The sequence below is a fragment of the Ipomoea nil genome, unplaced genomic scaffold (assembly GCF_001879475.1).
Source record: "Ipomoea nil cultivar Tokyo-kokei standard unplaced genomic scaffold, Asagao_1.1 scaffold2926, whole genome shotgun sequence".
Lineage (NCBI taxonomy): Eukaryota > Viridiplantae > Streptophyta > Magnoliopsida > Solanales > Convolvulaceae > Ipomoea > Ipomoea nil.
This window is the reverse complement of record NW_017619354.1, coordinates 1,998,894-2,066,385: the sequence shown is the minus strand read 5'-3', so window position 1 is coordinate 2,066,385 and position 67,492 is coordinate 1,998,894. Positions and strand designations below refer to the sequence as shown.

Sequence of the window (67,492 nt, the reverse complement as noted above, 5' to 3'; positions counted from 1 at the left end):
CCATGTTGCAAATCATTAAATGAGGTTCTTCTCTTACAGTTAGGATCATAACATTTTGCCCTGTTTGTTTTACCATGTTCAAATGACACAATATGGACTATTGCTATTTTGATGCAGCTCCAGAAGAAGAATGGAATAGGCTGTTGTTAGATGGAATGACTGTGGGCAAAGGTGAAATCTCACCAGAGGAATTGTATGCAGTTGTTAATAAGCGAATCGAGCGGACATTAATCCGGACGGTAGGCATATATATACTCTTTCGAAATCTTTGTTTTCCAGTATTTCATAAGTCAGTTCCCCAATGATTTACCTCTCCCCCATTCTCTCTCAGCAAGGTGGTTCTTACGAGCAACGGGTACTTGTCGAGTATTTGAAAGGCATTCAGTCCAGAGCTGAGGAGATTGTGCAGGTACTCCAGGGCCAGGGGTAAGGAGCAGTACTCTATTTGTTCACAAATTGGGATGTCTTGGGCTCAAAAACTTCAATCATATTCCATTTTGGAGATGAAGGGCATATGGTTTCTTCACTGCACAGTAAAGCTACATAAAGCAATCCGAGTCCTACAATATTCATATCATGTCTTGCCTTTACTCAAAGTGCCCTTTTTTCTTTTAATATATTCTTTCCTGCTCTCACCTTCCTCCCTGGCTTGTTTACTTAATCATAAGGTATCATTGTGCACATGTCTTGTATAAGGAATTCTCTCAAACTGCTGGATTTCACGTCTGTTACTTTTTGAGTTCATAATGTTCACTGGAAAAATTCCAACCAAACCCTTCTTTAAACTACATTACCTCTCGACTAAGGCAAACCTCATTGGTTCATTTATTAAAAAGGAAAGGAAAATAGTCGAATAGTTCACTGAAAAAAGAGAACAAAGTCCAATTGAGTTATTGGACCAAAAAAGATTTCAACAATCAATAAAATAAAGAAAGTATTTTGATATCATATGTCAATTCTTATCTCAAATGGTTTAATTGAACTCTTTTTTAATTCAGTGACTCAATTAATTTTTGGTCTCTAATTCAATACTCTATTTGGCCTTTTCTCTAAATAAATAAATAAATCTGTCAAACTACAATGACGTGAATTTTGCAATCGTTATATCGTGCATTAAGATTTAAGACGGCGCATAATGTATTGTGCGTCTTGGCCTAAAACGATGACGTTTTTATAAGTTGGCGGTGCATAATGTATTGTGCATATTGGCCCAAAACGACGACGTTTTTATAAATTGGTGGGGAGTTAACACGATGGACACTGTTCCGTCCGTCCAATCTAGTTACAATTTTTTTTAATTTTTTTAACACTTATATTTATGTGTATTATGTTAAGAGTTTGTGTATTATGGTAAGAATTTATGTGTATTATGGTAAGAGTTTATGTGTATTAAGGTAAGAGTTTATGTGTATTATGTTAAGAGTTTATGTGTATTATGTATTATGTTAAATTATGTGTATTATGTTAAGAGTTTATGTGTATTCTACTATACAATTCTGTACATACGAAACAAGATTTTTTTTTTTAGAAGTTAACAACAGAAATAGGAAACAGAATTTCCAAAAAAATTAAAAAAAAAAAAAAAAGAATTGTTCAAAGCACACAATGCATTATGCACATTTTTTTTAGAAATTAACGACAAAAATAAGAAACAGAATTTTCAAAAAAAAGAACTATTTAAAACACACAATGCATTATGCACCCTGATACTCGATATAATTTGCCACAATTTTGACCCCAAGTCATTGTATTCAATAACAATTCTAAACTTCACAAAAATCAGTCATTGTATTCTACAGTATAACAACTCTATTTTTTTTTTCCAAATATTTTTGTAGTTTCCATCCATATAACAGCAGAATTCTTATCGAGTATACGGATGGTGGGCTCCACGGCATTAAAAAAAGGCTTTTTTATACCCGCATTTCTCAATACTGAACCACCACAGCCTTTCAGAACTCTAACCATAGCCGAACAATCCATGAAAGTAAAGAAAATGTTGATGAGAATCTTTCGAGATTCGAGGAAGGTGGCCGGATCTCAGCCGGGGATCGACGAGTACGACTTCGTCGAGGACTTGTCTTCCTGGGAGTTCGTGATCCCTTCCGACGACGACGATGATCACGAAGCCTACTACTCCCCGAACGATAAAGACCTCGAAGTCTTCGTTGACGGCGACGACGTTGAAATTGGCATCGAACCAGAGGCTGTCGTTGGTGAAACTGTGCTGAAACAAGACTATTTCTGTCTGCATGGATCTCCGTATCCGGATGTCTCCACGGGATCTCCCTCGCCCGCCCAAATCGCCGTCGCACTTGATGTTGCGCCCGTTGGACTCAATGACTACAAAAATGATCACGGCTATGTCCCTGATTATGATATTAACCAAGAAGAGGAAGACTATGACGAGGACGATTTTGATTTGGATGAGGAGTCCTTTCCTTATTGTGTAAGGAACAAGGTTGCGAAGGAGAGGATGAAGGAACTGAGTAAAATGACATGTCAAAGGATGAGCAAGCCGAAAAGCTCGCCCTATTACTGCAACAGGCCAGGTAATAGCTCGTTCTATTACTACAAGAACAAGCCAAGCCCAGGCACTACCGTGAAAATAATAAGGTCTCGTTAGATTAAATTCCGGGTGAAGATAATAAGGTTTAGATTAAATTCGGGTTACAGGTTAGGGTTATAGACTTATTCGAAAATTCGGGTTACAGGTTAGGGTTATAGACTTAGCTAGGTATATTGATTGTGGACATACTTCTTTGTGTATTATGGCACAATGTGTTTATAAAGATGCAATGTGTTTATTGTGCACACTTATATAGTAAGTGTATTATAGAGAATCAACGATCAACTTCTCCTCTTCTCCTAATGATAAAATTTGCAAAGGAAAAACGCTTTGATAAGTCAACTTTTCCTATGATAAAATTTGCACTATGATAAAATTTGCAAAAGGAAAAACGCTTTGATCTCTTATCAGAAAAATTCTCTTATACTTATCAGAAACTCTCATAAAGTTCTTGCTTGTCTTATCACAGAAACTCTCATACAGTTCTTGCTTTGATAGTAGAGGTTTTTTTAGCAATGAATCGGTATTCAAAATCACCATTCACCATCATTGCAACTCTGATCTCTTATCAGAAAAATTCTTCCCTTTAGTTCAGAAAAATTCCTCCCTTTAGTTCTTGCTTTGATAATTCAAAAAAAAAAATTCCTCCCTTTAGTTCTTGCTTTGATAATTCAAAAATAGAAAAGATTTTTTTAAATTCCTCCCTTTAGTTCTTGCTTTGATAATTCAAAAATAGGAAAGATTTTTTTAGCAATGAATCGGTATTCAAAATCATTCCATCATTGCAACTTCAGTATTCAAAATTCCAAATTCCATCATTGCAACTTCAGTATTCAAAATCATTCCATCATTGCAACTTCAATGCTATTTGATCATTCCATAGCAATGAATCTCATTTGAAGTATTACTGCTAAAGAAGAGATTGGTGGGTGCTTGCAAGCGATACTTTGATCATTGATCATTCCATAGGAGAGGTTTTTTTTAGCAATGAATCTCATTTGAAGTATTGCTGCTAAAAAAGAGATTAGTGGGTGCTTGCAAGCGATTAAGACTCGTGAGAATTTGATAGTAATACCAATAATGATCATATTAAAGATGTTCATATTACAGACAAATTATTCTTATAGACTTGGGAGATGTTTGCTGATTATATTAAAGATGTTAATATTATGGCTGGATGGAAAATGTTATGTTTCCATTTGAGGATGATAGAAAATGTTTTCCTAATTTGAGGAAAACTAGATTTTCTTTTTGTTTGGTTGATGTTTTCCTCAAGAATGAGAAAAATATTTTCTTCTCATTCTTTACAATTACAAATCCAACCAAAATACCAACAATTACAAATCCAACCAAAATACCAAATAATAGAATTTGTATTCCCAATAATTTCTTGAAATATTTTCTATAAAATTTCAATTCCAATCCCCTTCAAATCTTTTACAGAACCAAAACGGGCTCGGGCTGTTATAGTTTCCATTATCATTCTAATTTTTGTGTGTTTTACAAGGAAGATGGGTACAAGTTCACTTTCACTTTGCTTAACAAGGAAAAGAATCAACAGTGGTGCAATCATTACCTACTACATGAAGGTAATTCTATTGACCTTGACCTTGGTAGTATGAGATATAAGCTATCCATATATGTAAGCTTCTCAGCTCAGTGGATCAATCAAAAAACAGAACAATTGCATGAACTGTATTTCAGAGTTGACGAAATTGAGAAATAGATTGATGAAATCTAATAATGAATACACTTGCATAGTATGTTGTTTTGTGTGGCTCTCTGTGAGACGCTTGCAAACAAACAATATCTTACAGAACTACTTTACAGAACGTGTCCTGTCCTGCTAGTCTGAAGTGGGGGTGTTAACAGCTGCAACAGTAGAAACCATGGAGTCCACTCCACAGATATTGCGACCCCGGCAGATCTTGTAGTATCCCTTCTCTCCCCAGCTCTCGCCCCACGAGTTCTTGATGATCCAATATGGTTTTTCTTTCAACCGGATGGGAGCGTAGCCTGCTGAACCATAACCCACCAACAGGACACCATGGTCCAGCCTCTTGGAGCATATGTATGGGCACGAAACTCCCCCGATGTAAGTCTGCATGAACACTGCATTGATAGCCACTGCATCCAAATACTCGCAAGTATCAGCAACCAATGAATTCATGAGAAAAAAAATAAATCACATAACTATGGGTCTATGACTAACCTGCAAGAGGACCATTTTTGACAAGATTTGCAGCAATTTGATCTTCGTCGAGGGATACAACGCTAAAGTTAGCAACCTTAGCAGCAATCTTGGTCTTGTCAAATTGGCAGACTTGAAGATCATTGCCCGTGTAAGGATAGTCTTCTTCTCTCATAAGTCCACCAGCTTTGAGTGTGTATTCAAAGGCACTATTCATCAGCCCGCCATTGCACCCAGAATCACAAGAACTAGCTTCTTCAGGATCACACTAAACATAATTCCAGCTTATATTAGTGCCAAAAAAAAACATATGCGATTGTTAAGTGAAAAGGGTATAGTATCAGACCTCATGATCACAATCCACAAGCTGTTGCTCGCTAAGGCTCACGAGCTTCCCTGTGGCCAGAAAATTGGCACCCTCCAGTGCTCCAGTGGTACTGAACGACCAGCACGACCCGCAGGTGCCCTAATTTTCAATTACCAGTTAAATAATTTTTCGGAATTCATATACCAACAGGAAAAAGCAGATTACCAAACATTCTACGTGCTATAGAAGCTCAAAATTGGGGGTAAAAAAGAAGGAAAATTGTTATATACACGCATGAATTGTTTGTTATATACACGCATGAATGCTAACCTGATTCTTAACAGGCGTAACGGCACCATGGTCTCTCCAATCGAAATCAGACGGAAGATCATCCGTGGGAAGGATCGGAGCTGTTTCCGCATCAGCCGGAAACTTAAGCCTGCGATTCAAACCGAGGAACTTGCGTCGGAATTCGGTGGGAGTCAAATCGGAGAACTCAGTGACACCGTGGACGGCGGAAGGGTCAAGCTGCTGGTGTCGCTGTGCACGGCGCATGTTAGCCTTGAACACCGAGAGCCTGTAATCGTGCTCCTCATCGGAGGAGTACGCTTTGCCGAATTTCCTCTTGAAAATGGTGAATTGGTGGTCGGCACTCAACAGGTCGCCGTCCCCAACTACTTGACGGATGAAAATGTCATCGCCGTCGTCTTCGGCAAACACCAAAGACGTCGTCGCCAGGAGGGTGCATAAGAACAGGAGAGAGAAACGGGAAGCCATTGTTGATTGTTGTTTGGGGCATACAAAAGGGCGTGTATATATATATATATATATACATAGAAGGCGATGTATGTATCTCTGTATCTGCCATGCTTCCACTGGGACTCTGGGAGGGAGTTCGCTTCGAATAGGAGGCAACCTCTAGCCAATAGAGAACGGACAAGTGCCGATGTCTGATTGGATTATGGTGCGGCAGTTCCTTCGCGTGTTTGGTTAGGCCTCTTTTCATAATTGGGCTAGAAAAAGGCCTATTTCTCGGAGTTCCGTTTTGACGGTTCCGTAAATCTCTTTATTTTAACCCCATTCGATCACTATTTATATTTGCCTGATAAAAGGTAAATTATATCGTAAATCAAGGATGTAAATTCTTATTTAAATTATATATGTACAATTTAAGAAATTATGTATATTCAATTATAATTAAATATACATTTAAATTATATATGTACAATTTAAAAAATTATGTATATTCAATTATAATTAAATATACAAAATTTGTTAACTGAAAATACATCATATGTTAGTTGTATATCATGATACTCGTGATTAATCAATGGTATAACGATGGCCTGATCCCCTACTTAATTTAGGCTTTGTCAAACAGAGCTTATTTAGGAGCTTATAGCTTATTCTAAGCTATTAATAAGCTATAAGCTTGGTAATGTTTTCAAAATAAGCTCCAAACTTAAAATAAGAGCTTAGTTTGGAACACTAGTTCAAAATAAGCCCCTAGCTTCCTAACTTTTTTCCATTTTTATCCTTATTATTTTAAAGAAATGACATAATTTACCATTCCCAATTAAAATCTTTTTCTCTTCTCCTTTATCTGCAAATATTATTATTATTATTATTATTATTATTATTATTATCATTATGAGATTTATAACAATATTGTTACTTCATTATGAAATGCTAAATCATGATTATGCTAATAGTTTTATTACAAAATGTTAATTGTTTTTTTAAAGACAAAATGTTAAATTTTGATATGTAACAAACTAATTTAAATTTTATGAAAATGTCTTTTTTAGTCTTTTTACATTTATCAGCTTATCAAAAAATTAATTTTACCAAACACTATTAATTATAACAGCTAGCTTAACAGCTCTTCAGTTTTCAGCTCCGAACTTATAACTTTTCAGCTTTCAGCTCTTTTTCAGCTTTCAGCTTCTAACTTATAGCTTTTCAACTAGGTTTGTCAAACAGAGTCTTAGTATATCATTCTTCTAGGATATCATCACTCCTAATATTTGATAATTATATTAAATTTGACATTTTATTTTATAAAATATATTTCATTAAAATATTTTAAACTTAAGAGTTTATATAAAGATAATCAATCACGTTCAATAGGGGAAGATACTATATAAAGCAGATGTTTTATGTTTTTCATTGATTAATTTATGTTGTTAAGGTAAAGTAATTAATAACACGTATGTATTAATGTATATGAAATCTTTTAGGTGAAACTAGATCATGGATGCGGGCTTATTTTAATGAACGTACAGAATGAAACATACATTAATATTTAATTTGTCCGGTTTGAGTTGCTCAAATTATGAACGTAGTTGGCTTTGGCTTAAACGCTATGTTCACTTATGTCATACCATATTAGGTTATTATTGATTGATTGGACTTGACATAAGACAAAAACCTTTAAGCAAACGTATGCATTAATTAATAATTCGATGTTAACACTTAACATAATGGCAATGTGTATCCAACCAATAAACTAAGGTTGTGTTTGGTTCGCACATTAAAATTAAAATCGAAATAAGAATCAAATACTTAGTAATGATATGAATTTTGATAAAAGTATTTTGCATGTTTGGTAGTATGGTGGAATTGGAATGATTATTAATATTGATGTTTGGTTATATAGCCATGAGAATAAATGTTTTAAAAATAGAAAAGCAACAAATCAAGGAATCAATCCTAATATAATGACATTCACAGCATTAATATGAATAAAAATCTAAAAGCACTAAACCAAACTTTTTTTTTTAAACCGAAAGGATATATTAGATTAAATAGAGTCTAGCTCGAGAGCATGAACAATGGAAAAGAGAGATACCGAGAAACAGTGCATACAGTCAGACTTAGACCAGGCCTTCCGGGCTAACAAATGAGTGACCCTGTTCGCGGACCGTTTAACAAACAAAAAGCAAAAATTTGAAAAAGTTCTAGCTATTTCTCTAACATCATGAATAATAAGGTCAAACGAAGAATGCATAAACTGGTTCTTGATGCCATTGACAACATTGATACAGTCAATCTCCACTACGTAATCCAGATTAAGCACCTTAAGCCATGTCCCTGATTATGATATTGACAACGAAGAGGAAGACTATGACGAGGACGATGGCTATGATTATGATTTGGATGAGAAGTTGTTTCCTTATTGTGCAAGGAACAAGGTTGCGAAGGAGAGGATGAAGAAACTGAGTAAAATGACATATCCAATGATGAGCAAGCCGAAAAGCTCGCCCTATTACTGCAACAGGCCAGGCGCTACCGTGAAGATAATAAAGTCTCGTTCTGACTAGAAGATAGGTATAACTGGTAGATTGGATTCTGGTTACAGGTTAGGGTTATAGACTTATTCAAATTTGATTTCTCTAGTTAGGGTTACATATGATATACAATTCAAGACAATTTATATGATACAATGCATTATATTGATTGTGCACATACTTCTTTGTGTATTATGGTGCAATGTGTTTATTGTGCACACTTTCTTTGATATGATATAGATCCAAAAAAAAAAAAAAGTGCATTATAGAGAAGTCCTCAATCCATACTCTCATAACAAACAGGAATTATTAGTTTGAGTTTAATTTGTTTGTTTTTAAATTTGTTGTGCATGTCGAAAACTTGCCCAAACTCGGTGTTATGGCAATACTGTTTAGTTTCAAACATCCAAAATGTGGTGCAGGGATATGGATCTCATTACAGCTACTCTGCCTTTCTTTGAAAGAAAGCTTATTAGCTACAAAATGTACGAATTTACAAATTGATCAAAGAATTTACAAATTGATCAGACCCGGTGGACGAATTTTTCAATCTCCAAGGAAAACAAACACGCTCTGATCTCCTATCAGAAAAAGAAAAATTCACAATTCTCCAAAGTTCTTGCTTCGATAATTCCAATTTCATTCTTTTAACCACCTGAGGAAGAATTTACAAATTTATCAAACCCGGTACAAATTGATCAAAACCCGGTGGACGAATGCTCTGATCTCCTTTCAAGAAAAATTTCAAAACGCTCTAATCTCCTTTCAAAAAAAAAAGAAAAATTCACAATTCTCCAAAGTTCTTGCTTCGATAATTCTAATTTCATTCTTTTAACCACCTGAGGAAGAATTTACAAATTGATCAAACCCGGTACAAATTGATCAAAACCCGGTGGACGAATACTCTGATCTTCTATCAGAAAATTTTCAAAACGCTCTGATCTCGCTCTGATCTCCTATTAGAAAAATTCTAAAATCAAAAAAATTTCAAAACGCTCTGATCTCGCTCTGATCTCCTATTAGAAAAATTCCAAAACGCTCTGATCTCCTATCAGAAAAATTATAATTCTCCCTTTGGAGCTTCTGACTCGCTATCTCCTATCAGAACAATTATCAATTATCATGTGTCAATTATATTTAAATATATTTATAAGTTGATTTGTCTCTCCCATATCTATCATTCTCTTCCGATTATCTCTTGGTCGTCTTCGTCTCCCAAATCTGTGTTCCTAGAGTAGTACTAGGCTTTTAGCATGTATTTTCGGTGAAGACGGCTAGAAGGAGAAGATTGTATGAATGAAATTCAATTCTCTAAATTTTTATGTTTATTGAATGCGAAATTTAATGTTTATTGAATGCAAAATTTGATTTGATGTTGATTGAATGCGAGCTCGAGCCTTCTATAGGTGTTTTTAACCAAATTCTTAAACGAAATCTAGTTCTTTAAAAATAATTATTTGTCTTTTTTTTATATATATAAATAGTTTTCCCCACATTGTCAAACTTTTAATTTCAGTTCGATCTGCAATGTTTTTAAAAAAAAAAAATTATTTGATGGATATATTGAGAAAAGGACCAGAGAAATTCGACCTAGTGGAGCGGAGCAAGACGGGTTCGGTTGGACCCGGGGCCCAGGGTCGAGTCCCGTGTTGACCTCGCCCGGGGGCTTGGCTTTGCCTTAGGGCAAGGCCTCGGTCGATCACCCGAGCGTCCGTTCGCGAGACCGAACGTGGTCAAGGGCGATTGTAACCCTCCCCTCCTCTTGGGGAGGGGGAGTTACGAGTTTCTTTTGGATATAAGAGTATTGGTTTTGTCACTTTAGATGTCTTGATCTTCTATTGTAATAGCATTACACCCGTTGTAATCAACTTACCATTTTGCTATTAATACGACATTGTCTCCGTGACACACATTTGTCTCGTTACTATTTCCCTTATCTATTGGGTTTAATAATTCGGACCCTCCGGATTAATTAAATTCATCATTATTCTTAATTTCTTATTTGCATTTGAAAAGTGATAGTACATGAGAGAGCTTTGGTAAATTTCAATATTAATTCTACACTGCGCTATTCGTTGTTATGCAGATGACCAGAAGAAGAAATCTTCGTCTTCTTCCAGATATGGTTGGGAAGAAAATAATTCAGATGACGAAGATGACAAGACGATTCAGACGGGTACAAATTCAACATATACATTAATATATACATATATACTGGACAAAGGCAAAAAAGACGCCATGACCACCATCTTTGTCAGAACAATGATGTCGTGGCCAAGCGCCATGGTCAGTGTCTTCTTCAGCTGTGCATTTTGTTTTTTTTTTTAAATAAAAATAAAAAGTCACATCAACCTTAGAGCATCCACACTAGTGAATTTTTGTTGATTTTTTGTGGAGCCCATGGTGAGGTGTATCCGAAAGAAGAAGGAGGGAGAAGCAAATTATAACTCTGGCAAGATATGATTTCTTTGTGGGCCCCAAGGAGAGAAATGAATGAGAGTAATAGCTGGTTTCGTGCGCGTCTTGGGCCTAAAGGGCGCATAAATTTGTACTCCTCCGTCTGACAATTGTTGTTTTCCTTTTTTTTTTTTGTCCCCATTTTCCTTCCATTTCTCTTTCCCTCATCTCTTTCCTATTTAGCTTCTAAAAAATTGTGCAAAATTCCAAATTGATGAGAGCATCCACACTAGTAGATTTTTTTTTATTTTTTATTTTGTATTGACATGGAGGTGAGAGATGATGATTTGGAGGAGAGATGAGAGATAAGAAATTTAATTTGCACGATGAATTGTTTTTTTGTGGGACCGGGAGGAGAGAGAAATTGTTTTAATCGTTACAGCCCTGCGCGTAGCGCATACTATGCGCCCAGAGGGCGCGTGACTCGCCCCTGGGCGTGTAAATCTCTATTTTCACTTTTTTTTTTTTCTACCTGACATTGTTGTTTTCCATTTTTTTTTTCTTCTCTCTCATTCTCTCTTTCCCTTCTCTCTCTCCTATTTGGCTTCTAAAAAGTTGTGTAAAAACTAAATTTATGTATGATGCCACATCAGTTGTTTCTATCTTAGTACTCTGAAAATGGACAACTCTCGCAAGAGAACGAGACTACTGCATTGACACAACGTCTAACAAAAACAAAATAATGCTCTCAAACTCACTTTGATAAGTCTTATCATTATATTCCCATAATCCCATGCATCCACAGCCACAGGTTCATTTTAGATCTATAGTTTTGTAGAAGCTAGAGTACTACACCAAGAAGCCTCTTGTAGTAATAAGCCATACATAAAAATATAATGTGTTTCATTAATACCTGGACCCCTTTACATAGGGAAGATAATTAGCTCTTTATCATACAGCCCTAGCAAAGAAAAAAAGCAAGCCAACAAAGAGAGAAATCTACATTAAATAATTACAGACAACCAAACACTTCCTCGACCTATATCTAAAGGAAACAAGGCCATTTGTCTCTCAAACCACGTAGACAATACAACTAATAAAAACCAGTTTCCTTTTTACATCAGCTTACATGATTGTTGCTTCTGATGCAGTCCTAACTGCCTCGGTGTTTGCTTGCACCCTTCAGGAAACTAAAGCGATATTATATCTCCTCTCACATGAAAAGGCGTGGGTTACCTCCTACGCCGTTTTGTTGCTACCTGAAATGTCAATAGTTTCAGATACCTTCAAGTTTCATCAATTTCTTATTTTGCTCTCTGATAATTGCAGCAAATATTGAGTGCCCTCCTTATTTGAATTTTAAGAATTGACTTACCTTTGTATCTGAATGTCTGGAAGTAGCATGAGAGCTTTGTAACTTCGGATCTTCAGAAGAACAATTTTGACAAAAGAAATTTTCAAGTTGTTTGGCTTCCTCGGCTGCCATGTCTATACATGTAGGATGAAACCTGAACGAAAATTATACAACCATTTAAAGATGGAGGCATGCATTGTAGCATATAAGAGTATGTTTTTGCAATAAAATCCCAAAATTTAATGCTAAAACCAAACAATGGAGCCCACACCCTGAAAGATATCCTCACCACCAAAAGTCCATCCTAAAAGGATGGAAAGCACGTTGATCACCAGCCTATCCAAGATGGTTAGCAAATAACTGCCTTCTTAACATACACGAGCACAAGTTAGAGGGAAATAATAGATACAGAATAGAGGTGGATACCTACGGGGCTGTTTGGTGACTATGTTTTTAGAGAGCTTTTAGTTGTGTGACCAAGACAAAAAGCTAATTTGAGTGTTTAGTAAATAACATTCTGAATTAGCTATTTTACCCCAAAAAGCTAATTAAATGAGCTTTTTTGACAACCCTACCCTTTATTATTGTTATTGCATAATATAACATATCTGTATTTTATATATAATAATCTAATATTAAATATATATTAGATATACTCTACATTTATACTCCGTTATATAAATATGCGTGTGTGTGTCGGTTTACATATTCAACCCACTAATGGCTAATAAGTAATAACTAACAGATAATTCTACCAAAATATATTTAAACAAATATAATCAGCAGCTACCAGCTAACACTATGGGCTAGTCCGCAAACAATCCCTATCTATAACCAAAAGCTTCTGTTCCCAATTAAGAATGACCTATGTGGCTCCTACATTACTACTTGCAAGTTGCAAGGATGTTGGCCTAAGGTCATTTTGATGCACTTCCGTACCTTAAGTAGGCATCTCAAAAAGGTAATCGATTGAATAACTTGGTACTGAAGGCAACAGAACAAAATTAATAAAGCCAATTCACATATATCCTACTTCTAAAATATTCTTAGGCTCCATGGGACTTGACATATTCTGTATACAACCTGCCAAATAGATATAGTAGATCTCAGTATAACTTGAACTTAATTAATCTGCAATTCGAAGACAGATGAACTAAAAGGGTGGGGAGTTTATAGCACAAAAGTTGATAAAAATGAGTGCATGACATAGCTATCTCGCGCCAAACAATCTCTCACCAAGAAAGAAGTAGATGCAAAAATTTGCAATATTACGCAGTTAAATGATTGACAAAAGACATTTCGGATTTCCATAATTTTCCTGACTACATCAAAGTTGTATAAATGCAAAGGCATTTATGTGCAAGTGATTTATAGTAGAGATTGATGTATAAGGCAACCCCTGTATGTCTACAAGGAATCAGGGCCAGTATTGTTAAATTTCTTAACTTTTAAGCACAATCAAACTTTAATTGAAGAGGGGGGTAACAGACATTGCTAAGTTCATAGAGTTTGAGCTTCGTAAATTATTTATCCTTTATGTGTCTTGTTTTATCACATTCCTAGACACGGTAGAGCTCTACTTTATAAGTCCCAATAACAAACACAATAAACATTCACATGTAAAGGAACCAGACAAAACTCATCAACCGTTTACTCTTCAATCCAATTGAGTAATCCTATGAAGTTTAGGGCAAAAACCAATGACAAAGAAAAATATTCAAAAGCATCAAACTCACCAATCACTGCAGCCATCACACTGAACCATGAGGTCATCTGGATTATAAGGCATCTCACATTTACAGTACCTGCCATTTCAAGATGAAAATGGACATCAAGCAATCAGGAGTTACAAAGTTAACAAGAACAGAAGTTCACATTTTCATAGAATTTCCAACTCAAACAAATTTCAGAAAACTAGAAAGCTCAAAGAACTGCACAAAACACATGCAGCTGCAAAGTTGAAAGTTCACACTGCTGCAACATATGTACGTATGAACTTCCCAGGGTAAATTGAAAGGTTTATTATAGGTCGCTACTCCGTAAAATGTTAACATATCAAAAATATTAAGCAGAAATAACACAAATAACATTACTTGCGGAAGATATTGAGCTCAACTGTTAGCATTTAATCAGAAAGCTAAGACTTCGGAAAAAAAAAAATTAACATACACGGCAACTCTATCGGGATTGAAGGCTCCGGTAGAGGAATTGTACTCGAATCGGCAAAAGAAGTCTTCATTACCAACAGCGTCGAGCTTGGTGTAGCTCTTGAAGCTGTGGACCGTACACTTAGCTTCTATGGTGTCGGCGCTCTGTATATCATAGTGGTCGGAGAGGAAGACCTCCTTGGAGCCATGGAACTGCCGCCGGCCACCGATCGACTCTTCCGGACGGTAGTACCAGCGGACGTGAACTTTCACGTTGGCCCCCCTGCTATCAGACTCGATCTTCTCAACTCGGGCGACGTAAGAGGGCTTCGAAGATTCCGATGGCCGCATCAGCACGCAGTCACCGGCTGAAAACGACGGCACGAAGTTAGATTTTCCGGTGGAGATTGAAAGTCCACCAAACGGTTCACCGCTCTGGAAATTTCCAGTAAAACATCCTGAAAATCAACTCACCTTTGATAGTTTTGCTGATGGACTTGACGGTGTAGGAATCTAGGGTTCTACGAGTGGCCCGTGTTTTAGCCATGAAGCGCCGGAGCAGAATGTCATCCGCCGGAGACGCGAAGAGAGGGAGAGAGAGCGCGTGAGTTTTGTGTGTGGGGAAGACCTCTATAGTCTATAGTCTATACTCTATAGAGAGAAAATAACCGAGCGTGTGTAAAGATTTTTTTTTTTTTTTACAGTGCACCGTGTTACCAGGGGGGATTCCGTTGGCTAAGATTAATAATGTGGAATAAACAAAGCCTTTCATTAATTGCAGACTTAAAAGAAAGGTTTTAGGATTTGACAATATATTTTGAGTTAATTTCAGCCATGGTTCTCCGACTATATTGATTTTCTAAAATTAGTCTTCGATTTTTAATTTGAACACGATACATTTTTTGACTTTCAATTTCTTTCCAATTGAGGTTCTTTCGTCAGATTACGATAAATTGAACTTTAAATGAAAAGGTAAAGTAGTCATTTCAGCTGCCTAATGTATAATTCTTCATATTTCTCTCTTGTATGCGCGACTTCGGACATTAGATTCACTTAATAGCATAATCCAATCCACTCAAAGAACAAAATTTCAATAGGGATTATATATTTTTAGGGTTCAAAGTACCTATGAGGTCCCCATACTATAGTGTTTTGTTCAATTTCATCCTTCTACCTTAATTTTGTTCAATTTAACCTCTGTACTTTTAAAAATGAAACAATTAAGGACAATAGCTTATATTTATGTATTTATTTTGGACATATTTTTAATTTAATATATTGGTGGTAAAAATAATTAATTTAAATATTTATAAAGTAATATATAAATTGGCATGTAAGTATGATGACCTGACCGATATAATGTCAGCGCCACATCAGCTTGTCCTTAATTGTTTCACTTTTAAAAGTATATGGACTAAATTGAACAAAATTAAGGTAGAAGGACTAAATTGAACAAAACATTATAGTACAAGGACCTCATAGATACTTTGACCATTTTTAGGAGTTCATTAGCTCCAAAAATTGTTGAAACTCTACACACAAGATTGAAAGATGTTAGCTAGTCAACCAATCTTAATTAAGGAAAATCTATATTTTTGTGACTATTGTCAACTCTATTATTGTAGTATCTGTTTAATATACTTTCTTTATCGATTGTAACTTAAAGAGTCAATACCCAAGTTAAAGAGTTGTTAATTGAGCACAAGATGATTAGAAAGAAAAATTTATATCAAGTTGAAAGATTTGAAAAAAAAAAAAAAAAAAAAAAAAAAAGTAATTTTTATAACCTTCTTACTTTGTGTTTTCATTCATTCAATTTTAATTTCTAACGTCACTTGTTTTATGTTTTGATTTGCAGAGTGACCACGGGAGGTGGGAGTGGTGGACCTAGTTATTCCTCACAAATTGTTCTGTGAACACAGATCCATCTTGCAAGGTGGACATAAGTGAAACGATCTCATACAAGTGTGCACCATAGGTTATATACATTAGTTATAATTAAATCTACATAATAATTGAACGTACATAATCTGTTAATTGGAAGTACCTAATATGTTTAATATACATAATTTGGACCATGGGTATAAAATATTTATGGTAGATCCTAGTTCACGATATAACGATTGTTAGATAGGTGAGTATAAAATGTTTATGGTTTAGTTCCGATTATAGAAAATGACGAATGGAACCCGAACCTTCTAGGACGGTTTCAGTTTCGGTTTGAACCACCAATTTAAACTTCTTCTTTTTTTTTTTTTGTAAATTATGTTTTCTATTTTAAAATAATTCAAATTCAAAACTTTTTGGGACTATTTATTGTACCTATCCTACACTACATATATGTCATATTCGTTTTCATTTGTATTCTCATGCAATAGGGTAAAGAGAGATAAGTCAAAACAAATAAAACAATAATAAAGATAGAGTTAATACCCAAAATCGTCCTCGACTATAGTGGTTTTTCTCAATTTCGTCCTAAACGACTTTGGTGACTTAATATCGTTCCAGATTTTTGTTTTTCGCTCAATTTAGTCCCAGATTTTTGTGTTTTTGCTCAATTTAGTCCCTCATTTGTTATTCTGTCCATTTGGTGTTAAATAAATAGACAATTCAGTAATTTTAATATTGGCATCTCTTTACTCAGACATGTGAACTGCGAAATTATTTTTTTTTTTTTACGAATTACTCCAGAATTACTCCTAAAACTACGAATATAAAATTTGATTTGCAGATCCGGGAGTAAATCTGGGTGTAATTCGTACAAGAAAGAGGAATTTCGCACTTCACAAGTTGAAAGTAAAGAGAGATCAATATTAACATTACTGAATTGTCCCTTAATTTAACACCAATTTGACGGAATAACAAATGGATGACTAAATTGAGCGAAACACAAAAGTCTGGGACGATATTAGGTCACCAAAGTCGTTTAGGACGAAATTGAGAAAAACCACTATAGTCGATGACGATTTTGAGTATTAACTCAATAAAGATAGTACTATATTAAAGTTACTTTAATTTAGTTAAATTATTTGGTCAAGTTAAGCTTTTGAAAATATTATCTTCCCATCCCATGTCGTAAACAATTTAGTATATTCGCCCATGGATTAAATATACCAAGTTGTCATTCTTAATAAGAATGAAAAAAAAAAAAATTTATTCATTAATGAATGAAATTGATGGAAAATTTGCAAAATGTTAAATTATTTTTTTCCCCGGTTTGAAACCGGAACCAGAATCAATGAAATTGATGTCAAATTAGATGGTTCTGGTTCGCTTTCTGCGGTAGACGGTTCGATTCAAACCGAGCTATAGTCATTCTTATTAAACGTAGAGGTGAGATATATAAGCTAAAGTTTGTAAGTAATGATAATGATGTTTATAAATGAGGTTATTGTTGAGTTTGTCTCATATATGGATTAGGAGTGAAACAGGTAGACCTATTGTATAGGGATTGGATACCTATAAATATATTGGTTGTATCCCTAAAGGGTTGTGTCACCACCATCACTATCACTATGAATATAAGAATAGTTTCACTCCCGTGGATGTAGGCATATTACCGAACCACATAAATCTTGTCTTCCTTACCTTTCTTTCATTATTATTGTTTCTTGTTCTTGTTAATCTCAACAGTTATGTATATTTTTGTATTTAAAAAAAATAAGAAAAAAATGTTTTCCGTTAGAAAGAAAAAAAAATTCCCTATTCTGTTTCCATCTAGTCTATCAAGAACGACAAGAAGTTTTACCTCCTTTATATTCAGAAGCCTACTGTACTGGCTAGTAGCTAGCCAGCTTTTTAAGGATGTTTTGTCCTGTTGTATGTACTCGGGGAGTTAGCAATTGTGCCAAACTTATCTTCACGGCCAATTCCATTCTGGGAATTTTTAAATAAAATGAACATACCTAAAGAGCATCCATAATGGAACACCGAAATACATATACAATAATCAATAATTTATGCTTAAAATTATACATATACAATAATCAATAATTTATGCATAAAATTAGACCAAGACACTCACATAATTAAAGCTCCACACTAGAATATAATTAACCCTTTAACACGAGTTACATCGTACCAACATTCGAGTTGACATTTGAATCTTGTCGAAGTCGGCGTTTCCGGTTCGAATCCCACCTCGTACCTAGTATGACTGTAAGTGGTGTTTCTGGGCAATGTATCCTGTCTATACAGATATGCCACCTTATCATAATCTTCTTCCAATTTAAATAGACTGGAATAGTAGTCTTCAACTACATCTTTCCTGTATGTACTATGACTAAAACTTTCATAATCCAAGATCTAAAGAAAGGGGAGTAAAAACAGTGAATTTTGGCTCTTAGAGATAAATAAAACTAAACTAACAGTAATATCTTAATATGATTTCTTTCTATACGTAAGTGAGTGTTCTTTTAACGACAGAGATTCTCGATGCATCTCCGCCTATCTCCTCAAAGACTACCAGCAGGTTTCCTGTTGGTTTCAGCCAGGATCGAGGAACGTGGTACCTAAAAGAAATGGACCGATTAGAAGACATGAAGAGACTTATGTTGATTGTGTTTCGTTTTATTAGTGAAGTCCAAGATTGGTGTATTCCGATATTTTTACCATCGTTGAGTAGGTTGTCCGCAACCAGATTGGCACTTTGGCGATCTGTATGTCCCTTCATATGTACAAGTGTTGCAATCTCCGGTTGCATGGATTGTCCAATATCTACCAATGCTTTGCCCGTTGATCCACGCTTGGCCTTTTCCCATACTACCCATGTCCAATGCCAAGGGCTCGTTTCCACTTGGCTCATTGAAATAAGCCTGCAAGATCGATTTAGTGCTTAGTGGCTTCAAATTTCATATCTACAAACACCGACGATAAGTGTGTTTTCGAATCATCTAGCTTTTCATTACCGACTTTTCCAATGGATCAAATGTCAATGCGACAAATATAAGTCGATGCTAAATTGCATACCTTGTACCATGTCAGAGGTTGTTGTCGTGCGACCAAGGACCCTTCAATCCAGTCAACTGATGAAATGCCAGTTGGGGAAACCAAGTTCATGGCCTCACCTCTCAGTCCTACCTGTATATACAGAGCGGTGTAGTTAAGGAGCTAGAACACATGAATGCATTTTATAAGACTCATAAAGCAAAAAGCCTATATTCTTTGTTGAGGATATAATATATAAACATAAATGTGTAATCCAACTATCAGTTTAGCCTTTTAGTTGAGACGAAACACATGCTTCAATTTGGTATCAGAGCTAACCCTATGCCAAAGGTCATGGGTTCTATAAATGCGTAATCCAGCTATCAGTTTAGATTTTTAATTGAGATGGAGCACATGCTTCAATTTTCGTTACCTCATACGACCATTTCTGCCAAGTTAAGTCCCTAGGTCCCTTGTCTAGTCCATGCAGTATGACTGGTCCAAGGACCCCCGTGCTCCTTGTCTCATAACGTGCACCATCATTCTTCAAACACAATTTAGACAGAACAATTAATCAATCATTTCTAACCAGTTTTTGCACTCTTAAAATTCTCGTTAACTATTAGGCATGTCAAACATAGAATCATATGAATCAGGCCTTGTAGCTAAATCTTTGCATTTCACGACTGAGATATAGCTGATAAGGATTGTGGGCAAGGAACGAACCGGCAATCCAATAGCTACACTGAGCAAAGAAATCTTGTTCACTCCAGCATGCAGACTGAGACTTCTCGTACACGTAAACTGTGTGTGTTCTTTAGTCCCATAAGCCGACCCTGCAATTCAGGACCACGAACTCGTAAAATTTCAATGTGTTATAAGTTGGTATTTCACGACAAAAGAATGCAACGGAACCTGAAAATTGCCCATTAATAAACACGTGCAATGCATGACCCGCAGACTGCACGGTGAGAATTGGATGTCGTCCTCCGTGTAGGAAAGATTCAGATGGACTTATCTCAACACTGGAAAGTGGAAACTTCATTATGTTAGCGCGATTCATAAAGAGACACGCGAAATGTAATAGGAATGCTCTAATTAACGGGCGTTCTTAATTACCTGGTGCTGTACCAAAGGTAATCGCTGGTGTCCCTGGTAACATTTAATTGCTCCAATAGACCAATAACAGTTAGCTTCGAGTCAGTATCGATACTGGATGTATCTTCGGTGAACGTTCCCCAGGAGTGTGTTGGCACATTCGCGGGCAACATGTGCACCTGGGATGTCTTGGATCCCACCTAGGTTGGGGCAAAAAGCATTTTATCGCTAGCTAAAAGTACAATCCAAACTATAGCTTGTGGCATTTAAGGATTACGGAAATTAATGATGTTGCTTCACAAACCTTGGCAGTGTTAAAGACAGCAGTTTTGCAATCTGGAAGAATACTAATTGACCAAGGTGGCAGTTCATAGTGCCTCTGATTGAATGTGACTGTGGCAGGCGAATTGAAATGGAAATTTGCCAGAAACGCCGCACAGCCACCAGACTTGGAAGAAAATACATGTGCCTGGAAACAAATACATGTTAACTATATATACAGTGTTGCAAAAATCGCGCCTAGGCGCTAGCCAGTCGGCCTCCTAGGCGCCCTAAGCGCCCGCCAGGCGCCCGCCTAGGCGCTCTAGGCACCCGCCTAGGCGTTCTAGGCGCCCTAGGCGGTCCCAGGCGCCCGCCTAAGCGCCCTAGGCGGTCCCAGGTGCCTAGAGGGTGCCTAGCGATTTTTTCAACATTGCTATACATCAGCAGAAACTTTCTTTTTTTAAGTAACGAGGGAAACACGCAGCCACTACCCGAGGGATAGAAATTACCTGTTCATAGTTTCCCAACGGTGTAACAGTCGGATCTGCATTAACTAAAGCTCTCTCACTTAACTTAATCGCCTTATGAAGTTCCATCAAATGGTCATACTTTGGCTGCCTAAGCAAACCTATTTACCAAGGACGAAAAACTGATTAGTTAAAATGGAAAATCGGAAGCGACAAATAGAAACAAGCATTCAAAGAAATAAGCTTAGAGGAATCATCTCAGTACTCTTACCATATTCATCAATAGGAGCATCATAATCATAGCTCGTAGTCAGGAAAGGGCCTCCCGCCGTTCTTCCAAAATTGGTTCCTCCATGATACTATCGAGAGAAAGGAAAACAGAACATGTTAACACTCGTAGAACTCGTGATTTTTTGCTAATCACTGAATTAAAGAAATCAGGATTAATACACGATTTTCTCGAGCACAGTGCCTAACATCTTTAGGGAGCTAATTCTATATGGACAAACTTTGATAAATGCCACTGACCATGTAATAATTCACAAAGGAGCCTCCTTTTTGGATGAATCGGGCAACTGCAAAGGCCAAATCTTCAACTGGCCGATGGTGAATCGGGCCTCCAAACTCCTCAAACCTTATGAATTACGATATTAAGGAAAGTGACTTCATACTAAAGATACCAGAAATGTGAAACTTTTGTACTCAACGGTAGATAGAGGAATTACCAGCCACTCCATGCCTCGGTCCACATTGTGGGTTTGTTAGGTTTGTTTGGGGTGAAATAATCGCAATAAAATCCGTTGCAAGTATTTATCTGTTCTCGAAAGTCAAAACAAAGAATAGCCTTTTGTCAGAAAATTGCAAAAACCATTTCTGGAAAAGCCATCAGTTATAGGCTAAAGAAGAACGAAACGAGAACCGTTTGTTGCAATACAAAGAGTATAACGTAACACCGCTTACCACTGGATCCGGTGCATCATCTTCCTTGCACATAACCCACGGGACCCCGGTGCCCAGATCAACAGCCATTTTTGCAGCCCAAGTCATGTATTCATGACCACCGGAGCCATAATCCTTGCTTACTAACCCATACTCATTCTCAATCTGCATAAATTTTTCTAACATGAAAATCTAAACAAGCAGACACCACAAAAAACAATACCCTACTATTTAACCACCGGGATTTCTTAAAAGAATTCTCGACATTATTAACCCCGGGAATGTAAATTTGGTAGCAACCAAATTACGCTTACCTGAGAGAGAATGATGGGACCACCCTGTGACTGAAACAGCCTTTCATTCTTCATCGTTTGGACGATTTTCTGGACAAACCCTTGCATTGCCCTCTAAAGAAAAATAATTGTGGACAGTATTAGAACCAACTCACTCCAATAACTGAAGAAACACACATTAATTAATACACATGGAGAGATGGATAGAACAAGAAACCAACCTTGAAAGGTTCACTATTGGTTCTGAAAGTGGTCCCTGGTACATATTTCAGCCAAACAGGGATCCCTCTGAAATTGCAAGATTTAAACAGAGAAATGGCATTAGAGAGCCAACTTTTTAGGTGAAATCTAATTATCTAAACTGAAATTTTGCAAAAATTACCCAAAGATCCACTCTCCACAAACATAAGGCCCAATGCGGAGATGCACATACATCCCTGCATTCTGGATTAGCTTTATGAATCTAACTAAATCATTTCTCCCCTCAAAATCATACTAAAAAAAAAAAAAAAAAAAAAAAACAGAAAATAAAGCACATTAGTTCAGGAAAAAGGTGGAAATGAAGAACTAAGAAAAGCACAAAAATATGCAAGAAAACCATGGTAATACATTGCCAGGTGAAGGTTCATGGAGGTTCCAGAACACATAGGTATCAATAACATCCAAGCCTCCATTCTTAGCCTTCTGTATAAGGCCCTCCCACATCTGCATTACACCCATGACCCATTGTGTTTTTAGAATCTAACCTATTATAGGTGATAGGAGAAAAGGAAAGTAAAGAAAAAAAAAAGTTAAGAACTTGAATACCTCAGGAGTGCTTCTTGGGTAATGAATGGACCCAGAAAGAAGAATTCTTCTTTGCCCATTAATGATGAGAGATTTCCTGTCATAACTCACACTGCAATGAATGAGCTGAGCGGAGCCTAAAATCACCACCAAGCACAGCAAAACCCAATCTTTAGCCGCCATTTTTCTCCCTTGCTTTGGGTTTTGGGGGGGAATTGAAGAATAATAGAAGATGCAGATTTCCCCTACAATATATGGAGGGAAAAGAAATAATGTGGCCAAACACAGAATATGTCTGTATCTATCAGGTCACTGACACGAGTTCACAGGTCTAAGAATGTTTGGACAAAAGAACAGACACCAAAACACAAAAAGATGATTGGGGGGTATTTATTGAAGGAGAAGACTTGGCGTTTTTGCAGCAGCCACATTTCATTTCATCCTTCTCGTGAGCCTCTGAACAATTACTTTGCTTACTCGTGAGCATAGACTTGCAGAGCTTCATATATATAGAGAGAGGGAGGAAGAGAGAGAGAGAGAGAGAGAGTAAACGAGGATGTTCACAGGGAAGTCTAACAATCATGTAGTAGTCAAGTGTAAATGTGCAGTGGCACTTCGACAGCGATTGCGTTTTGCACCTTTGTTTGTGATAAGTGATGACGTACGACACAAATTTGGTGTTCCATACTTAGAAAACTATGATATGTTACATGACAACAATAATTTTATTTTTAGAAAATACTACATAAAATCTCATTTTTTACTCAAACTTTTACTCTATCTCACAAATTCTTGGTGTTTGACATTTTTGCTGAGACCTAAAAATTTTAATGATTCGGGTTTTTAAAGTCTTCTTTTCAGTATTACTCACTCTATTAGAGCCCCCAAATCAGTGACCTCCAATTTGAAAAAGTCATTTCATATCACTAGACCACAAGATAATTCACATTGAATTTAGTCTTTAGTTATTATACAAGATAATCGCTCAACTATTATCAAATTGTGTACAGAGGTAAATTACATTTATGTATAATAACTCGGTTACTAGTATAGTAGTGATTTTTACCTCTATTGAAGTGACATCATTAGTGACAACTAATTTTAATTTTAAAATATAATTTTGCAAGGCTAAATTTATAAATTCACCTTAGTATTCTCATTCCCTCACAGATTTCCTTAGGAAATTTTATGCATTCAAGTTGTATGAGTTAAAGTCACATATTCAAGTGAAAATTAGATCTTCTGTCTCCACCAATTTATTGAAGGAAAATATGGGAGAGAAAATTAAAATTGAGGTGAATTTATAATAAGTTCAACCCTAAAGATTTATATTTTGATTAAAATTTAGGTGAATTTATAATAAGTTCAACCCAAAGATTTATATTTTGATACGAAATTAAAGAAGTCGTCATTAATTAACAGTTGTATCTTGATGGGGAAAATGCCACTACTATCCACTAATAATATCAAAATTTAAAGCACCTATATAATTGGGGGACTAAGTCATTCATTTATAATTGGGAGATAAAATGTCATTTTTTTCATTAATACTAAGTCATTCATTTATAATTAGGAGATAAAATGACATTTTTTTTCTTTAACCATAAGTGGTTGATTATTGTTATAAATATATTATTATTATTAGAGTAAATACTCAAAATGGTCCCCCGACTATAGCTAAACTCACAAATTGGTCCTCGACTTTCAATTTCAACCAATTAAGTCCTTAACTTTGCAATTTTGGCACGATTTGGTCCTCCATCTATTTGACCGTTTGTTGACCGCAATCTTTGAGGATATATATGTAGTTTCACGTGCAAAGCTCAAGAGAACGCTCTTGGAGGTGACATCGTTGTTTCGGAGGGGGAAGTGCTTCTCCGCTTGCTGCTTGGAGATCACGAGCCGGTTCAGCTTAGAGAAGGCTCTTGGAGGTAACAGCGCCGTTTCGGAGGGGAGAAGTGCTTCTCCGCTTGCTGCTTGGGGATCCCGAGCCGGTTCAACTTGCCTACATCGCTTGGAGTCACGGCTTTCTCGAAGAGCCACTCCAGGGACTTCGGCGATCTATCTATCAAAAGCTATAATCTCTATGGCATGGGGTGCAGCGCCGACAGTGGATTCAAATGTAACAGTGCGGTCTAGAAATGCAACCGGAACCTTAAAAAACCGACGATGAACCATGGAATTACATATATATCCTAAACAAGTGCAGTCAACAAACGGTCAAATAGACAAAGGACCAAATTGTGTTAAAATTGCAAAGTTAAGGACTTAATTGGTTGAAATTAAAAGTTGAGGACCAATTTGTGAATTTAGCTATAGTCGATGGACCATTTTGGGTATTTACTCTTATTATTATTGACATTCAATACAAATGGTTGTAACGGTCATAGCATTATTATTTATGTTACGTTTGTATTGAAGAGGTTGTTGGAATAAAAATTTCTACATCACATTGTCTCTTTTCTTTCCTGCTCTTTGTCTCTATTTTTGTTGTACTATAATCCGTTTTATCAGAAAACAATGCGAGCTAAAGGGAAATAATTACAACAATTATGATTTGATTTAAAAAATAATAATTTTAAAGTGGCTAAATTTCATATAATTATTAGAGTAACACCATTGCTTTGAAATTTAGATTTATCATCATATTTTTTTCAAGTGGCGGAGAAGATAGATTATTGGTGAGTTTTGATTAATATGGATGCTCTTAGTGTTGATTCCCAACTTATTTTGTTCTCGTTCTAAAAGGGTGAGCTACAATTTAGTGCATTGAAGTTACTGGTAGTATAAAAATAGATTATTTTGATAGGTTAATTGAAAAATGAATGGCGTATACAAGTTAAAATATAACATTTTCAAATTGCAACCACTACTTCAAGCAATCAAGCTATAATTGGTCATGCTTTTAAAGAGTGGCAAGTTTGAGGGATATACCAATGTAATATCAAGAAAGAATTAGGTGGTGTGTTACTTGTGTACATGTACTTAACAAAACCTTCATTTATAGTTTGACATATTATTTCCTAATATTTTGATAATTTGTGTTGAAATTGGTTAATTCATAGTAAGTTAATATGTTGAGCATCTTATATATAAATAACAAATATACAGTTCAATTATTAATTTATATTTTTTAACTAAGATAAAACGTATCTTTTGACCTTTAATATGATATGGTATCAAAGGCAAACTCATAATTATGTTTACATATTGCGTGTGACACGTCAAAAAATAATCAGCCTTGCATGCATTAAAAATATGTTATAACATATAATATATAAAATATAAATATGCAGTCCAACTATTAATTAAAATTTTTAATTGAAACAAAACTTTGAAATTTGGATACACACGTTGAATGTTACAGTAGACAATGCAAAGGAAGTGGAAGTGTGCGGGGTCTTCTTTATCCCGAAATCAGAATATGGGTCACTTACTTGTGAAGTTAAGCAAACTTTCTTTATTAAATTCAGAACACATCAATAATAATAATAATTGAATTGCTTTTGTTTGAAGACCCATGATGAAAACCAATCAAGTTCCAACTTCTCTCTTTTTATGAGGATATCTTAGGTGATTAGCCACTAAACTTCATTACGTGTATCTAAAGATTGTTTTGGATTGTCCCAAAAAAGGATGGTTGAGTAGGTGGAAGATGATTTTCGTGTGCCTTCGATTCTTGCTAACACTTTGTCAGATAAACATGTTGCGTAAAATCTTTATGATGTGATTTAACTCTTTTATATAGTTTATCGGTAGATAATTGACCTTGTTTGGTAAAAAATTGGTCTATAGGTCAATTTTGGCTTGTTTGACCACTATTAATTGTTTGATTTAGTTAAAATATTAATATAAGTGTTTAGTTAATTAGCTTTTTACAACTCCAAAATGTTAAAATTCAAAAAGCTACTCCAAGCAACTTTTTTAATTAGCTTTTTCAGAAAAGAAATTATATCAAATAGTTAGCAGATAACAGCTAATTTACCAAATACTTTTCTACAACAGCTAATATTATCAATTAATTATACATTCTAATTAACACAATCAGCTAATAGCCATCAGGTAGCTACTTACCAAACAGGGCCATTATGACTGGTTTCCTTATCACATAAAAGAAATTGTCTTGGATTATTTTAATCATGATCATCATGATATATATGAATATGGGGTAGACAGAGTTGCACAAGTAGTACGTGTCAACTAATACTCCGTGTTAACTCAACTAACTCACTTAAATCTTGGATCAAATCTAGGACTTTCATCGGGTTGAATACAAATTATGTTTTTGCGTTCTACTCGTAATAAATTATTCCATGTTATTTTTTATTATGTATTGGGGCAAGAATGAGAGAGGAAATAGACGGACCTTAAAGTGGGAAAGATTAAAACATAACCGTTACTTGGGGGGGGGGGGGAGTGCTTAAGAGTTGAGATAATTAATGAAATTCTAATTGTTGATACTTCTCCCAAAAGGGAGAGTCTCCAATCCTAAAGGCCTGGTCCTACAAAGCATTTGGAATTATGTAAATCACGGTAATCCAATGGTTGAACAGACAGAGCCAAATGTCGGTGCACACAAGGAATTTACTCACTTTGAACATAATCATCATACTATCGCTGTCGAAGTTCGAACATTGGTCTCTTCTTTCAAATACTACACATTGAACCATTGAACTAAGCTCACGCGGGCTTATTGGTACTTGATATCGCGTAATATATTATAGATATAGTAAGTCTTAATTATAGGAGACACCTTAAAACACATATCATATTTAGACTAATTCACGTTTGCACTAAATTGATCCAATTAAGGGACAAAGTGATGGTTATATTGATTTTTCATACGAAATGATTTTTTGGTCCAATTAAGGAATAAAGTGTTTGTCATGTTGATTTTTTCATGCATACAATATGAGGTTTTGAACTTGCGGCATTTCTTAAAAGATGAGAGTGCACAATCACTCACACCAACCAAGTTGGTTATAGATATGATATTACCCATAATAATTATGCATTAAAAAACAAAAACATGTGGTATACGGCAAAACAAAATTCTATTAAATAGATATTGGGAAATCTCATTTTGGGTCCCTTAATTGACGATGGTCATTATACAATTTAGATCTTTATTTTTAGTTTTAGTTAATATGGTCCTCAATTATTTTATCACATTGTTAATTTAGTCCATCAAGGTGCAAATTAATTAGCTAATGCAGTCCTTCAATCTTTATTTTATTTTATTTTTTAAATGGGAGCTTATATAAATAAACAATTGGAGGACTAACATTGACTAATCTACAGATTAAGGAACTAGATTTAGTTTCCAAAAAAAAAAAAAAAAAAAAAAGGAATTAGATTTATAACAGATAACGCAATTGAGGACCATATTAATTAAATTTCAAATTGATGGACTAAAGTGCGTAATGATTAATAATTTAGGGGTTAAAAGTATGATTATCTTTATATATGAATTATTATTTAAGCATAGTCGACTTCAGTTTAGTCTTTTACTATGATGGTATTTTAACATTTTAATTCAACTGCTTTTCTTTTAAATCTCACCACAATACGTCATTGACTTCAAGTTTTTGTTAGATTCAATCCTACCATTTTATTTTATTTGTCAGATTTAATCCTTAATTAGTTAATTATAATTGAACCTGACAAAAAGTTGGAGCTAATAATGTATTGTTTGAAGTCATAATGTAGGAAATTGTTACAACCCAACATTGTGCGGTTTGCAAAATTGTACTTTTTTACTTTACAAATTGTATTATTCCTTGTGTATAATTGATAAAATACAAGTTACGGAGTACAATTTTATAAACTAACATTTTAATCGACAACATTATAAAATTTTCATTATAATAGTACCACTAAATATGACGGTGTAGCCCAGTCAAACTGTTCTTGTTGTTGGTTTAGTAATCACAAATTAAAATTTCAAGTTTAACAATTACTGCGAGTAGCTTATTGATTTTATTGATTTGAGCCGGTCAACTATGAACAACCTAGGTTGGTTTACCTCTCTATGATCATTTCCCAGCTAGGATCATAAGACAAGATTTGTCCAATTCATATGCTCGAATAGTATTTGTGGGTTTTTCCCTCATCACCAAAAAAAAAAAAAAAAAAAAAGTGGCATCATTGTTTTGAAAATGAAGTAAATATAAGTACGAGTACATTCTAAAGTTTAAACCATAATCCATGTCACTAATTATACCCCAACATTAATTACTCTCATAATAATATATCAAGACTAAAATAGTATGTTATTGATTTACCCCAAGTCAAACTTGGAAGAGTGACTCAACTCTGCTCCTAAAGGCCGAATCTCCAACCCTAAAGATCTCCATATCTCGACTCGACATAGTATTTTTGGAGGATTTATCATAGTGACTCAATGGCTTAGCAGATATGGTCAAATGCCGGTGCACAAAAGAGATCTACCCACTTTAGACATAATCTCAACATTGCCGTTGTTGAAGTTTGAATTTTGATCTCTTATTTCAGATATATTGCCTACTCAGCCAGTAAGTTAAACCTGTACGGGCAAGAGTGACTCAACTCAAGAAAACTCATAGGCATCTTTCAATCTGAAAATCAAACTTAAAATATTATGATTACTAAGGTAAAGATAAATGTTTCACCAATTTGACTGAAGTTGTCCCGAAATACTTAGGGCACTCAGTTCTTGAGTAAAAACAATAATCGGAATAACAATTAAATGTGTAGGACAGCTAGATTATATTAAAAGGTGGATGGGATAGGGATTGGGATGGGTATTACGTTAGAGGTGCGGTGGTTAGAACAGACGCGAGGAAAATGGCATGGACTAAAGAAAAAGACAGGACATAGGATGCTGGCAGGCAGCAACCATTTTCGGTGGCTAATATATTGCACTATTGGAGAATGAGGTTTTTGAAGCATTTGTCGTGCGATGTTGTCCCACCCATGTGAGCTGAGCTTGCGACCTTCTCAGCTCTACGCTTTTGTCCATACGCCCTATGGAAAGCATCCCCCAACCAAACATCTAATCCTCATTTAGATCCAAACCCCAAATCATTAAATTGTTGATTACAGAGAAAAGACATGTGTTTTCATAATGTGACGTTGCTACCTCACCGACTCGATCTCCTCTCTCCCATATATGCCAATGACTCCCAATATATTGTAATGGAGAAGGTAAATCGCGAGTCTCTATGCGCAATTGTATACTTATTAGCATTTCTTGGTTGTCGTCAAATCCTCCTCGCCTCTGCACTCTCAAGTGTTGTTCGTTTGAGGAAACTGAAGAAGCTACAAAACAAAAAATGATGGTTTGTTGGGTACTAACTACAAGAGATGGATGTTGTGTATGCCACATCAAATTCAACGGATGATGTGTAATGTGTATATTAGTAAAATTTACACATTCTAGAACTTTATTAAAAACCCAAATTTTAAACTTATAAGTTATAAAAACATACAGAGAAGTTGATTTGCAAAAAAAAAAAAAAAAAAAAAAAATCATTCTGCCAAGTAACATGTGTGAATTTTTGTGACTTTGGCAGTTTACATTTGATTAGGATATTTGGTATTTGATTTTTGAAAACTTTGTAAGTATTATTGTATTAATTGTTGAATAATTTGTGAAATTATGATTTTTTGATTATCGACTGATCGTTTGCTCACCCCTAGTATTACTTAGTGAACTTAACGTTGTTAACCCAGGATTTTCACCCACACAAAAAAAAATTGATAAGTGGGATTAATATAACAAAGTGTTAAGGGAATAGTTTATTGCACATAATTGTATTTAAAAAAATAAAAAATAAAACCTAAACAACAACTAATAAGTGGGATTATTCTAATAACTTTACACTTATTTTTTAAATTAAATTAACATTCTATAAAATGTTTTTTTTTTTTTAAAAAAAAAAAAAAAAAAAAACAACCAATCAATGATTGTATTAATGAATCAAAGTTGCAATAGAGTCAAGAAGGATTAATCTCAATACATAAACTGGTCCTGGATAAAAGCTAAAGAAGCTAAAGTATGAGCAAGTGAATTCTATAAAATGTTTAATTAACCATAAGTTAGAAGTTATTATCCCTACTTTATTGGGCTGAAGTTAATAGATTTTGGCATATTAGTCATTCTAAACAAATGTAATTTCATTTCCAATTTATTAATTATGTGAACTAAATGTGCTATAAGTCATTTTTGAGTCACTTCAATACTTTGCATCTTTCTCTACCAAAAATTTAAAAAAAAAAAAAAAAAGTACTTTGCATCTTTATTTTAAAAGCTTTAACCTATGTTCTTGTCCCAAAAGGTTGAATTCTCAACCCTAATGGTCCCACACTCCGACCCGACAGAGCATGTGAGATGATATAAATCACGGTGACTCAATGGTTCAGTAAACAGGGTCAAATGCTAGTGCGCACAAGAAATTTACTCACTTTGAACATAATTACCACACTGCTGCCGCCGAGATTCGAGCTTTAACCTATGTTCTAATTATATGATAGGGAGTAGTTTATATTCAGACGGCTAAATATATAAATACTAGCACTATAATTTGTTTTTTTTTTTTTTTTAAAAAAAAATTGATATATTAATGTGCAGAAGTTGGTCGATCGAAACAGAGATGTGAGAGAGCAATAACCAGTCGTGACTCGTGCGTGTTTGCATTGCTAGAATGGCTTATCTTAAATCCCGCCGACAACGTGAGTGCAAACAATTGTAGATAATTATTTATTTATTATATTTATTTGTGTTCTAATGAAACATTTAATCCAAATATTATAATAATAATAATAATAATAATAATAATAATAATAATAATAATAATAATTTAATTTTGATAAGATAATTTTATTCCATTTTTATCCTAGATTTATAGGTGGCCAGGTAATCAATTGTTAATTTTTATTTTTTTCCATAACATCTCATTTGGTCCAAGTATTATTATGGTATGACTATTTTTGGCCTTCCATTAATAAAATCACTTAAATTTTGTAAAATATAATGGTATTTAGATCTTCATTTATGATTTTTGTTTCAAAAACATTTAAAAATTAAAAATATAACTGGTCAACCCAATTTATATTAAAAAAAAAAAAGAACTAAATGTCATTATATTTAACGACATTTCAACAATTTTGTTAACTGGTGGTAAAAAGTAATCATGCCACAAATCCCACAATAATACTAGGATCAAATTGGGATATTCTAAAAACAGAAAAAAAAAGAAAAAAAAAAAGACTACAAATGTACTACCATCTATAAATTATTTTATTTAAATTATTACGAACAATACGAAATCAACAAATATGTGTCCGATCCAAATAATCATTCATTTATGTTCACCAAATAAAGTAAGTAATAACAATTCGTAATATAATTAGTAATCCGGAGACTAGTGGAGATTGCATTATTGAGTCTATTGACCCTTAGCATAATTGTATTACTGTGCATGTGATTGTGCTATAAATAACGTTACCAGTCTCACTGGCCTTTGTTGGATATATAATTTATTTAAAGTGTTAATTTGGAAGACTAAATTAATAAATAACACATTATTAATGGATAAGTAAAAAAATTATTTATCAATAATATTTATACTCAAGATCTTTATTTGAATAAGGAAAAAAAAAAAAAAAACTGACTCATTAATATGATATATATGGGTCCTCTCATGTGGTTGTTATATCTTCTCCTCAACAATAAAAGGTGGCTATTTAATATATTGGCGTAAACTTTTCAAGAATAAATTTTATAAAAATGTTATATTATATTATATTATCTTATATTAGGGTGGTTGATCCTCACCTCATTTATTTGGAAGCATTAGTTATTACAAATTGTTATAGCTAGCGATCTTTATTATTTAAATAGAGATAAATGTATGTGTAATAAAATTCTAATTGAGATTATCAAAAATTTAAACTCAAACAGTTGATTTAAGTTATATCACATAGCTAGTACGTGTTATTGGCAATGTGAATATTAAAGTGTTATATATTTCGTTTAATTCTCTAGAATGTCGAATCAGTGGTTTTCAAAATAATTGTTAAGTTTATATTTTGTCACATATTATTTTCTATAAAAAGTTGAATGCTGTGTGTGTAGTGATTATATAAATTAGTTCCCTTAAATTGAAGTTGTGGTCAGTATAGAATCAATTATGGAGAATTAAGAATATTAGTACACAATTGTATTTGCTACTGATTATTTGTAATTGTACAATTTCAATTATTGCTTAGATAGAAAGTACAGTAGGGATTATTGGAGCAACATTTTAAATATAGGTCTTATCACAATTCACAGTGTAACATCCCAATAAAACCCACAACTAACCTATTTAATGGTGGGGCACTGGGGTAATTATGTTTAACTTATTAAATTACTTGTACCAGATAACCTCACAATCATTGTCATGGATTATATTACAAAGTGAATTATTGATAAACATTCATTTTTAGTATATCAAATGTTTTTTTTTTTTCTGAAAGGATCAAATGTTTTTTTTAATATAATATAAGTTTATTTTTAGTAATTAATATACTAAAATGAACTTTTCAAAAAATTAATTAACATGTACTATAATACATTACATTAAAGTTAAACATGTATGCCAGTCGTTAACTTTGCAATGTAAATCATGATCTACGGAATAATGATTGCAAAATCATATGAATGAAAATTATTTTATGTACGCATATAAACTATTACTTGAGTAATATGTCACTTTATTATAATATTTTATCTTTTTACAAAAAAAAAAAAAAATAATAATCTGACTTTACTTTTTTATGCATTACTATAATAAGTATACATAATGTTAATTAACTCGGAGTTAAAAACGCGGTAGCAATATAATGAGAAAGTAATTAAGTATAGTATTGCATATATATTAATACGATTATATTATGTGAAATTTTACAATATTGTGTGATTTAAAAAGTTATATATTATGTGTGCTTTATTAGAGATACATATAAAGGAGAATATAACTTGCAAAACACACCACATGATAAAATTTTCAAAAAGTTATATATCATTTATTTCCTCTTTCTATTTAGCGTGTGTAGGTTGATCTAAAAATATAGGTTACAATTCTTTTCTTTTTCATTATTCTTCTTCAATTCTAGTAAAAATTAAAACAAGCAAGCCGTAAAATTAAGTTGGGATTATACTTAACATTTTCCCATATATATATATATATATATATATATATATATATATATACACGATGACAACACAATTATCAATATCACATGACTAAATAATTAATCCAATAATATAAATCTTGTCGTTATTTGTTGATGGACCATTAATTAATAATTAACTAAAATGTTATCGAGTTAATATTTAATTTGATGGACCATTAATTACTACTTTGAATGTGATGTTTCAAAGTATAATTTCAATATCATTTATTGTATGAAGATGAGACTTTTCCTAAAAGCTAAGGTTGAATCCCCATCCTCCAAGGCGCTCCACATTTCGGCATAGCAGAACATTTGGAAGGATGTAAATGACCGGACTCAATGATTCAATAGACAGTGCCAAATGTCGGTGTGCATAAGAAATCTGTCCACTTTGGACATAATCTTCATACTGCCGCGGTCGAGGTTCGAGTCTTGATCTCGAACCAGTGAGACAAATACTGCTTACTGAACCAGTGAGCTAAGCCCGTGCGGGTTGTATGAAGATTGAGACTTGAGCGAATTGAATGTTGGTGTTATTTAGGATTGCTAAGCCAGATCGGAGTGATGATCTTTAGATAACTATACAATGACATTCTGCTTATCCAGTAGTAGTGTTCCTAGCTTGCAAGGCTGGATGGCTTATCTGGTTGGGTTGGATAGATATATGCAAATTATGGGATTAGACAATGAAGAAACGTCAGGGAGCTGAGAATTCCTTCATTGAACGCAATCGCAAAGGCACATGCATTATGTCGTGTTTTCTTGTCTTTTTTTTCTTCCCTTTTCATTAATTTATTCAAGGTTTTTGAGTGTACAATTTTCATGACATGATGATTATGCCTCAACATAGATTCTTTTTTTTTTTTTTTTCCAAGTCCCCACTTTATTTGTTATATCTCTTACGCTTCCTCCACATAATCCTCATCCAGTTTTACGTACCAATGAAAACAGAACAAAATTCCGTTGGAATAAATTAGCAAATCCTAAGGTGCCATGCATCCACATTATGTCTATTCTTGTACTCTTTAATATATATGTGTGTCTCAAATAAAAAACATGATATAATAATATTACAATTTAGAGTACATAATGAGAGCAATCCTAGCCAATTAAGTTAATTATCTAGTCAGATAGTTAGTTTAGTGATCATAAGATTACAAGTTTGATTTTTAATGGAAATAACAGTTAGCCTTTTTTATTTGAATGATCAATCAGTTATGGACAATTTGTAATAGTTAATATACACTCACGAGATCGTATTATAATGTTGCTTCTATATTCTTGTTATGAAAATTTTTGATTTTTGCGCTTTTAAGGTGTGCATGGAAGATGTTAAGCATCTTTTTATAAAAGTAATATTCTTGCAACATACTACTCATTAATTGTGTGGAAGAAAAAAAAAAAAAGGAAAAAAGAAAAGGGTACCCCTGGCCTAATACCAATGGCTAGTTATTACATCAAAGATATAGGGAGTTAATAAGTTTGATAATATTATTGTATAATTTTGTTGTATCTCTAGAGGAAGGGAAAATGGGACTGAAAGAGAAGACTATAACCACTACCTGTATTGTATGTGCCTAATGTTCTCATTTTGTAGTTGACTCTTAGGCTAGTTTAATTTGTAGATTATTTTTGGGCTATGTATTTTTTTTTCAGGCTATGTGACTCTACTTGATAAAAAGCATAAAAAGATAAACTAATTTATGTTATCCATAGTTTAACTCAACTAAAAAAGGCATAGTCTCATTTGAAATCTTGTGATTACCAAATCAATTTTATCCATTAAATATACTTAGTATTGTAGTATTAGTTCAATATAAGTTGAGTAGTTCAAGAAGCGAGGACATGCACATGATTAAAATAATAATTTGTCAATTTATTAAAGATTGAGATATATGATGAAGTGATATATATTTCGAAGATATCTAGCTAATCCAATATTGGGTGTCACAAAACAATATGTATATATATTTTCTTTATTTTAGGGTCACGCATTTTGAAAAGTGATCATATAATATAAGTACGGGACCAAGTGGGTATGTACCGTAATATTAAAGCAACTGTTCCACCAAATTTTAGTTTCAAATAATGGGTTGGAATAATATTGTACTGGCGATTTCACCTGCCACAGAGGCCAATTATTTATTCTAGCTTTTTTGACTACCTTCAAAATGCATGTGCATTGAATTGAATGTTAGTGTCGTTACTTTCAGTTACCGGACCGACCCAGCTTTTACCATCTTCTCCCAAAAGATTTCAATCTTAACTCCAAAAGCCTCCACGTCCCGATTCAATAGAATATTTAAGAAAATATAAATCACAGTGATTCAATGACTCAGTAGACATGATCAAATATAATGTTAATATGCATAAAGAATCTATCAACTTTAAACATAGTCTTACACTGGTACATTGATCTCTTGTCTCAAATACTGTCTACTGAACCAATAAGTTATAAATAAAGTTCGTGCAGGTCTAAATTTTACCATCTGCCAGACAGCTAAGTATGCTGTGGAAGAAGCAGTAAAAGTTCAGGGGAGCGTTATGATGTTCAACTATGTGCACCATGCAAGGTGCACACGGAATTAGATTCATAATTTCTATATTATAGATTCATAATTTCTATACTGTAGATTCATAATTTCTATATTATAGATTCATCATTTTTATTATATAGATTCATAATTTCTAAACTGTATAGTTATCAAATTATGAACATATAGTTCTGTAATTTGTGAATACAAAGTTCAACAAATGGGAATATGAACATTGAAAATTATGAACATAGAGTTTTGTAATTGTGAATATAAAATTCAATAATTATTAATCTATAGTATAAAAATTATAAATTCAATTTCGTGTACAGCATGTATGGTGCACACGGTTGCACAACATAATTTGCCAAGTTTCAGGAGTCGGATCGAACTATTTTAGTTCCATTATAGCTGAAGGAATGACAACAAACAGCATGTTGGCCCAATCCATGTGTCAGCAAATGGAACAATCCATCACCGCAAAATGCAATTGGGCGTGCGCGCAGCGATGGATAATTCAACAAGCGGCCCAAATATGAAAATTTGGCAAATTATGCCCTGGACCCGTGTCCACAGTGAATTGTGGACACGGGCCCAAAACGACGTCGTTTTTAAAAAAAAACGCGTCATTTAGTTAAAAAAAAAAAAAAATCGCGCGCGTTTTGCCGTTAACGGTGTTGTTTTTTTTTTTTTTGGATTATGAATGTACAGTTATGCCGTTATGAATGTACAGTTATGCAGTTATGAAATTATGAACACAGAGCTCTAACATTATGAACTTACAATTATGAACATATATAGTGATAAAATTATGACTATGGAGCTTTAAAATTGTGAATATAGAGCTTCGAAGATTATGAATGTACAGTTATGTAGTTATAAATCTACAGTTATGGAGTTATGAATCTACAGTTATGAGATTATGAATCTACAGTTATGGAATTATGAATGTACAGTTATTGATCGAATTATGAACAAAAAGCTCTAACATTATGAACTTACAATTATGAACATATAGTGATAAAATTATGAACATAGAGCTCTAAAATTGTGAACATAGAGCTTCGAAAATTATGAATGTACAATTATAGAGTTATGAATGTACAGTTATGGAGTTATGAATGTACAGTTATGGAGTTATGAATGTACAGTTATAGAGTTATGAACGTACAGTTATGGAGTTATGAATGTACAGTTATTAATAATATAGTAATAAAATTATGAACATATACTCTTATAACGAAGCGGTCTGAAATTTTTTTTTTAAAAAAAAAAAAAAAAAAAAAAAAAGAGATAACAGTGCCTAACGGCACTGTTACCCGTGTCCAGCAAGCATGCTGGACACGGGTCCAACGCATAACGATTGTGAAAATTTAGGTCGGGTTTGCATGTGTGCTTATATTGGCTCTGTTTGGCAAATCTAACTGAAAAGCTATAAGCTAGAAATTGAAAGCTGAAAATGAGCTGAAAGTTAAAAATTTATAAGTTCAGAACTGAAAATTGAAGAGCCGTTAAACTAGCTATTATGATTGAAAGTGTTTAGTAAAATTAGATTGTTGATAAGTTGATAAATGTAAAAAGACTAAAAAAAGACATTTTCATAAAATTTAAATTAGTTTGTTTATATATTAAAATTTAACATTTTATCTTTAAAAAAAATTAACATTTTGAAAATTATTAGCATAATCATGATTTAGCATCTCATAATGAAGTAGCAATATTGTTGTAAATATAATAATAATAATAATAATAATAATAATAATAATAATAATAATAATAATATTTGCTGTGAGAGTTGCGGATAAAGGAGAAGAAGAAAAAGGTTTTAATTGGGAAGGGTAAATTATGTCATTTCTTTAAAATAATAAGGATAACGATGAAAAAAAAAAAAAAACTAGGAATCTAAGAGCTTATTTTGAAACGCTACCTTCGGTAGCGTTCCAAAATACGCTCTTATTTTAAGCTAGAAACTTATTTTGGGAACATTACCAAACAGAGCTTATAACTTATTAGTAGCTTAAAATAAGCTATAAGCTCTGCCAAACAGAGCCATCATGGACCGCGGTCAAAACAACGCAATTTCTTTAATTAAGAAACGACGCGTCGTTACTGTTATGAAACACACATTTTTTGGTGTGTTAATTACTGACTGAAATTACAGTGTATCTAAACCGACACTGCCTCACATATTATTTTATATATTACTCCGTATCAAATGAAACTGCAGTTATATCAAAATTATACTGTAGTTGTGGTGAAATGAAACTACAATGTATATAAAATGAAACTGTATAACATTTAACATATTTGAGTGTATATTGTGCAATGAAGCTGTAGTTATATCGAAATGATCATGTAGTTGTGTTTTAATGAAACTATAGTGTATATAAAATAAAATTAAATAACATTTTTACATTTTTGAGTGCATAAATATCGAATGAAATGTAATTATATCGAAATGAAACTGTAGTTGTATTGAACTGAAACTGAATAACAGAGTTACTTTTTGCGAAATGGCACGAAACAAGTGTCGTTTCTTTTCTCTTTTCATGAAAAGAAATGACATCATTTTGAAGTTATGTTCATATACTTTTTCAACCTGCTGAAACACAAATAACCATTTGAAGTACTTTTTCAACCCTGCTGAAACACAAATAACCATTTGAAGTTCTGTTCATATACTTTCTCAACCTGCTGAAACACAAAGAGCCAATAACGCCTCCACTGAGACTCGAACTCACAATCTTCTAAATAAAAGTCCATGTGTTAGACATCATTAATCTCATTAATATTCATGCACATAGTCATTTTTTTTTTTAATCAAGAAGAGGGGATCACCCGAGTTAATCAACTCTAGGATGGCCAAACACCTTGTGCTTCAGTAGATTGAGAAAATAGTTATGAACATATACTACATTGTAATAAAGTCAATAGCATTAAAAAAAAAAAAATCAACTCTACGATGAGTGCGTCTCTGCGGCACCCAAAGGCGTCATCATTCACCAAAGCAGCCACTTCCATCTCCAGGTGATCATCAATCAGTCTCAAACTACGTTCATGACGAATGGCCCGTTTAGCCAAAGAATCTGCCACACGATTCTGCTCTAAACACTAATTTGTCAATCCTTCTGCATCCACCGAGTGCATTCTTTAAGAATATTAGCAATAGGACCGCGAAAATCCTTCAAGAATATTAGCAATTGAATTTAATTTTGTGAGATAATGTTTTTCAATTCAAAAAAAAAAAAAACAAAAAGAAAAACAAATACGTTTTGCCGTTTTGCATTTTCGCACAGCTGACAGCTCGCATTGCTTAGTATTAAATAGAATGAACAATCAAATACATTTTGCCATTGCCCATTAAATTAAAGTTGGACATAATGGAAACATAACGTACAGTCTTTGAAATAAGCATTGGAATTTTACCCAGTAAATTATAATACAAGCATTAACCACTTTGAGTGCACCCACTAAACTCTAAAACCTAGTAAACCTATTAAAGAAAACTTTTCTTAGTAATGCTGCGCTGCAATTATAAGCATTAATCATACAAAATTTCTCTCCTACAATTTTCCAGTTTTTTCTCCTTTAGTTTAGCTTCTAATAGTTCCCGGACAACATACAATTCATATTGCAATCCATATATTAGATTCTTTATCTCCTCCATCTCATTAACATGTTATTTAGTGGTTGGATACTTGATATTTTCAAACAAAAGAAAAAAAAAAAAAATCATACCCATATCTATCTTGAACCAATTTCGGCACACAAAATATAATACATTTGCAAAATGATTTAAAAAAAAAAAGTCCACTCACCCACACAATATACAAAATTTCCAACAAAAACAATTCTCATCTTCCCATAAAATTTATTGCATGAATCTCTGTTACTGTGCAAATTAGGAATTTAATTTCAGCCCACATTTACAATACAATAGAGGTTTGTAGTCTAAGGCTTTTTATGCACATTTGATGAGAGCCTGATGACAATTTGGCGATGGAGATTACAAATGGCGAAGAATATGATGAACTAGGGTAGAAATCATTCAAAACTACCTTTTCTCAATGTGGGTAGATTCATTGTGCGCATCGACATTTTGGTCATGTGTGTTGAATCACTATATTATCACGATTTACTTCCTCCCACATGCTCGATTAGGCTAAGGCGTGAAGCCCTTAAGGTTGAGAATTCAACATTTTAGGAGAAAAAATTGTCTAAAACATCCATATATATAACATGTTAGCATTTTATTTTTCATGTCAATAATAATTTTACCGCAGCTATCGATCAGAGACAAGTTAAAAATGTAGTGAAAATTTTTTGAGATATAATAAGCTAAATGGATCATATTTTAATTCATGATCCTAAATGATCAATCATAATTAATACATGAGTTTATTTAACTTTTTTACTTAATATTCAAGAATTCAAGAATTAAAAGTGGAAGTTAATAGGTTAGGGAGGAAGTAATTATTTTTTAGGGGAAGAAGTAATTATAGTTGGTTAATTTTAACTTTTGGTGGTTTTGGTTACTGAGTTTTTTGCACTTTTAGTCCCACGACTATAGTGGCACTAGCAGAATTGATCACGACTTTTGAACATTGCAATTTTAGTCCACGACTATTGTTTTTTTTTTACAAAAATAGTCCTTCTGGCCACTTTTCCGTCAAAATTTCACCGGGAAAAAAAAATTCTCTATTTTTAGCCGGATTAAAATTGACATTTTACTTATCTCAAAAAATTAAAAGAAAAAAATTGATATTTAACTACATACAATATTACTGGGCTACAACTGGCCCAGGCGGCGGAGTACATGTACCACTCCAATGCTGCTGCCGGATAACCCAACTAGCCCGGGGAACGCCACGGCCGCTCCGCCGCTTACTGACAGCCCTGCCTGCTCCAGGAACTCCGCCGCCTGGGGCAGTAGTATGTAGCCCAGTAATATTGTATGTAGTCAAATATCAATTTTTTCTTTTAATTTTTTGAGATAAGTAAAAAGTCAATTTTAACCCCGCTAAAAATGGAATTTTTTTTTTCCGGTGAAATTTTGACGGAAAAGTGGCCGGAAGGACCATTTTTGAAAAAAAATCAATAATCGTTGACTAAAATTGCAAGGTTCAAAAATCATAGATCAATTCTGTCAGTGTCACTATAATTGTGGGACTAAATCCGCAAAAACCTCTTTCGTTACATGACGGTGCACCCTCCAAAAGTCGCAAAAAGCAACCGCTCCGTGCCCCCATGGCTTAGTGAGGAAGAAAGTCTTTTTGGCTCCATTTCCTCCTGGAAACATTCTCTTTGAAACCGGATTGACTCCGTGCATCGTTCTGCGCAATACAATACACGCGTTATAGCATTTTCACATAGCAACACACTTGCAACTCTCTTCTTCCGGTCTCCAATGGCTTCCGAGGAACAGTTATCTGCAATCAAGGTATGCAAACTACTATTGGAAGCACACAACACTCTTTTCTCGCTGCAATTTTTCATTTCTACCTATTTGCGTGTTTTTTTTTTTCTCCCTATATTCCTTGCAAATGATCGTATTGTTTTTGACATTATTTAGCGCGCGAAAGTGCTCATGGTTGGTGCCGGTGGTATTGGCTGCGAGCTTCTGAAAACCCTCGCGCTTTCCGACTTCCAAGACGTACACATTGTGAGTTCTGCAAAACGTTAAGTTCCGAGGTTTCTGGTCTAGCGTTTTTTAATATCTGCAACTTAGTATTATCGGTCTAGCATTATGACTTTTGTAGTGATGCACTCTGTGTATGAGTTTTAGGAACAAAGGCTTTATACATTTCAAGTTGTTTATTCTGTTTTCGCAATTTGTTGCGTCGCGAAGTTCTGGTTTGGATGATAAACTCATTACTAAAATTTCCAGGTTATTCTTTGACCTAGTCTAAGTGAGTTTGATTATTGCACTACTAAAAGTTTGTTCTGATTTGGGAATGATAGGAAACCATGCAACAAGGATATCCATGCAATGGTTGGAACTTAGGACTTGAAAATTAGTGAGAATGGATATTTGGTGGGAAGCAGTAAATTAATTGGTATATGGAGAGTGGAAATAAATAGTGCTAATGTGCTATGGTCAGATTATGGATCTACGCTGTTTCCTTTTTATGTGACAAACTTGGAAAGTTATAGCTGTGAACTTAGGTACTCTGAGTGCCCGATACTAATTCCATATATGCTTTTGATAATCTAGGTTATATATCATTCTAGAAAATTTCTACAGTTGGGTTATACAAGTGATTGGATATTTGGATGGTATAATATACTTGCATTTATTTATTTATTTATTTTTGTATAGATTGCTGTAATCTCTTATCATTGAATCATATTCACTTGCAGATTGACATGGACACAATAGAAGTGAGTAATTTAAACAGACAGTTTCTATTTCGACAATCTCATGTTGGGCAATCTAAGTCCAAAGTAAGTAAAGCATGTCCGTACCTTAAGTTGCTATTTCATGGCACATTCATTCACTCTATTGATATGCTCTCTCAAATTTTCACCCAGGTTGCTAGGGATGCCGTCTTGAAATTTAGGCCTGGAATGAAAATTACACCTTACCACGCAAATGTTAAAGACACTGACTTCAATGTGGATTTCTTTAAACAATTCAATGTTGTTCTTAATGGCCTTGACAATCTAGATGCTAGGCGACATGTGAACCGACTTTGCTTGGCAGCCAATGTTCCATTGGTCGAAAGTGGGACTACTGGTTTCTTGGGACAGGTAATGTTAGATACTTAAGGATTACTGTTTCACCTGGTGTCTTAAAACTTATTTCAGTTTTATGTTCTTGCATGTTTTTATTATTTACTTGAGATTTTATGTGTGCCATCAAAGATTTCTAATTAAGTTTAGATGAATATTCTGAGTCTGGGGGAAACTAGTTATCTCTGTTATAAGTCAAAAGACTGTTACAAACAAATTTTGTTTGCTCTTATATGCTGGAAGATTATAACTATGAGACAGAAATTCACTTGAGGGAAAGAAAAGGATTACTTTTCTGCTCTTAGTTTCCCAGTCTTGTTTTGACCACCTACTTTTTTTGTAAGGAATATACTCCACTGTTGAAACATGATGACCTAGATTTGTTTTGCAATTCATGTTGTTTTGCATTCTGGTATTGGCAGGTTACTGTGCATGTGAAGGGCAAAACAGAGTGTTACGAGTGCCAACCTAAACCAGCTCCAAAAATTTACCCTGTATGCACAATTACAAGCACTCCATCCAAGGTATTGGTGATATTTTTATTGTTTTATGAAAATGACTCTCATAAATTCAATTGGGTTAATGTACAATAAATCAGTGTTTAGTTTTAGTACTCCTTGGCCTTTAAAGAAAAGGTATTCATTCCACTGGTGGGAATAGTTTTAGGCTTGTCCTTGTTCTAAGGTTATGACTCAATGCTTTTGATATTCAGTAAGGTTATTGTGTAGACTGTAGATTATATATGCATAAGGGAAATGCTAAAGTGTTTGATTTTTTCTCAGTTTGGACAAACAGTCTAAATGGGCACTCTTAAGATAAGCAAATTTAGATAAGCTCAAAAAGAGCAAGTGATTTAACTGGTCCTTGAAAAGCTAGTTTTTAGCTTCTTTTAAAATAAAATATATAAGCTCCTTCTGATGGCTTATGGAGACAATAACAATTGCAAAACAACTTTCCAAAAGCCATAAGCCATATTCATAAGCCTATCCAAACAAAGTAAAAGATCAGCATAAGTGCTTCTAGGAGTAAATAGGCCCAAAATATATTCATCGAAATTGTGGCTTATATAGATCTCACTCATGATGATTTTTTTTTTTTTTTTTTTGAAGATCTGGTTCCAAAAGCATGCTTTAACCTGATTTTCTGACATTGCAGTTTGTTCACTGCATTGTATGGGCAAAAGATCTGCTTTTTGCAAAGCTTTTTGGGGACAAGAATCAGGAAAATGATCTGAATGTGCACTCTAGTGATTCTTGTAGCTCATCAGAACATTTGGAAGATATTTTTGAATGCAGACCAAATGAGGACGTTGAACAATATGGGAAGAGAATATATGACCATGTTTTTGGCTACAACATTAAGGTAGCATTGTCAAATGAAGAAGCATGGAAGAATCGTAACAAACCAAGGCCTACATACATTAGAGATGTATTGCCATCTGAAGAGATTCAACATAATGGAAATGGAGATAGAGGTTCAAAAGATGGTGATCCTTCATCAGTGTCTGCAATGGCATCTCTGGGTCTTAAAAATCCACAGGAGTTATGGAGCTTGAAAGAAAACACTACAGTATTTTTGGAGTGTCTAAAGCTCTTTTTCTTGAAAAGACCAAAGGTTTTGCAATGTCTTGACTTTTGACTCTTTTAAAATATCTTAATTAGGCTTAGTGTAATAGTGTTTACCAAATTTTAGTTTATCATTAGTGTTTACTTCTTGAACCTCTTCAGGAGATTGGCAACTTGAGTTTTGAAAAAGATGATCAGTTAGCTGTGGAATTTGTAACTGCTGCTGCTAATATTCGGGCATCTTCCTTTGGTATTCCCTTGCATAACCTTTTTGAAGCGAAAGGTATTGCTGGAAATATTGTGCATGCTGTTGCGACAACAAATGCTATAATTGCTGGGTTGATTGTGATTGAGGCTATTAAGGTGCTGCAAAATGATCTGAAAAACTGCAGGTGAGCCAATTTCTGGTGTTTGCTTTTTGATAACTGGGCTAAATTCCTTCAAGTTAATAGCTTGTGGCAACTAATTTCTGTTACATTTCCTGATCATTAGGATGAGCCTTCTTTCACTAATTAACAAAATGCTAGCTAGTTTTCTGTTTGAACAAATTCATAAATAGATTCTTTTGGTGGACCTCAAAATACTGGTAGTTCCTAAGTTCTTTTACCTGGTGATTGCTGCTCAATATCTTCCCATCTTATATGTAGGATGACCTATTGTCTTGAACATCCTTCCAGAAAAATGATGCTTATGCCAGTTGATCCATTTGAACCAAACAAATCCTGCTATGTCTGTTCTGAGGTATAAACTTCAACAGCTGTGAAATTCTCTGGCCTTTCTGGAAAGAATTTTGAATTTTATCTTAGTATGGACTTGAATCTGTTCTCATACAATACTTGCTGGCAGACACCTTTTACACTTGAGATCAATACTCATAGGTCAAAGCTGAGGGATTTTGTTGAGAAGATAGTGAAAGCAAAGCTAGGTATGAATTTTCCACTGGTTATGCATGGAGCAGCACTTCTCTATGAGGTGGGTGATGATCTTGAGGAAGATATGGTAGTGAATTACACAGCAAACCTTGACAAGGTAGTTGACTTGTAATCTCTCTTCTGTTGCTTGCTAATCTTCTTTAGTACTAATATTTGTCCTTTTTGTTTATATTGTCCTTAGGTACTATGTGAGCTTCCATCTCCTGTTACTGGGGGCACCACTGTCACTGTTGAGGATCTCCGACAGGAGCTAACTTGTAATATCTATATTAAGCATAGGTTTGTTTCTTCCCCTATTTTTGGTTTAGCTGGTAAACTATTGTAGATAGGATTTGTTTATTCTAAAGTTTACCTTCCATCTGTGATCTGTCACTGCATTCAAGCTCAACTAAGTTCTTATGGTGGAAACTAATGTGTATGGCGGCTTAAAGTTTTATGAACTTAAATGTCTAAAATGTAGTTGTTTTGGATTTTGTTTCCCAATCAAATTTTGGTGAAGCTTAAACTCATGCTTTCCAGAATTTTCGTGAATCTTGCCAAGTAATTTATGCTATGCTTTATCTATGTATATAGTCTGGATGGTTGCTACTTTATTAATTGATGGAACATCATGTTTTCCCTTATTACTAGCAATATGATCTGACTTTCACTGTTTCATATGCTCCATTATTTCAGGGAAGAGTTTGATGACGAGAAAGAACCTGATGAAATGGTTCTCTCTGGATGGACTCGAGCTCCTGCGACTGAAACTATAAACAAGGAAGTTCACAATGGTACAAGCACATCTATAGCATCTCAAACTGCTGCTACTCAGGAGACCAATGAGGATGATGATTCTGTACTTCTGCCAACGAGCATTGAACTTCCTCTTGGAAATGAAAGAAAGTTATCTGACAGTACTGTTGCTACTGGTTCGGATTTATCGTATGTCCCCAATGAAACAAAGGTTAAGAGAAAGGCGGAAGAAGTTAATAATGATGATGGTGATGTCATTTTGGTAGATGATGGAAATACTAACTATTGCAAGAAGCAGAGGGGAGCAATAGTTATTTTTGGGGCTTAGTTCTGCAGCATCTCTATGTCTAGTTCTGTACCTTATAGTTGCATTCTGATTGTTTTGCTAGTTTTTAACTCCTTAATTGATGTTTAGGTGCTGGACTGTCAAATTTTGACAAGATTTGATACCTCCAGTAATCAAACTTTTGCTTATCATCAGACATTGGAAGAACAGCAGTAACATAAATTGTGACTTGGAAGATATAGCTGTGCTTCTGTACCTTGAAAACGTAAGGATCTCTACTGATCTAAAGGATGCTGACGTGTGAATTAGGATGCCTTCATAATTCCTTTTTCCAGAATTATGTAGTAAATGGTTTTCCTTCTCCCAAATTCTGCTGCTATTTGGTTTTGTTTTTATTTCCCTGTGGGCTGAAAGTCTGTATTTGATCCATCCTAACAGTAACCAATTAAGGTGAAAAGCAATGCAACAGCGGCAACAGAAAAGGCTGCACAGAGAGCAAGGAGTCAAAACTGAAGGATGTAAAATTGGATGTTGCGGGAAATTACAAGATGCTGCTGCTAATAGGATGCTGGGCTCACGCCATCGAATTGGGAAATTCATGGCTAGTGATGCTCATTAGGCGGACAATGAAAGGTGAACATGTCAAATTCTAACTAGCATGGAAAGAGAACTAGTAGTTAATACTAATATATCATTGTTGGGTTATTACTTGGTTTTGCCATCGTGTGAATCCGCATTACCAAGAACTTTGTGTGCAACCATTAATGTGGTTTGCACGATCAGCACTAAATCATTTACAGAACTACCAAGAATATCATTTGTAAGCATAAAATTTTTCATGATGAGCACTTGAACATTTATCGCCCATTGAGGGCAGAGAACTGATGAGCAAACATTGTGGTTTCTGAATGCTCATTAATTTCTTGAGCTCCAGCAGTGCTCTGCTCAGGTGAAGGAATGGGCAGCCGGTTTTCAGGGATTGCAGCAGCAGGGGAGGCTGAGGCTGATGCTGTTGCAGGTGCCATATCTTCATCCTCAGCCTTTACTTGTATAGAGTTTTCCTGCAGCTGCAAAGCATATTCCAGGCTCCATAACACATCACCCATGGAAGGCCTATCATCACCATATTCTGCCAAGCACTTCTCAGCAGCTTCTGCAAATTTCTCCAACGATTCAGGGTCAATTTTGCCTTTCAGGGTAGGATCAATGATCTTGTCCAGCAACCCCTTCTTCTTCCACTGCATCACCCACTCGGCCAAGTTCACTTGTTCCCTCGGCAGCTGTGGATTAATGGCTGCACGAGCACACAACACTTCAAACAGCACCACCCCAAATGAGTACACATCTGACTTATCTGTAAGTTGCTGCTTTCTGAAGTATTCTGGATCCAGGTAGCCGAAGCTCCCCTTCACGGCCGTGCTGACGTGTGTCTGCCCCGTGGTGGGTCCATCTTTGGAGAGCCCGAAATCAGCCATCTTAGCCACAAAGTGCTCATCAAGTAAGATGTTTGTGCTCTTGACATCACGGTGAATGATCCCCTGAGATGCACCGGTGTGGAGGTAGTGAAGTCCCCTGGCAGCTCCAATGCATATCTCTAGCCTCTGCTTCCAAGGAAGGCTGGGCAAGTCCTTTCCGTAGAGATGGTCTCTTAGTGGTCCATTGGCCATGTATTCATAAACTAAAATCATCTCCGAATTCTCATCACAATACCCAATCAATGAAACCAGATGGCGATGCCTGAGCTTGGACAGTATTTGGATTTCTGTCTGGAATTCATTGATGCCTTGCTCGGATTGTGGGTTTCCTCTCTTGATGGCCACCATGATTCCATCATCGATTTCTCCAAGGAAGACGTTGCCAAAACCTCCAATGCCGACGATCGCTTTCTGGTCCCAGTTCTTGGTTGCTTCCTGCAATTCTGCAAGTGTGAAGAAGCGCCCTAACCCCGCAGTTGTTGAGTTACTCTTACTCTTGCTGCTCATAAAGCTTGAATCTCCGGCATGGATGGGAAGCAACCAGGACGAGAAACTCTGCCGCCTCTGCCAATTTTGGGGCCTCTTCTGCCACCTTGCAGCCATTGCCCCCAGCCCAACAAACGCCCCAAACATCATCGCAAACCCCACAGCAGCTGCAGCGTTTCCGCCGGCGGAATGTCCATCAGCGGCCTTTCCGTCAACCCCGTATTCCCCATCTAAGCTACCCACCGAGTTGTTCACCCTAAACACCTCCATCCCGTTAAGTATCGCATTCTTAGTGCCTTGAGCGTCATTCAAGGGACTAACTTTGACTTTCAGCGGGCTGGTAACCATGGAAGAATTTATGACCAAGTCCTTGAAGTAAGCCGTTGCTAACTTGGAGGTGATTGTAGACAAGTCCAGCCCGGAAATGGCAATTTTGTCGTTGATGTATACGTTAAAATAGAGCTCGTTTAGACCCTTGCTCACTATATCACAGAAATGCAGACGAATAAGGTGGGTAAAATCGTCATCGATATCCATTTGCCAGGTTATGTTGAAAAGAGCTTGCATAACTCCAGAATCCGCCATTTTTATGGCGGAGGCATAAACCAGGGGCGGAGCAATCACAGGGGAGCCTCCTCCACCAGGATAAGAAATAAGTCCGGGTGAAACCGAAACCTTTTGTCCCATCTCTTTAGGTTTAAGATACTTTTCGTCAGAATCCCAGCGTCTTCCGATGGTGTCTTTTTCTGGGTCGAGCTGAGGCCCCCCAACATTAACCCGGTGAATGGTCTCGAAAGCGTTCCCTGATAATTCAAAGTGCTCGGCAGCAGGAACAAGCAGAGTGGCCAAATTGCTAAACATTGGGTCCGGGGCAGACACAAATTCAATGGCGTTGATGAATGCCATTGACTTCGCCGGCCTGAAAGTCAACGGGAAGCGCTCCGTGGTGACATTGACCAGAAACTCCTTCAGGGTGGGGGCGGTTTCGTTTTCCATTTGGAAATCCCAGAGGAGGACTAACGTCTCGGTCATGACGGTGAATGTGGCGGTCTTCAGGTCGTTCCCGGGGGCGTTAAATGCCCATAAGTGGAGGCGTATCCAGTGCAAGCCCGGGGACGTGACGTGAAACGTATAGGTAGCCTCGCTGACGAAGACTTTAGCGCTGAGGTAGATGGCGGGAATGTCCTTATCATTATCTTGTCCTTGGGGAGCGGAAACCTGAATCTCTTCTCCGGTGTTAGACAAGTACTTGTTGGTGTTGTGGTCGGGCTGGTAGATTCTGCCGCCGGGAAGGGTGGCGGCGGAGGAGGACCCGCAGTTGAGGAGGTAATTATCGGGAGGAACGAAGGTTTCAAAAGACTTTGCAGAAAGAAACTGTTGTGCGTGAACGTGGAGCATAATGGCGTTTGGGTTGGCCAAAGCAATAAAGACGAAAAGAAGAACAACCAGGAGGGTCGCCATGGTAGGCGGCGGCGATGAGGGCGGCGCCAGAGAAGATAATAAATTGGAGATGAGAGAGAGTCCTCTAGGCTTCTTTTCCATCTCCTGCCCTCCCGGTGAACAGGAAGATATGCGATTTATTAGGCAATCATTGAAATCTGTAATAATGCCTTTAACAAGCCTCTTTCGACTTCATTAATTATTTATTCATTTCTTTGTTTTTTCCGTTTTTTTTCATGGATGAAATGGAAGAATGAATCTGATGCCGTAGTTTAGTTTGGGTTATCCAATATTATAGCCATTTTTGTGGGATGTGCTAACTTTCCCACCTTCTAAAACTATTCAAAATGTCATACTTTACTCTTATCTAATCTAATACTCCATATATATATATATATATATATATATATATATATATATATATATATATATATATATATTTAAAATTTAAATTCAAAAATGCTACAAAGTAAGAAGTCTAATACATGATGGTGGGGTTCCAAATCAATTCAACGCAACAAAGCTCGTCTCCAAGAGCTGGGAATGTGGAGCTAAGAAAATGATTTTGATTTAATTTTATATATAATTTAGGAAATTACTTTCTGACATTCTTTTTATTGTAAGTGTTTTTTTTTTTTTTTTTTTTTTTTTTTTTTTTTAATGCTATTAACTCTAAGTAATATAGTATCGGTTCATTTTTAAGTTGTAAGTTAGTTTACTTGATTGGATTTTAAATTAGAATAACTTATTATTAATTAATGTTGTTGATTCAATTCTTGTTAGTTATATTTTAAATATTTTTATGCTAATATATTATTAATTAGTGTTTTGATAGTCACAATATTGTCAATTTGTAACCACTCATTTAAATGGGTAACAAAAAGTGTCATGACACTACATAGTACATAGTAGTTTGTGTTAATACTTAAACCGCCTTATAAATTAGGTTGAAACTTGACAATTATAAAGAAATTAAGGGTGCTTTTGGGATGATGTTTAGAGTGTAGATCATTTCATCATCATTATTTCATTCTCATTATTAAAGTTGTATTTTTTCCATTTCATATTTTTTCCTCTCCAATCCATCCCTCATGATATGTTAACATCTACGGAGTAATTGATAACTAAATGTTACTTTTTAAAATTATTTGAGTTATTAATTCATGAGCAACCAATGAATAAAAGTCACATCAGGAAGTAAAATAATGGAGGAAAAATTTAGGAGAATAAAGCATTTTCCGAAATTAAAATGCTATCTATGGGCATTGAAATAGAATACAAATTCTAGTTTTCACATTTCTACAAGAAGCAATCATTATGGTCCACACAACTATGTAGACCATACTATCAATGTATATTCAGTATACAAATAATGTACTTTTAATATATTAAAAATATACATTAATTTCAAAAAAAGTATATTATTTTATATAATGTATACTCAGAACATGAATAATGTATTTTTAATATATTAAAAATGTACTTTTTATTATGGTCCATACAATAATTTGCCTACAAGAAGGAGCCCAAACGCCTTTTAAATAGGGCCGCACGTGATTGGGCTTCTTGTGAGTACAATAGCCTTCGAGATGGGTTTGGGCCGGTTGGCATATGCTGAAAATCTGCAAGTATTGAGTATTGACCTTTTCTTTCACAGAGCTTTCTTATTTCTTTGTCGAATTTTAAGAGAAAGAGTAATACGTTTCTTTCATCACAAGTTGGGAATTGAAGAAGTTCGCCTTCTTTCTTACTTCGTCGATTTACAGATCTATCATTAAACTCCGATGACGAGCGAGGCATCTGAAGACGCCACTCGTCGCCGCACGGCCACTGCCGATTACCGGAAAAAGCTTCTTCAGCACAAGGAGCTCGAATCCCGCGTACGAGCAGGTTGGATTGAACCTTTTTTTTTTTTTTTTTTTTTTTTTTTTTTTTTTTTTTTTTTACGCTCTCCAATTGACTCTGTAGCCACATTCAACTTTAATGCACATCTTGTGGATGCTTTTATGTTTCAATTTATGATAACTTTATCGGATGCTTAGATAATGTTTCACATAGCTGAGGATCTTACATTTTTGCTTAATTGAATGACTAGAAGAAATCACGTACCTCACCTCGCAGCTATATAGTCACCAGCGTTTTCAATTATATGCGCTTTGTATATTTGTCAGGCAAAGCATTGATTTTAGTTTTAGCGAAAATTCATAATTTTTTTAGTTGTTATATTTCACCATACATGCAGTTTCATTACTGTAACTGGATTGAAGTTTGTGCTTGCAGCAAGGGAGAATTTGCGGGCTACAAAAAAGGAATTTAATAAAACAGAAGATGATTTGAAGTCTCTTCAGAGTGTTGGCCAGATCATAGGCGAGGTGCTCAGACCTCTAGACAATGAAAGATGTAATATATTTATATTTTTTCTTCTAGTTCATTGAGTTTTTATTTTTGTTCAGTTGCATTTTCTATGTAGTTTCAGGTGCTCTCATTCACTGACCTTTTCCTGCTGCTGTGAATGGGAGCTCTTTATCATGACCTTGGGAAATTTTTTTTAATATTGGGAGATAACATTGGAAAAGTTTGTTGTCTCTCGTCATTTTATTCTTTTTGAGATTGTTCCGTATTTGATTTTGAGTACATAGTTGCAGGTTTTTTTTTTGTTCCTAGATATGAAAATTCAAGGTAATAGAAGATCTACTAAATATATCTTCCAATGTTTTCTAGTGATTGTCAAAGCCAGCAGTGGTCCAAGATATGTGGTTGGTTGTCGCAATAAAGTAGACAAGGAAAAACTGACTTCAGGCACTAGAGTAGTTCTTGACATGACAACTCTCACAATTATGCGGGCACTCCCCCGTGAAGTTAGTAAATGCCTTTGTGCTTAAATTCAATCCTTTGTTGTTCTTGCATTCATTATCTTGTGCTTCATACTATAAACTATTTACCATATCATGGCTTTTTATTTATTTTTGGTGTGGCAGGTTGATCCAGTAGTATACAATATGCTTCATGAAGATCCTGGAAATGTGAGCTATGCTGCTGTGGGAGGATTATCAGATCAGATAAGAGAACTCAGAGAATCTATAGAACTACCACTAATGAATCCCGAACTGTTCCTCAGAGTTGGCATTAAACCTCCCAAAGTAATTCTTGCATTTAAAGTGGTGCATTATCATTGTGTGCGATGTTCATCCATATATACTTCAAGTAATCACTTTTAATTGCTTTAGGGTGTTCTCCTCTACGGCCCTCCTGGGACAGGCAAGACATTATTGGCCCGGGCCATTGCAAGTAACATAGATGCTAATTTCTTGAAGGCAAGAGTTTACTGCCCATGGCTTCTGAATATACTTGTCATCCCTCTGGCTTAACTATTCTTTTCCAAGAGACAATCTCACCCGATATTATTATTAATCAATGTAGGTTGTATCAAGTGCCATTATAGATAAGTACATAGGTGAGAGTGCAAGGTTGATCAGAGAAATGTTTAACTATGCTCGTGATCATCAGGTAAGAACCTGATGAATATGGAATAACTCAAGTCTCCGAATTAACCTAAATATGCTTTAGGATGAACTAACAATTGTATTCTTGTGAAGCCATGCATCATATTTATGGATGAGATTGATGCAATCGGTGGGCGACGTTTTAGTGAAGGAACAAGTGCTGACCGCGAAATTCAAAGAACGCTTATGGAATTGCTTAACCAATTGGATGGATTTGACCAGCTTGGGAAGGTCTGACATTAACTCTGTACTGTGTTGCTTAAGGGTTCTATTCTGGAACTCAGTTCATAGTTACATTCATTTACTGGTTAAATTACATTTTTAAAGAATAAGAAAAGAGAAAATAAAAGTTGTGATGAATATATGCTTAGGGATACTCTTCCTTATTTTCTTCCAGGTAAAAATGATCATGGCAACTAATAGACCTGATGTTCTGGACCCAGCTCTTCTTCGTCCTGGTCGATTAGATAGGAAAATAGAGATCGCGCTACCTAATGAACAATCAAGAATGGAGATACTCAAGATCCATGCTTCTGGGATTGCCAAGCATGGTGAAATTGACTATGAAGCTGTTGTTAAGCTTGCTGAGGTGTGCACCAAGGATCCCAACTACATAGTGTCACCTTTCTCACACGCTTAATCTAGAATTACTAACAAAGAAGGTGTATTCTTCAGGGCTTCAATGGAGCTGATCTTCGCAATGTTTGCACTGAAGCTGGCATGTCTGCAATTCGTGCAGAGCGTGATTACGTCATCCATGAAGATTTCATGAAGGTACACTACTGTTCATCTAGATATAGATCATCAAATTTCAAGAATGCAGAATGAGAAAATACAGTGTACCTTAAGTAAAATAATCTCTCCTATAATGCTAGTATCTTTGTATGGTAAATATGGACCAATGTTTTCTATACACCCTAGATGTTTTGTTTGGATACAACAAAATATTTTTTAAGGAAAAATGGTAGTTTTAGTCCTTAACTTACAGGATAATAGCCGGCTCAGTCCTTAATTTATTATCCCACTTCAAAGACTTGATCACATTGTCCTAACTCTAACACAGGGCCAAGATCCCCAACCTAAGGACTAAAAGCGCCACTTTGAGGAAAATTCAAGGACTAAAAGTGACTACACTAAAAACTTAAGGATTGTTTGAACTATTTCCTTATAACGACAACTATTATTTTCCCAAATATTAACATTTTGAGGAATTTTTGGAGTGTTAAGAAAATGAGTTAATCATATTGGTGATTCTTCATTTTTGAGATGGATGTTTTAAAATATTTTCCAGGCTGTAAGGAAACTGAATGAAGCAAAGAAACTTGAATCAAGTGCTCACTACAGTGCTGATTTCGGAAAAGAATAAGCAATATTGTATTGTAGGGAAGGAGGCATGGAAGAGTCAGTGTGATGTAGTTGTCTGAGGAGAAGCATTGCTATTCCAATTGGATATTTGATTGTTTGATTGTTGACACAATTTGTTTCCCTTTATTCTTTTATGCAGAATTTTGTATCATTTACACACTGCCTCCTGTTATTGTGAAAATAATCAATCACCTACACTTCCCACCATTTCACTTTCGAGATGTGTATGTTGACACTGAATATTTTTGAGTATTAAAATATTTAAATACATTTTGGTTATTATAGTTATTATTTAATTTTTTTATTTTTTAATTAAATAATATTAAAAGAGTTTAAACTTATCAAAATTCTTTTATTTCTACCCCTATAAATATAAGTTCTCATTTCTATGTAAACATCTTTAAAATATTATTCAAAAATCACAATAAAATGATCCTAAAAGTAAAAATCTCTCCATGAAGATCATGTTAATCCAAACTATTAAAAATCAACCATTAATAATCCGTACTACTTTTTAACCAGAATTTTGAATTTCAATATATATAATTCAATTTTCTTTGTTCAGAGTGTAAAACCAATTCCATTTCACGTTTTTCAAGTTCGATGTTTGATAAAAATACACTTCATTTCAAATAAGTTAACGGACGTCGCTCCTGCTATAACAGATGAGAATTGATTACTGGATTTATTTGATCAGTTGGTCAATATTTGGCCTAACTGTTGGCAATTCTAGGGAGCCCTCAAATCTCATGCCCCGTCGGGTCAGCTTCAGATTAATAATCTGATATCCTAATTACATCAAGTTCAAGCGCTTGATTTGATTTAGGCCCATTTCAGCAAGTCTAAAGCTTGTTTATGAACATGTTTGTCCCCTGCTGCTGCTACATTAAAGCCTGAAAAGTGAAACACATAATTTTTAGCATTACCTGGAACATCAACTCAGACATATATTACTTTCAAAACTATATTGACAAAGTCAAAGCCATGAAATAATGAAGTGGAGTCTTCTGAAAATTAGAAAACAGAATAAGCTAAATGATTATATATACTTGTTGCAGGTGATCCCAATGAAGCATCCCAGTTAAGTTTGTGTCCTTTCCAATCAGTTATAATCCCACCAGCACCTTGTATCACTGGTATAAGTGCAAGGAAATCATAGGGCTGAAAAAAAACATTCACAATTCACAATCACATTAGCAGGTAGTTTTGAGATCCTGGAAGGCCAATAAATACGATTTTCTTAAAGCTACCACACCTGCACTTCACTGTGACTTTGTTTACCTTATTTGTCAATAGGAAAATGCTAAACACCCTTATAATTGCCACTCACAAACACTTCCTGATGTGGCAAAATCACAAAACATGCAATTGCCACATCAGGAGTGGTTATTTGTGAGTGATAAATGAAGGGTGTGTAGCAAGGTCCTCGTCAATAAACCAAACTGTTATATGTCATTCTATAACAATATTAAATTTGAGAAATAGTTAAGGATAATTCTATTATTAGTTTATCTGATTTGAACTAACAATTACTTCTGGTAACTCTAACCAATTTCAAACAAGGATGGCGTTGCAATTCTAACATTGAGTGAAAAACTATTCAAGCACATGTTTGTTTGTTTGGGACTCTATTGATCATGCAGTGTAGCATAAAAAAAGGGCAGTTTACCTTGAGACCAGACTCAATAACAAGATCTACAAAACCAGAGGCCAGTAGGGCATAGGCATAACAATCACATCCATATAGTGGCACTTTCACCTGCTTGTAAAATGGACTTGGAGTTAAAATATGATAAAGGAGGGAACACAATAAAGGTTGAGAAATAAATTACCAGTCACTTTTTTAAAATTATTATTGAGAGAATGTAAAGCAAGCTTTTCTTTTCTTCTTATTTCTTGATGTGTTTTGGGTGGACGGTGGGGGGAACTTGTAAGATGTTTAATTTCACTTCATGTAAGACTATTGTCAGGGAAAATGAAGAGACCTTATCTCTAACTCGAGCAAATGCAACCTCAGCATCTCCATTGAACAAATGTGGGCTAGTTGTATACCTAAAATAAACAAGTGTCAAACAAGAAAAAAAGGAGCAAACAGATCTCCATTCATGAAACAACAATCCTACTATAGAATTGATCTAACAGAAGATATAAAAGGTGATAGTAAATGTTAGATTCTAGTACTAGGATGTTTTTGTTCACCATTAAAAAAGAGGGTTGTGTTTGGGGATAACATACAAATAGGCTCGTGAAAGGTCGGAACAACTGCGTGTGCAGATTTCTTGCCCATTCAGAGTAGTTTTCCTCCCATGCAACCCAAGCCATCTTTCCCTCAAGACAGGCTGATCAACAATGCCAAGAATCTGGAAAAGAATAAAAAGACAATAAAATATTATTACATACTAAGCATATCAAGATGGTAAAGGTTCAAAGCATTTTTTTTACCCAACTAAGCATTCTATTCACTAACTTCTTATTGGCTAGCAGAAGTCAATACGAGAAATGAACAATTATTAGCTAAACTAAACTATTCTTTTATTTCTGCTAAGTGGATGCTATGTAGAATATTCCTAAAGTTAGTAAGAGACAATTTAAAATACGCTACTACATGGCTGTGTATTAATTGAATTGACAACACACTTGACAGTTTCAGACATCAGAATCTTATGCTTGTGAAAATAATGTTTTGTTAAGATTTCAGCCTAGTATGTGCTAACACATACCGGTTCACCTTTGTATAGGAGAGAAATTAGAGTTCCAAAAAGAGGTTTGCCTGTAAACATAAATGAAAAAAAAGAATCAGTTGACTAGTAAATAAATTGGGTTTTTCACAGTACTGACCAGCAATGGGATCGTGAAGAATGCAAATACCAGTAATGAAACTCTTAGTCCCATCTATTGGGTCCAAAACCCAAACATACTCAGGTGTCTTCTCTTTACACCTCCAGCCATTCTCTTCTCCAAAACTGAAATTAGCATTATGAAGCCAACATGGCCCAAAGAGCAATGAAGAAGAGAAATGTATGTTTCAGAAAGCAACATGAAGCCAATGATTTCTTATAATCCAAATTACAATTAAGTTGGCTAGCCTGACTGCTTGAGAAAGCAAAAAATTCAAAATGGTGATTGAATGAATTGAGAAGTCAAGCATCCATATATTTGCATCAAAGTACATAATCCTCAAATAGAAAATGTATTATGGAAACCAATCCCGGCAAATTTTAAAGTAGCTCACATCGCATGGGTAGGGAAATTCTCCTGAATTATCTTCACCATGGAATCCTCCGCCATTCGATCAGCAATAGTCACGGGACCTAAATCACGAATTCAAATGAAAATTTATTCATATTCAAGCTGCAAAGTAAAATAGTTGAACACATATAAATCTCAAAAAGCTCACTCAAATCATCTTTGTCGAGAATGTCGAAGGTCTTGCGGAAGTACTTGCGAATGACTTCGCCGGATGCATCGGCAAGCTTGTTGCCGACATCGACGAAGAGATCAAGCTCTGAGTCTGACAACTGAAGGTCAGAGGTTCCGGTGTGATTGGAGAGCACAGAGTTCCTAGTCATCGTTTTAATTCCGCGTGAAATTGCAGAAAACTTTAGCGCTGAATACGAATAAGAGAGCGGCGTGAAAAATATTCTCCGGCGGTTATATCCGCCGTAGGGCGCGGAAGATGAAGACGGCAACCGAGAGATGAGAGCGGAGCTGGTGGAATCTAGAGAAGGGGAGTGAGAGAGCATTTGCAGTACCATTTCGAGTTGACAGAGAGAGAGCGAGCGAGTGAGCGAGCGAGAGAGAGAGCTGTGACTGCCGTATAGACTTGATGACACAGGTTTTGAAATCGAATTTTCTACAAATTTAGAAAACTTAGAGCATCCACATTGGTTGGGAAGAATGGAGAGATAATGTAAGAGTGATTAGGAAAGAGAGTGTGGGAGAGGAGAGAAAAAAAAAAGAAAAAACAAAACAAAAATAAAATTAAAAAAAAAAAGTAATCAGACGCGCCTCCGTGCGCGTGCAGTGCACGCGCCCGGCTTTTGCCTAAGGCTGTGCGCGAACGCGCACAGCCTTACTTCTTCTTCTTTCTTTCTTTTTTTTTTTTTTTTTTTTTTTTTTTTTTTTTTTTTGACAATATCCTCACATTTGCAGGAGGATTCTTTTTCAATTATCTCCCCTCCACACTAGTTATTATCTCATGTAGGGAAGAATTAATGCTGAAATCTCCCCACAATATACACAAGTGTGGATGCTCTTAGTAAAATAATTTAGCTGTTTTTCTAATTTTAAAAGGATAAGGCCTTTTCAACTATAAATTAAAGTGTAATTAATTTTTTAAATTAAGAAAAACTTTAATTAAAGTACTCTGCATTAAACATTTTATCTTTTTACTTTTGTGCAATTCATTCAATTTACAGGTAAATTCAAAATAATAGAAAGTAAATTTAATTTTTTTAAAAAAAATAATTTATAAATAAATTATATATATATATATATATATATATATATATATATATATATATATAAGGAAACACATATAGCCAACTTCTCCTCAACGAAGAAGGAAGCCAGGCAGGCCTCCATCCAATTGGATGGAGAAGCCATGGCTAGTTTCTCCATCCAACTGGACGGAGAAGCCATGGCTAGTTTCTCCATTCAACTGGACAAAGAAGCCAAGGTCAACTTCAATTGGGGTGAGGTTTTTGGGACTGGGTATACGTCCTGTCCTCGCTGGGTTGACATCCCTATCTAAGGCTATGGTGTCACGGATTAGAGGTATCGGCCAATGGACAAATGCAATTTACACAAACGTATCACTTATTATGCACTGCTTTTTTCAGTACAAGTTAAAAACTGGAAACAGTTTGCCACATCTCTACGGCTATAGCTATTCACTAGTGACTACTAATAAAATGCTATTTCATAGACCATCCGTGTTAATTGGAATCAACCACACATCATAAGCAAGCGTACCAAGCCTTCGAAATAATTCATGCACTTGACATGAAACAAAACCAAATTGAATGTACAAAGACAGAAAATAACTTGCCGTTATAAATTCCCTTTTTACTATATTGAATTCATACCCTTCCATCTCTATTCCTTCCCCTTCAATTCTCTTTACATTGTATCTTCAGAAAGAAGCTAACCTAAATCTGCCAGCAAAACAATTTAGTCATCCCTTTGTCTTTGTAAGGTCTTCAATTGACTTCTTGCCACGCCTCCAACTACCGGCCAAGTAGCAATGCAAGATTGCAAGATCACACATTGAATATCTGTAAATCGAGTGTCGGAGAATAGTAATTTAAAAACCAAACGCAATAAAAGGAAGTGCGACCATAGCATGATTGAATGTGACAAGGAAAAAAATTTCAGAAGTACAAACATGCTGCTTAACTATTGTTTCCAGGAAGAAGCTTTCTCCTTGCTAGATCTTGTCCAGAAAAACCCCTTCTTCCGAGTAGAATTACTCTCGGACAAGGTTCTTGTCCCCTTTGATACAAATGAAAAATGGCGTCCCAGTAATGGCTTTCCAGAAGAAAACTTCATGCTTGAACTTGGGCTCATCTTGGGACACCTCCCCACATGTCCACTACTTTTCTGGTTGTGCTCTAACATGGCAAGGTTTTCATTATAATCGCTATCAACAACTCGATTCCTGTATCTCTTTCTAGCTTTTGAATTCATCTCTGCTTTCAAGCCCTTCTCGGACATCTTCAACACTTGCTTCTCCCCAAATGTACAGACAGGGCAAGCCGGGTCATACTTGTTGATTTCCAATGTCATATTCTCCAAGCACTCAGCATGGAAAACATGTCCACATGTCAGAACAGCAACAACAGCAATTTCATTAGATTCTATACCTTTCCGACCACACCATGAAGATTTCTCAGTTAGCAGCTTTCCACAAATGCCACATGTCCGGAGATCTAAAGAGGGTGAACCAGAAGTTCTTCCACTAGATCTGGTTACTTTGTCACAAAGGAAGCCAAAGCTTTCACTATCAAAAGACCACCTATCTCTGCGAGAAGTTTGTAGGAATTCAGGAAAGGCAGGAATAGACCAACTATCTGACGATCCACAATGAGAGCCTCTAGTTGATTCATTGCTCCAACCAGGTAGCATGACAGAAGATGCTTCTTCAGATATAGAGAAAGTTGGGGACCTGATTCCCAGTACACGACTATCAGATACTTGCCGCAACAGTTGATGTCTAGGAGAGTGGCAAGGCAACCTTGATGGAGTCAAGTTCACAGGAAGCTGCTGACTTTGTGATGACAAAGGTGATGTAGAAAGGGATGAAACAGAAGGCACTGATGAAGGCAACTTTGCAGGAGATTGATAAGATACTGCAGGCAATCTTGTTGACTCTATTACCTAAATATAGAACAGAGAAGGAAGACGTAACCCTCCAAAACAGATATATCATAAGCAAAAAATCTACCAAACACATACAAAGCATATTCAAGAAAATTCAGATATTCAAAGCATCTGTTATGTTCTTACCTCAGTAGAGTTCACAGCCGCCGAAGGATCTGTAAAGATAAGGATGAAGGGGTCATAAAAGAAATAACAGATGAAGTGAAAGTTAAAAGGACTTTGAATAACCATATAATATAAACTAAGAACCACAAATATACACCAATTTGATTTTGTTTCCCTCTCATGGTACAAAGAATAATGCTCCCTACAATGCAACAACATAACCAAACTAAAAAATAAAAATTTACTCTCATGTAGATTTACTGTCCATCATAACATCATTGTCTAATAAAAAAGTTTACTCTTTAAGGAGTCGGGCATTCTTTGTGCAGATAGTTATAACCCCAGCAATGTTATGCTTCATCCCAGTTATCAAGGAATAATGAGGTATCAATAACAATTAGTTAAACCAACAAGAACTATGCGAAAGGGGTCATCATACCCAAGTAATCCTACAAATCAAATCTCTATGCATTCTGTCATAGTTTATATTTCCTTGAAGAAAATGAGAACCTCAGCTTCAAAGGGAAAGGTGTTGATAATTATGTGTTTTCTGTACTTCCTCACACCACTATCAAATTGGTAATTTCGCTATAGTCAAAGGACCATTTCGGTAATTAACTCAGAAAATAATTATACTCTCTCGCCACCATTTCCATCTCCTCATGTCAAACTCAAGCTTAGAAATTTTGAAAATATGAAGTTGACCTTTTATAACTTCCAAGAAACATTATTTCCAATCTTTTTCAGTTTTTCCACAAGAAACACATTGCTAAGCATACCATTTGAAGAATGCATCACAATTACATAGATCTGAAGAGATAAGAATTATGTCCTTCAGGAAGGAGTAAAATGACAGCACTCAACGTTCTGATTTTCTAAGCTGCATTTGAGACTTTAAAGTTCTAAATTCTGATCCTACGCTGTATAATTTTCTGACTAATAACTTGCTTACAATGTTATCTACATATCCTCCAAGGAAAAATAAAGGGACAACCATAGAGTATACCTGATGAAGGTTGTGCCATACTTCCACCATTTCTTTCTGAAGTAGGTGACTTCTGCCATGCAAGTGACCTGAAGCTATCCAATGGGCTTCCCTCTTCAGAGGCATATACTGTTTCTACAGTTGTCCTAGACTTAAAATCAAATCTATCATTACCACTAATTCCATCAGAAGACCAATTCAGTGATACGTCTTCCCCTGCTACTCGCCCTCGATTATCCCACCGGAAGCTCCATGATGGTGAATATCTGACATTCCTCTGCAAAACTTCACTGGTTGATCCATTTGTTACTGTTCTATCTCTTGCAGCTACAGAACAAGCAGATCCCATGCTCACATACAAAGAGTAAAATCTATTGGTTGCAAGCTGTCAACCAATAAACATTCCACAAAACAATAAATAGTATACCTGAAATCATCATTAAAAATAAATAAATAAAAATCAGTAATTACAGTGGCAAATAGACAATGTTGCTATTGCAATGAATTATGCACAATAATCAAGACAAGAAACATGTAGAAAAGATCTTATATAAGAGACAAACAAAGAACGCCTTTTAAAGGAAAATGAATCTGAATATGTCAGGAATCACTTGAAACTGCAGCATTTGGCCTAGTAACAATTTATCTATACCCTGCAATAAAATACATCACTACAGCAGACAAAGAGTCTTTCAAATGTCATTCACCCTGGTTGTCAATAGATTCCTTCACATATCTCCACAACCAATATAAAAATTCATAATAAAGCAGTATAATTAGCAAAGAGCAAGAAGCAACAATGATTGTGACATTCCCTCACTACACAAAGCATAACATATCACAGAAAAACTCAAAACAACCTCTCACCAATATCAAATAGATGATAGAAACCATTGCACTTACCTTTTTCACCAGTCATGATTTCTACAAATAAAACAAATTCAAAATAGAAAGAAATGGACTGTACCGAAAGACACTAATCTATTCTTCTCATCAATTGCTATTACCCTCTTTCATCAGTCATGATGTCAACACAGCAATATCAATAGTTAATAGAAATTATTGCTATTACACTCTTTCAGCAGTCATGATTTCAACACAGCAATATCAATAGATGATAGAAATTATTGCCATTACCCTCGTTCATCAGTCATGATTTCTACAGATAAAACAAATCCAAAATAGAAAGAAATGGACTGCATGGAAAAAACCTTCTATCCTTCTTAGCATCTATTGCTATTACTCTCTTTCATAAGTCATAATTTCAAAACAGCAGAAAATACTCTGTCACTGTGACTGTTAGAACTTGATTATTATTTATCAATTTCCAATAAAGAAAGGCATTAAATGAAAAAAAAAAAAAAAAAAAAATCCAAGGTCATGAACAATTATGGAAGTCAAGCAAAGCACTACTATTCAATAAAGCCCTCTTCACTGATTCTGCAAAACAGTTGAATAATCTTCAAAAGCACTCAACACGGTAATATTTACAGAATCAAGTACATAGACACAGCTCAAAATACATATTCTCATACAAAAGAAGCTATAAAATAAAAATTAAAGCCAAATAATCATAATTAGAAAAAAAAAAAAAAAAATTGAGTAACAGCAAAGAACCTAGAACCGAATCAATCAGCTAGTTAACAATAGAACAGCACAAGGAGCGAGTCCGAGTCACACAAAACCCATTATAATAGAAAGTACGCAATCCTTAAGGAAGTCAAAGAGATCCGAAATTCATGAGTCGATAAAACAGTGATTACAGCCACAAAAGCACACAAAACCTACTAATCACCATAGTTTTCACGTTTAACCGATGATTATTCAATAAATCAATCACACACATCCAGATACACGCATAACATCCTCACCACAAATATGGAGTAGCGTCCGTATAGAAAGAGCAAATTGAAAGAAGGTGAACGAAGGATATGGATTCGCCCGCCGATCGGAGGCCGGCGAGAGACAGTCGTAGTCGGAAGCTGGGAAAGTGGGGTGGGTGTGAAAATGTAGAAAGAGAAACTAGAGTGAGAAAATGTTCTGATTATTCAGCGGCTCTTGGCTGTGGAAGTCGGGAGGAGTACTAGGGAGAGAGAGAGAGAGAGAGACAGGAGTGGGTCTGTTTAAACGGTTTTATAATTCCGTCAGTCTCCGTTCAAGAAAATCACGCTGCGGCGGACCATTAACTGTAACGGAGTTAGTGAAACGTGTCGTAAGCAGGTTGTTTGTTATGTTGGTTCATCTTCGCAAATGTCAAACGAAAGAAATGAAAAACAAATAATAAAAGGAAAATTTCAGCTATTTTTTTTTCATACTATTATAATTTAGTATCTACTTAATAATTTTTTTGAATGCTACCGGCTCTATTACAATGTAGTATCTGTTCATATACTTTCTCAACCTACTAAAACACAAAGAACCAATAATCATCGAGATTCGATTTATGAATTTTACTTAATAAGAGTAACAGAAGTGTCAATTGAGCACAAGGTACTCGACATTTTAACTAATTTTTTAATTAAATAATACTACATCCTTCCCAACTTATTAATAATTAATTTTTAAAACATTTAATCTAATTTTTCAAAAAAAAACATTTAATTAATATTTGTAAATATAATATTAAATAAAAAAAATTTAAAATCATAATAAATTGTTAAAAATAAACGAAAAAGTAAATGTTAGTTTTACTAATGAATAATATAATAATAAAAATGTTACGTAAAATTTTTTTAAAAAATGAGTATTTTTTTGTGTGCTTATTGACTATTCAGTAATTTATTTATTAATTGAGTTAAACAAATAAATTTATATAAAATATATATAAATTGATCCATATAGTCATATACCAGTCTTCAGAATAACAGATATAATGTTTTACCATGATCATTTGGATATTAAAAATAAATAAATATTAAGGAAATAATAAATGAATTTACTCAATGAATATTATACAACTTTTCTAACTTTTTGGTTAGTGACAGACACTAAATTTTACTTTTAGGTAAGTCAAATTATCAAAAATTATGTATGCTTTTCAAAGTTCATCTTCTTAATTGGGTATTTCTCCATGTTCAATGAGACTAACCATAATTACAAATTAAAGATCATGCAATTCAGTCAAGTTGATCAACGTTGATAATCACAAGATTACAAGTTTGATTCGTCTTTTTTTATTTAAGTCAGTTAGTTATAGGCAACCCAGACTGGTTTACGATTTACCACCAATAATGACTGCTGATTTTTCTTGTCACCCAATTTAATGTGACTATCAACTTTTGCATAATTAAATTTGAAAATTTTAAAAGTAACTTCACAAAAATATTCCATTTTGTGAGCTGAGCTATGTATAACTTTAAATATATTAACTGAAGTGATTAACTAGGAAAATATCAATTAAGCCTTTGACCAGAGGTACGAGTCCCTGATTGTACTACATATACAATAAAGATTATATGAGATAATCGAGATAAAAATGATATGTTCTTATTATTAGTCAATACATTTAGGCTTTGTAAGGATATGTACAAGACTACAAGATGATCTAAGAAGTATTGATCAAGTGTGATTGGACATCTCTAATCAGTTACAATATTAGAGCAACAACATTAGTGAAAGATTTTACTTGATTTTTACAGTGCCATGTTGCGCGCGAGCAATGGCCTTCACACCAAAACTATGCGTCTCTTTCTCTCTTCTCCCTGCACCATGAGTCCGACAAAGAAACTTTATTTACAAAAAGAAAAAAAAAAAAAAAAAAACAAACAAACAAAAAACCACCCTCCCATTTATTCAAAACCTATCCCAAGTTTTTTTTTTTCTTCTAAAAAAACTCTTTCAAAGTGCACAAAACCTATCCCAAGTTTTTTTCTTCTGCACAAACTCTTTCAAAGTGCACAAATGGAGTTGCTTTTAAACTAGTATAGGTAGTGATTAAGTGATACGTAATAATGATCCAGACTACAAAGCTTAAGAGGCTATTTATTTAAAATTTAGGTAGCCTTTGGTATAAGATCAAAATACTTTATAAGTGAACTAACGTGGCGCTCTCTAGTTCGTAAATGTGACCAGCTAGGCACTAGTAAGGTAGTGTACCAGTGCTTTGAGATAGCTTTGGTAGTCTAGGTGTCCACTGTTGCAAACGTAAGTCAATTAGGATGGCGCGTCGCACTTGCAAACCAAGTTGAGTTAACCAGCAATTTTCTCAACAAGCTATGATCAAATTGATTCTCCAAGAATTTATGGGGTGTTTGGTAGGATAGAATTGTAATTCCACGGAATTACAATTCCTTCCAATCACGGAATTGCAATTCCTAGGGTCCCCCTTAGAAATTGCAATTTTATACTTTGTGGAACTGTAATTCCATGTTGAATTACCCTTATATTCTTCTTATGATTATTATATTATTATTATATAAGAACATTTTAGTCTTTATTCACTTCTTCCCTTTCAATTCTCAATCATTCTATTTTTTCCTACCAAACAATGTAATTTAAATTTTCACTTTATTCTTTTCTCATAAAATTACAATTCCTTTCCTCTATAATTTCCTCCTTCCAACCAAACGTCATGTTTTAATTTTGTTAGCTTTAGAGATTAAGCCTATTCTTGGTGTTATTGGGCAAGTCATACTACCTTATAACCTCACCAAAACCATTAACTATTTATTACGAAGTATTTACTAATATAGTAAATTATTAATATTATATTGATGTCAAATTTAAAATAACTACAAATAATATT

General features: G+C 34.8%; 10 protein-coding genes across 27 annotated transcripts in view; 4 read left to right on the top strand and 6 right to left on the bottom strand.

Moving 5' to 3' along the window:
* LOC109161862 overlaps window positions 1-773 on the top strand; it is a 7,531-nt gene extending 6,758 nt beyond the window's left edge. For all 3 annotated transcript variants that reach the window (XM_019310405.1, XM_019310404.1, XM_019310406.1), the window contains 2 exons: window positions 118-239; window positions 332-773. In XM_019310405.1, the coding sequence (XP_019165950.1) occupies window positions 118-239; window positions 332-430 (221 nt within the window). In that variant the 3' untranslated portion in view covers window positions 431-773. The remainder of the gene's footprint in view (window positions 1-117; window positions 240-331) is intronic.
* Window positions 774-1,863: 1,090 nt separating this feature from the next.
* Window positions 1,864-8,535, top strand: LOC109161863. 2 transcript variants are annotated; one of them, XM_019310408.1, is made up of 2 exons: window positions 1,864-2,552; window positions 8,353-8,535. In XM_019310408.1, exons 1-2 carry the CDS (start codon window positions 1,880-1,882, stop codon window positions 8,388-8,390), a joined length of 711 nt encoding a protein of 236 aa, XP_019165953.1. In that variant the 5' UTR covers window positions 1,864-1,879; the 3' UTR covers window positions 8,391-8,535. The 2 variants fall into 2 exon arrangements, with proteins under 2 accessions (XP_019165953.1, XP_019165952.1); XM_019310407.1 differs by having other exon boundaries at window positions 1,865-2,365; window positions 8,157-8,535.
* On the bottom strand, window positions 4,243-5,875 carry LOC109161861 (cysteine protease RD19A). The gene is made up of 4 exons (XM_019310402.1): window positions 5,398-5,875; window positions 5,107-5,226; window positions 4,782-5,028; window positions 4,243-4,696 (listed from the first exon to the last, which is right to left on the bottom strand). Exons 1-4 carry the CDS (start codon window positions 5,842-5,844, stop codon window positions 4,416-4,418), a joined length of 1,095 nt encoding a protein of 364 aa, XP_019165947.1. The 5' UTR covers window positions 5,845-5,875; the 3' UTR covers window positions 4,243-4,415.
* A 3,101-nt stretch (window positions 8,536-11,636) lies between the features above and the next one.
* On the bottom strand, window positions 11,637-14,917 carry LOC109161864 (chromatin remodeling protein SHL). 5 transcript variants are annotated; one of them, XM_019310409.1, is made up of 5 exons: window positions 14,730-14,915; window positions 14,278-14,623; window positions 13,845-13,913; window positions 12,130-12,262; window positions 11,637-12,013 (listed from the first exon to the last, which is right to left on the bottom strand). In XM_019310409.1, the coding sequence occupies exons 1-5, from the start codon at window positions 14,800-14,802 to the stop codon at window positions 11,987-11,989; spliced, it is 648 nt and encodes a 215-aa protein (XP_019165954.1). In that variant the 5' UTR covers window positions 14,803-14,915; the 3' UTR covers window positions 11,637-11,986. The 5 variants fall into 5 exon arrangements, 4 of the variants coding, with proteins under 4 accessions (XP_019165954.1, XP_019165957.1, XP_019165956.1 ...); XR_002050970.1 differs by lacking the exon at window positions 11,637-12,013 and adding an exon at window positions 12,398-13,191 and having other exon boundaries at window positions 12,143-12,262; window positions 14,730-14,917; XM_019310412.1 differs by lacking the exon at window positions 11,637-12,013 and adding an exon at window positions 13,142-13,191 and having other exon boundaries at window positions 12,241-12,262; window positions 14,730-14,917.
* A 3,316-nt stretch (window positions 14,918-18,233) lies between these two features.
* On the bottom strand, window positions 18,234-23,594 carry LOC109161860 (beta-galactosidase 3-like). 2 transcript variants are annotated; one of them, XM_019310400.1, is made up of 18 exons: window positions 23,047-23,594; window positions 22,849-22,944; window positions 22,622-22,734; window positions 22,461-22,527; window positions 22,261-22,353; window positions 21,968-22,111; window positions 21,733-21,821; window positions 21,536-21,641; window positions 21,279-21,366; window positions 21,050-21,168; window positions 20,584-20,748; window positions 20,301-20,479; window positions 20,097-20,206; window positions 19,908-20,017; window positions 19,615-19,725; window positions 19,224-19,334; window positions 18,867-19,069; window positions 18,234-18,766 (listed from the first exon to the last, which is right to left on the bottom strand). In XM_019310400.1, the coding sequence occupies exons 1-18, from the start codon at window positions 23,206-23,208 to the stop codon at window positions 18,649-18,651; spliced, it is 2,184 nt and encodes a 727-aa protein (XP_019165945.1). In that variant the 5' UTR covers window positions 23,209-23,594; the 3' UTR covers window positions 18,234-18,648. The 2 variants fall into 2 exon arrangements, with proteins under 2 accessions (XP_019165945.1, XP_019165946.1); XM_019310401.1 differs by lacking the exons at window positions 22,261-22,353; window positions 22,461-22,527; window positions 22,622-22,734; window positions 22,849-22,944 and having other exon boundaries at window positions 23,047-23,571.
* Window positions 23,595-41,222: 17,628 nt separating this feature from the next.
* On the top strand, window positions 41,223-47,851 carry LOC109161571 (SUMO-activating enzyme subunit 2-like). Of its 6 annotated transcripts, none has more exons than XR_002050935.1 (13): window positions 41,957-42,198; window positions 42,331-42,420; window positions 43,119-43,202; window positions 43,290-43,508; window positions 43,913-44,014; window positions 44,646-45,104; window positions 45,218-45,447; window positions 45,703-45,796; window positions 45,902-46,084; window positions 46,169-46,266; window positions 46,663-46,933; window positions 47,138-47,352; window positions 47,447-47,851. XR_002050935.1 is itself a non-coding variant. In XM_019310024.1 (13 exons), exons 1-12 carry the CDS (start codon window positions 42,166-42,168, stop codon window positions 47,222-47,224), a joined length of 1,950 nt encoding a protein of 649 aa, XP_019165569.1. In that variant the 5' UTR covers window positions 41,957-42,165; the 3' UTR covers window positions 47,225-47,273; window positions 47,447-47,851. The 6 variants fall into 6 exon arrangements, 4 of the variants coding, with proteins under 4 accessions (XP_019165568.1, XP_019165569.1, XP_019165567.1 ...); XR_002050934.1 differs by having other exon boundaries at window positions 47,138-47,359; XM_019310024.1 differs by having other exon boundaries at window positions 47,138-47,273.
* LOC109161570 (probable receptor-like protein kinase At4g39110) lies at window positions 47,559-50,710 on the bottom strand. The gene is made up of 2 exons (XM_019310021.1): window positions 47,855-50,710; window positions 47,559-47,642 (listed from the first exon to the last, which is right to left on the bottom strand). Exon 1 carries the CDS (start codon window positions 50,509-50,511, stop codon window positions 47,866-47,868), a length of 2,646 nt encoding a protein of 881 aa, XP_019165566.1. The 5' UTR covers window positions 50,512-50,710; the 3' UTR covers window positions 47,559-47,642; window positions 47,855-47,865.
* A 1,371-nt stretch (window positions 50,711-52,081) lies between these two features.
* LOC109162160 (26S protease regulatory subunit S10B homolog B-like) lies at window positions 52,082-56,421 on the top strand. Of its 2 annotated transcripts, none has more exons than XM_019310881.1 (10): window positions 52,082-52,299; window positions 52,690-52,809; window positions 53,131-53,267; window positions 53,388-53,549; window positions 53,637-53,723; window positions 53,830-53,916; window positions 54,006-54,143; window positions 54,310-54,501; window positions 54,588-54,686; window positions 56,336-56,421. In XM_019310881.1, exons 1-10 carry the CDS (start codon window positions 52,194-52,196, stop codon window positions 56,360-56,362), a joined length of 1,155 nt encoding a protein of 384 aa, XP_019166426.1. In that variant the 5' UTR covers window positions 52,082-52,193; the 3' UTR covers window positions 56,363-56,421. The 2 variants fall into 2 exon arrangements, with proteins under 2 accessions (XP_019166426.1, XP_019166425.1); XM_019310880.1 differs by lacking the exon at window positions 56,336-56,421 and adding an exon at window positions 55,204-55,493 and having other exon boundaries at window positions 52,083-52,299.
* LOC109162162 (bifunctional phosphatase IMPL2, chloroplastic) lies at window positions 55,935-59,126 on the bottom strand. Its single transcript, XM_019310882.1, has 9 exons — window positions 58,675-59,126; window positions 58,510-58,588; window positions 58,146-58,240; window positions 57,998-58,047; window positions 57,513-57,637; window positions 57,263-57,329; window positions 56,947-57,036; window positions 56,327-56,438; window positions 55,935-56,170 (listed from the first exon to the last, which is right to left on the bottom strand). The coding sequence occupies exons 1-9, from the start codon at window positions 59,030-59,032 to the stop codon at window positions 56,100-56,102; spliced, it is 1,047 nt and encodes a 348-aa protein (XP_019166427.1). The 5' UTR covers window positions 59,033-59,126; the 3' UTR covers window positions 55,935-56,099.
* Window positions 59,127-60,181: 1,055 nt separating this feature from the next.
* LOC109162088 lies at window positions 60,182-64,859 on the bottom strand. Of its 4 annotated transcripts, none has more exons than XM_019310761.1 (5): window positions 64,620-64,859; window positions 62,770-63,175; window positions 61,785-61,813; window positions 60,659-61,655; window positions 60,182-60,555 (listed from the first exon to the last, which is right to left on the bottom strand). In XM_019310761.1, exons 2-4 carry the CDS (start codon window positions 63,095-63,097, stop codon window positions 60,675-60,677), a joined length of 1,338 nt encoding a protein of 445 aa, XP_019166306.1. In that variant the 5' UTR covers window positions 63,098-63,175; window positions 64,620-64,859; the 3' UTR covers window positions 60,182-60,555; window positions 60,659-60,674. The 4 variants fall into 4 exon arrangements, with proteins under 4 accessions (XP_019166306.1, XP_019166307.1, XP_019166309.1 ...); XM_019310762.1 differs by having other exon boundaries at window positions 60,182-60,553; window positions 60,664-61,655; XM_019310764.1 differs by having other exon boundaries at window positions 60,182-60,553; window positions 60,676-61,655.
* Between the last annotated feature and the right edge of the window lie 2,633 nt (window positions 64,860-67,492).

What these genes read in the sequence shown, in the direction of transcription:
- LOC109161571 (XM_019310023.1), top strand. Translation starts at nt 42,166, where the DNA reads ATGGCTTCCGAGGAACAGTTATCTGCAATCAAG. An exon ending in AACAGTTATCTGCAATCAAG is followed by an intron (nt 42,199 to 42,330) that starts GTATGCAAACTA and finishes GACATTATTTAG; the next exon opens with CGCGCGAAAGTGCTCATGGT. An exon ending in CTACTGGTTTCTTGGGACAG is followed by an intron (nt 43,509 to 43,912) that starts GTAATGTTAGAT and finishes TGGTATTGGCAG; the next exon opens with GTTACTGTGCATGTGAAGGG.
- LOC109162162 (XM_019310882.1), bottom strand. Translation starts at nt 59,032, where the DNA reads ATGGTACTGCAAATGCTCTCTCACTCCCCTTCTCTAGATTCCACCAGC. An exon ending in GACTAAGAGTTTCATTACTG is followed by an intron (nt 58,048 to 58,145) that starts GTATTTGCATTC and finishes TTATGTTTACAG; the next exon opens with GCAAACCTCTTTTTGGAACT. An exon ending in TCCTATACAAAGGTGAACCG is followed by an intron (nt 57,638 to 57,997) that starts GTATGTGTTAGC and finishes ATTCTTTTCCAG; the next exon opens with ATTCTTGGCATTGTTGATCA.
- LOC109161861 (XM_019310402.1), bottom strand. Translation starts at nt 5,844, where the DNA reads ATGGCTTCCCGTTTCTCTCTCCTGTTCTTATGCACCCTCCTGGCGACG. An exon ending in TTGTGGATTGTGATCATGAG is followed by an intron (nt 5,029 to 5,106) that starts GTCTGATACTAT and finishes AATTATGTTTAG; the next exon opens with TGTGATCCTGAAGAAGCTAG. An exon ending in CAAAAATGGTCCTCTTGCAG is followed by an intron (nt 4,697 to 4,781) that starts GTTAGTCATAGA and finishes ATTTGGATGCAG; the next exon opens with TGGCTATCAATGCAGTGTTC.
- LOC109161864 (XM_019310409.1), bottom strand. Translation starts at nt 14,802, where the DNA reads ATGGCTAAAACACGGGCCACTCGTAGAACCCTAGATTCCTACACCGTC. An exon ending in CATCAGCAAAACTATCAAAG is followed by an intron (nt 14,624 to 14,729) that starts GTGAGTTGATTT and finishes CGTCGTTTTCAG; the next exon opens with CCGGTGACTGCGTGCTGATG. An exon ending in TGTGATGGCTGCAGTGATTG is followed by an intron (nt 12,263 to 13,844) that starts GTGAGTTTGATG and finishes ATTTTCGTTCAG; the next exon opens with GTTTCATCCTACATGTATAG.
- LOC109161860 (XM_019310400.1), bottom strand. Translation starts at nt 23,208, where the DNA reads ATGGCGGCTAAAGATTGGGTTTTGCTGTGCTTGGTGGTGATTTTAGGC. An exon ending in ATGAACCTTCACCTGGCAAT is followed by an intron (nt 22,735 to 22,848) that starts GTATTACCATGG and finishes TTTTTTTTTTAG; the next exon opens with TATGATTTTGAGGGGAGAAA. An exon ending in TACCTTTGGTACAGCACCAG is followed by an intron (nt 20,207 to 20,300) that starts GTAATTAAGAAC and finishes TCCACTTTCCAG; the next exon opens with TGTTGAGATAAGTCCATCTG.
- LOC109161570 (XM_019310021.1), bottom strand. Translation starts at nt 50,511, where the DNA reads ATGGAAAAGAAGCCTAGAGGACTCTCTCTCATCTCCAATTTATTATCT.
- LOC109162160 (XM_019310880.1), top strand. Translation starts at nt 52,194, where the DNA reads ATGACGAGCGAGGCATCTGAAGACGCCACTCGTCGCCGCACGGCCACT. An exon ending in TAGATGCTAATTTCTTGAAG is followed by an intron (nt 53,724 to 53,829) that starts GCAAGAGTTTAC and finishes TAATCAATGTAG; the next exon opens with GTTGTATCAAGTGCCATTAT. An exon ending in GATTTGACCAGCTTGGGAAG is followed by an intron (nt 54,144 to 54,309) that starts GTCTGACATTAA and finishes ATTTTCTTCCAG; the next exon opens with GTAAAAATGATCATGGCAAC.
- LOC109162088 (XM_019310761.1), bottom strand. Translation starts at nt 63,097, where the DNA reads ATGGGATCTGCTTGTTCTGTAGCTGCAAGAGATAGAACAGTAACAAAT. An exon ending in TATGGCACAACCTTCATCAG is followed by an intron (nt 61,814 to 62,769) that starts GTATACTCTATG and finishes TTATCTTTACAG; the next exon opens with ATCCTTCGGCGGCTGTGAAC. An exon ending in CGGCTGTGAACTCTACTGAG is followed by an intron (nt 61,656 to 61,784) that starts GTAAGAACATAA and finishes TTCTATATTTAG; the next exon opens with GTAATAGAGTCAACAAGATT.
- LOC109161863 (XM_019310407.1), top strand. Translation starts at nt 1,880, where the DNA reads ATGGTGGGCTCCACGGCATTAAAAAAAGGCTTTTTTATACCCGCATTT. An exon ending in ACAAAAATGATCACGGCTAT is followed by an intron (nt 2,366 to 8,156) that starts GTCCCTGATTAT and finishes ACCTTAAGCCAT; the next exon opens with GTCCCTGATTATGATATTGA.